This window comes from Durio zibethinus, chromosome 4 (genome assembly GCF_047325235.1).
Source record: "Durio zibethinus cultivar Kanyao isolate XHJ-2024 chromosome 4, ASM4732523v1, whole genome shotgun sequence".
In the NCBI taxonomy this organism is placed as follows: Eukaryota; Viridiplantae; Streptophyta; class Magnoliopsida; order Malvales; family Malvaceae; genus Durio; species Durio zibethinus.
In genome coordinates, this window is record NC_143165.1 from 31343298 (window position 1) to 31415386 (window position 72089).

The 72089-nt window shown below is 28.0% G+C and overlaps 3 protein-coding genes and 2 pseudogenes across 6 annotated transcripts; 4 read left to right on the forward strand and 1 right to left on the reverse strand.

Moving 5' to 3' along the window:
* The first annotated feature begins 15598 nt into the window (after window positions 1-15598).
* LOC111287278 (U4/U6 small nuclear ribonucleoprotein Prp31 homolog) lies at window positions 15599-21873 on the forward strand. Of its 4 annotated transcripts, none has more exons than XM_089759880.1 (8): window positions 15599-15817; window positions 15924-15989; window positions 18429-18589; window positions 18789-19681; window positions 19800-19870; window positions 20161-20263; window positions 20420-20495; window positions 21144-21873. In XM_089759880.1, exons 3-8 carry the CDS (start codon window positions 18479-18481, stop codon window positions 21249-21251), a joined length of 1362 nt encoding a protein of 453 aa, XP_089616006.1. In that variant the 5' UTR covers window positions 15599-15817; window positions 15924-15989; window positions 18429-18478; the 3' UTR covers window positions 21252-21873. The 4 variants fall into 4 exon arrangements, with proteins under 4 accessions (XP_089616006.1, XP_022733427.1, XP_089616004.1 ...); XM_022877692.2 differs by having other exon boundaries at window positions 18452-18589; XM_089759878.1 differs by having other exon boundaries at window positions 18452-18580; window positions 18780-19681.
* Window positions 21874-23595: 1722 nt separating this feature from the next.
* On the reverse strand, window positions 23596-25324 carry LOC111287775 (plastid division protein CDP1, chloroplastic-like; annotated as a pseudogene).
* Window positions 25325-43767: 18443 nt separating this feature from the next.
* On the forward strand, window positions 43768-49037 carry LOC111287719 (benzaldehyde dehydrogenase, mitochondrial-like). The gene is made up of 11 exons (XM_022878392.2): window positions 43768-43861; window positions 45373-45507; window positions 45638-45780; window positions 45855-46008; window positions 46125-46354; window positions 46700-46789; window positions 47522-47695; window positions 47775-47912; window positions 48208-48345; window positions 48441-48502; window positions 48596-49037. Exons 1-11 carry the CDS (start codon window positions 43780-43782, stop codon window positions 48867-48869), a joined length of 1620 nt encoding a protein of 539 aa, XP_022734127.2. The 5' UTR covers window positions 43768-43779; the 3' UTR covers window positions 48870-49037.
* Window positions 49038-57040: 8003 nt separating this feature from the next.
* LOC111288986 (uncharacterized) lies at window positions 57041-57620 on the forward strand (annotated as a pseudogene).
* Window positions 57621-60317: 2697 nt separating this feature from the next.
* Window positions 60318-65875, forward strand: LOC111287532 (benzaldehyde dehydrogenase, mitochondrial-like). The gene is made up of 11 exons (XM_022878155.2): window positions 60318-60453; window positions 62128-62262; window positions 62393-62535; window positions 62617-62770; window positions 62888-63117; window positions 63479-63568; window positions 64341-64514; window positions 64594-64731; window positions 65025-65162; window positions 65258-65319; window positions 65413-65875. The coding sequence occupies exons 1-11, from the start codon at window positions 60372-60374 to the stop codon at window positions 65684-65686; spliced, it is 1620 nt and encodes a 539-aa protein (XP_022733890.1). The 5' UTR covers window positions 60318-60371; the 3' UTR covers window positions 65687-65875.
* The last annotated feature ends 6214 nt before the right edge of the window (window positions 65876-72089 follow it).

The following is a 72089-nucleotide window of genomic DNA, read 5'->3' on the forward strand; positions in this document are numbered from 1 at the left end:
TGGGAGGCCTTGTTGGCTTGTCTTTTCTTTTATTCATTTTCCCTTGTTTAGCTTATTAAGAGCATCTAAAATCTTGCTCAACTCATTCTTAATCTTTTCATGTGCTTTCTCTAACTTTTCAAATCTGTGAGAATTTTCTTGCTTCATCTGTCTGGCTCTGGCTCTTGTGTTATATCAATGGACAGGGTTCTCGCTAGATGGAGCTATCATTGAACCTTGAATATCATATCTTAGAATTAGTAAATTTATATGACTATCTCATGGTTACTTTGTTAAGTGTAATGAGTGAGAATGCAATGAATGAAAATACATGTATGCAAAGAACATTTACCTTAAGATGGTATTTAACTAAAAGATTTCACTTATTCCAAAAAACTTTTATTTACATTGAGTTTATCATCTTATAGTTATAACCATAAAATCGTTTGATCTGCTTATATTGGGCTTTGGCTTGCTCGATGAAGTTTAACAGATGCTGTCCATGTTCTCCTACTGGGGTCACCACTTGTTTCAATACCTCTGCCTCTTCTACCATCTCTCTTACCTTGCATACCCTTTTACAAATTTGGGTCGTTAGGTGCTTAATTTATTTCTATCTTCCTAAGTTCTCTCTTTTACCACACCAGACTTGGTATGATAACTCTCTATGCTCTCTAACCAATGCAACAATATGGTCTTTTTGTTCATTCAACTTTTATCTTAGCCTGCTTAGATAACTATTCAACATGTTATTTTCTGTCCATACTTGGGTACTTTTTTCTTTCAATTCAATATACTCTTGCTTCAATCTTGCATTTTCTTCAGTCAGCTCAACAATGATTATCCCTTTGGCCCTTTCTCTCACACATAACCTTTTATGTTCTTAGTGTAGCTTTGCTAAGTCTTCAACAGCTGTATCACGTTCTCTAGCAATTTTGTAAACTTTGGCTTCATAACTTTCAACTCTATCTTTTCACTGGTCTTTTTTTTCTTAAAGCCTTTGGATTTCTTGCTTTAACTTATCCTTTTCAAACTTAAATTCTTTTGTTGTAAGCTCTAATTCTGATAATGTCTCTCAAGCTTTTCTCCTGTCAGTGGTTGAAAGCTTTCATAAGTGAATACCATTTATTATCTTCACTTTGCTCTCCAAAGTAAATACCCTGGAATGACTTTATCAGTAAAAGGTCCAAGACTCACTCTTCGAGGATTTTTTCATGCTTTAATCATCTCATTCATCCTCTAAAATGCTTTTGGCTTACTGTAAGAGAAATCTAACTGATGAAGCCCACGTATCATAAGAATGAACTATTCTGCCCTAAACTACATTTTCACTAGAAGTGGTGCATAATTTATCACTCCCATAAACTCAAAAGTGGGACCACTGTATTATCCCCACACTAATACAACATAGGTTCACGATTCATCCTCGGGGCCAACCATCTTACTTTGAAACTGGTCAATTTTTGTAAGAAAGTTATCCATTCTTTTTTAGACTTTTGTTCTGACCACCCACTTTTACAGAATTTCTTGATCAGAGCTTGATTACGGACATAAAGCTTCGAGAAAACACATTTTCTCCATTCGAAATGGCTTTTCATCCATAAGTATAATAACTGCATGCAGCCTATAAAATGCCCTCCATTCTGACGATAGTAACTCAAGGATCTAATAGTCTCTGCTAATATTATCATTGAAGGATTACAAATATTGATCATATTCTCGAAGAAGTCAACCACCGCTATTTCAATGTAACCTAAAACTTTTGAAAATATCACCATTCCATATATAGCTAAGGCAAATACATTTAACCCTTATTTTTCGTTGGCAGGTTACACTAGAAACTTATGAAAGAACTTTCAAGGTAGGCAAACCTATTCTTGTTTTTTCTTTGTATGAGAATCCATAACTTTTTTGTCTATCACCATGAGTTGAACTAAACCCTTACGAAATCTTAACTTATATTTTTTGACATATATCTTATCAGGAGCCTTGAGGTGTAACCCCAATAAAATCAAATATTCTTCGATGGTTGGTGTCATATCAACTTCATTGAAGATGAACACTTGTATGCAGAATCCCAGTTAGGCTGCAGCTTTGATTAGTTGATCGTCGATAACTACTACAAGAAGGTGTGCTATATGCCCGTGTCTCTGGCAAAATTGCTCTTATCTTGACGGACTCATCTTCTTTCATATATCAACCAAATCCTCTAGATTATTTTGTTTAAGGAGAATGGATGTTTCTTGAGACAAGGTAGAATCATGTTCAATTGGTAAGCAATCCTCCTTCTTCAGTTGAATCTTTTCTTACTGGTCTCTTACTTCGTTGGATGACTCACAAGGTGCTAATACAGATGAAAAACAGACTAGTCGTTCTGTGGAGTCCATGAAAATTTTTTGTTGAAAATCATCTTTCAAGCAAATATTTTTATGCAACTTTATGATATGAGCATGAACCAATACAAAAGAATAAGAGAAAAAGTTAGTATGCCCAAAAAAAAAAGAATAAATAAATAACTAAGTAAATTAAAACATCACACATAATAAGATAAATGAACCCTATACTTTTGGTTAATTCTAAAAGGGAAGAATGATGGCTTTATCTATAAGTTAGGCATTCTTAAAGTTCACTATATGTAGTTTAAGGTTAAAGTCTAAAGGTTCCTAAATTGCTTCTTACATCATTGTCCATCACAGATTGGTAAGGCACCCTAATCCTTACCCATTATAGGCTACAAGCGAAAAAGGTTCGATTTGAGTGGGAGTATTTCGCTAGCCACTACGGAGGCATTAAACCTCACAAAAGTAATAGGTACTTTACTCCCTTTTAGAGGGACGGAGCTCAGGTATAAAGCTCATGTTATACATGTGCATATGAATGACATAATTAATAAAGTAAATAAACATGAATGAATAAAAGAATCTATACAAAAAGTTTAATTTTATTAAGCTTTTGGATAACAAAAATTTATTTACTGGCCTGACTCTCAGACATCCCCAGCGGAGTCACCAAACTATTATAACATCTAGATTCGGGGATCCATCGCTAGACATTGACTTAAAAAAGTCACCACCAATCTTTTTTATTTAGGTGCGATTAGCCACCTAAGGAATCTATCCTTTTAAGAAACGTCTAAGCCTAAGGGTCTCTAAAATAATAGGTTCAGGTCTACTAACTAGAACAAGATTCGAGAGTACGGTTACGTGTGAGAAAAGTTGTAGCACCTTTACAACGCCCATCGAAAGATGGTACCAGCTTAATTTTATGTTATCCAATAAGCCTAAAAATTTATCAAGTAATTAATTATTGAAAATTATTCTCAATTGATTTTAATACTTTTAGCAAAAAATTAAAAAAATTCCCTCACCTCAAGAGTATGCAAGAAAACTATTATTTCACTTGCAGAAGCTCCATCGTCGGATTATTTAACATTAAAAAAATTCAAGAAACAAAAAGGAAAAGAAATAAAATAAAAAAAATGGTTCAGCTTTAGATATAAATCCTTTTCTCTTCAAAACTCATTGCTTTTGTATAAAGAAAATTGATACTTTCAACTTTTCCCCAAAATATTTTTCTGAAACTTTAATTTCGAGAAAAATTGATACTTTCAAATTTTCCTAAAAAAAAACCTTTTTTCAGAAAATTATTTTAAAAAAAAATTGATACTTTCAACTTCTCATCAAAAATATTTTTTAGAAAACTTATTTTCAAGAAAAATTGATACTTTCAACTTTTCTTCAAAAATATTTTTTAGAAAACTTATTTTCGAGAAAAATTGATACTTTTAACTTTTTCTCAAAAATATTTTTTAGAAAATTCTTTTTAAGGAAAATTGATACTTTCAACTTTTCCTCAAAAATATTTTTTCGAAAAACTTATTTTCAAGGAAAATTGATACTTTCAACTTTTCCTTAAAAATAATTTTTTTTGAAATTTTATTCTCAAGAAAAATTGATACTTTCAACTTTTCCTTTAAAATACTTTTTTTGGAATTTTATAAATAAAATAAAATAAAATAAAAATAAAAATAAAAATAAAGGTAAAAATAGAATGAAATAAAACAAAATAAAATAAAAAATACTAAATAATTCTAATCTAATCAACAAATAATACTAATAATAATAATAATAATAGTAATAATTAAATAAAAATAAATGAAAAAAAAACCTTGAAACAGCTCGGCTTAACGGCTCGGCTCGACTTGAGAAAAAAAATGGCTCGAAAATGTGGCTCGATTCGGCTCGGCTCAGCTTCGAAAACGGCTTGCACTCTGGTTACATGCTAGTCAAATGCGGGTTGACGCTCGGGTCGGATCGCCCGATTTTAAAACGCACGGATCTTTTGAGAATAGTAACACCAAAACAATATTATTTTCAAACAGGTATAAAAGGCTATAACCTCTGTTTTCAGCAGATCTCCCATTCTTTTTCTCTCTTTTCCCTTCTTTTCCTCCTCACTCTCTCTGCCCAACCGAAGAACTCTGGTTAAATCTCATCGAATTCTAAAAAATGTCACCAAAATATAAGTTTTTCGTCGAAAGTTCATTGAAAAGTTAGTCGATTTATGAAAATAGTTACCGAAAACTGGGTAGCTAGCCAAAAATTTCAACTGATGCTGAAAAATTCATCGAAAAACTCAAACTTCATCGAAAAATTCAACCGAAATCTGAAAATTTTTCAAAAATTTCCAGAAAAAAAATCGCCTAAAATTTAAAAAAACTTCCCATCGATTCCTAGAGCTGTTTTAACGCATCAAAACATTTTTTTAGCTTCTGTTTCTTCTATGTATGTTCCCTTTTCTATTCTGCTCTAGCACCTATTTATAGGGATTGATCAGAAGAGTTTCTGATCAATCCCAATTCCCTCTTGGATTGGGATTCAATTTTTTAATCTAATCTACACTTTGATTGAATCCCAAATTCACGGTAGAATTTTAAATTTTCATCCTAATCCCAACCGAATAAGAAAAAAAAGAAAAAATAAAAATAAAAATAATATAAAAAATAAATAATAATAATAATAGATAAATAGTAATAAAAATAAATAAGAAAATATATATAATATATGTTAATAAATAAACAAATATATATGTATATTAATAAATAATAATAGTAATAATAAATAATAAAAATTTAGAAAAAAAATAAAAATAAAAAATAAAAATGGGCCTATCCATTTAGACTAGACCCAGTTGATCCGACCTGGACCAAATTGGGTGTCTATAATGGTCATTGTTTTTTACCTCTACATTGTTTTTCACATAAATCTTGGTGTGCTTTATTTTTTCTACGTTGTTGATTATTGATTGTTATCTATTACTGTGAGTTTATTGTGATATGTTACTTTTGTGTTGTTGTGTTTGTTGTTTAGGCCTAACAAGTGGTATCAGATCTATGGTTATTTTTAAAACATTGATACAAAAGCAACCTAGAGCAGAAGTAAATTCTATTTGAAATTATAGAAGGTGATATAAGTTCCATGATAAAATTTATAATATCAAATTATTCAATTTAAAAGTCTATGATGGAAGATTATTTATATTACAAATATTTGTATAAGCCAGTATTATGTGATTTGGCTAAACTAGCAAATATAAAAGATCAAAGCTGAAAAAAGTTAGGCAGAAATAAGCTTGCCATAATTAAAAAATAGGTTGATATCAATGTGTTTCATCATGTAGTGTAAGAGATAGATATTCACATTATTTGGAAAAAAATTGGTAGTATTGTATGAGAGAAAATATGCAAGAATAAATTTATACTTGTTAAAAAATTACAACTTTACAGTATAGGGCATAAGGATGGGTGATCAATTACAAAGCTCTTAAGTGATTTTTAAAATATATTTAATTGAATGACTACTATAGAGCTTAAAATAAATGATGAAATGAAGACGTTATTTCTTTTGGGTTTATTGCTGATAGTTGAAATACTTTATTTATGACTATTTTTAATTCAGCTCCTAATTACAATGTGACATTAGAAATGATAAAGGACAATATACTTAATGAAGAAGCAAGGCAAAAATATTCAGACTCTAAGAATCAAGCTCTTATCATAAAGAACAGGGATAGAAACATCAATAAATGTCAGAACTCAAAAAGTCATAGTAAATCTAAATATAGATCTAAGACTAAAGGTAAAGTGAAATGTTACCATTATGGTAAACCTGATTATTATTGCAAAATGTTGAAGTAAAAATAAAAACATAAAAAAACTAAAAGTTAAGATGATGGTAATGTTACAACAATGAGTTCATATATTGATTTAATTACTTTGATTTGTACACATTATAATTGTAATCATGTTGGTGATCTCGATATTGAATGGATAATTGACACAAGAGTCGCATATCATTGTGTTCCTAAAAATGAATTATTTACAACTTACAAAGCATGAGATTTTGGTTGCACTAAGATGGGAAACAATAGTGTATCACAGATTGTTGGTATTAGTGATTGTTATATGAACTAATATGGATTGCATGTTGACTTTGAGAGATGTTAGACACATTTCGGATATGAAAATAAACTTACTTATGATTAATGTCTTTCACAAGGAAAGATATGAGAGTCTATAAAAGAATGGGCAATAAAAGCTTTTTAAAAGATTTATGATAGTTAAAAGGAAAACCTATGATGCATAACGTACAATATATGGATACAATTGAATGGCAACTATATAAATGTCATTGAAAATAATGCTTCAACAAATATGTGGCATAAAAGACATGAGCAAGAAGGGGTTATAGGTTTTGAAAAAGCAGTCTCTTATTTTTTTGACTAAAAGTATGTCTCTCGATTTATGTGATCATTATTTATATGGCAAATATCATAAAGTTTTTTTTCGTAAGTGTTCTTAGAAAAAATTAGATTAAAATTAATTCATTCTAATGTATGTAGTCCTATTGAGATTGAGTCATTAGGTGATAACAGGTATTTTGTTATTTTTATTAAAGATGTTTCACATAAGACTTTGGTGTATATATTGAAAAACAAAAGCCAAGTATAACAGTATTTTCAAAAATTTAATGCCATAGTGAAATACATATCCAAAGACTTTGAAGAATATTGTTCAAAGCACAGGATTAGGCATAAAAGATAGAACCTAGAACACTGTAGCATAATGGTGTAGTTGAAAGAATGAATTGTACTATTATGAAAAAGGTCAAATGTATACTAAGGATGATAAAAATATCAAAGCCATTATTTGGTGAAGTAGTTAACACAACTTGTTATTTGTTTAACAGATTACCATCAATTTTTTTGAGCTTTTTCAAAAAGAATGTGAATAGGAAAAGATACTTCATACTCTTACTTATAAGTTTTTAGGTATAAAGCATTTATGCATGTGTAAAAAGAGCAAAGGTCAAAGCTTAACAATAAAACTATACAGTGTGTGTTTGTTGGATATAGTGATGAAAAATTTAGCTATAAGGTATGAGATCCAGTGAAGAAAAAGATAGTTAGAATCAAAGATATGATCTTTCATGAAAAAAAATTATAACAAACCTTGAGAAGGATAGAAGATTATATGAGTTAATGTTGAGTGTAATATTTCAATACCAATTGGGGTTTTACCTTAAAGAGTTGCATATTATGAAAATGAGCAAGAGACATTACTTAGGGATACGAATGAGCCAACCAAAGTTAATGATGAGCTAAATGCAATCAGTTTTGAGTAGGAGGAGTAATTTTCTTTACTAGAAAATGTTAAGTAGGGTGAGTAGTCCTCTCTATTAGAGAGTGTTAAACAGAGAGAGTTACCTTTGGTATTAAGTAGTATAGAGTCTCAGCCTAGGAGATCTACCATAGAGCATCGACCATCCACTAGGTATCCAAGTTCACATTTTATGTAGACCACCAATAAAAGGGAACTAAAAAGCTTCCAAGATATGTAGACTATTCCGAATAAAGAGCACTAGTTAAAAGTAATAAAAAAAGAAATAAAGTCATTGCAAAAAATAGTACATATGATCTTGTTAAACTTTCAAAAGGGAGAATGTCGTTGAAGAATAAATAGGTGTTCAAACTAAAAAAAGATAATAATAAGTTAGTGAGCTATAAAGCTCGATTGATGGTAAAAGGCTTTTTTCAAAAATCCAGTATCGATTTTGATGAGATATTCTTTCTAGTTGTAAAGATGAGTTCCATTCAAGTTGTACAGAATTAATAGCTAGTTTGAATATTGAGCTTAAGTAACTTGATGTCAAGACTACATTCTTGTATGGTAACTTGTAGAAGGATATTTATATGGATCAATCTGAGGGTTTTGAAGTCAAATAGAAAAAGCATTTAGTTTGCAAATTGAAAAAAAAAAACTTGTATGGCTTGAAATAAGCTCTATGACAATGGTACAAAAAGTTTAATTATTTTATGGTGAGTCACAAGTATGAAAGGACAGCAATGAATCCTTATGTGTATGTCCAAAATTTTTTTTATGGTAATTTTATTATTTTTTTATTATATGTTGATGATATGTTTATTGTAAGATAAGATGCTTATATGATTTACAAGTTAAAAGAATAATTGTCTAAGTTTTTTCACATAAAAGATTTAGGTCTAGTAAAGCAAATTTTCGATATGGATATTATCCAAGATAGAAAAGCTGAAAACTGTAGTTGTCACAAAAAAATATTTTGAACGAATACTTAATAGATTCAACATGCAAATGCTCAATCAGTTAGCAGTCCACTTGTCAATCATTTTCATATAAGAAATCTTGTTCGATGACTAAAAAAAAACAACTAGCTATGTCTAGTATTCATTATTCTTCTATAATTGATTTTTTTATGTATTTTATGATTTGCATATGGCTTGACATTACTCATACAGTTAATGTAGTAAGCAGATTTCTTTCTAATCCAGGAAAAATTCACTAGGAAATAGTGAAATAGATTTTGGATATTTGAAGGGTATCTAAAAAATATATTTAAGTTATAGAACTACACAATCAGTTTTAGAAGGGTTTACTGATGCTGACATGGTAAGTGATCTTAATGGTAAGAAATCTATGTCAAAATATTTGTTCACTTTTATAGAAGAAGTTGCATCTTGGCAATCTAAGTTACAGAAATGTGTTACCTTGTCAATTATAAAAGTTAAGTATATAGCAATAACCAGAGTAGATAAAAAAATACTTTGGATGAAATCTTTTTTTTCTTGATTTAGGGTTGACTCAAAAATAGTATGTGATATTTTGTGATGGCCAAAATATATTAGATTTTGAGTAAGAATACTATATATCATGCTAAAACGAAGCACATTGATGTTAGATATCATTGGCTACATTCGATGATTGAGGAGTAAAAGATGTAGTTAAAGAAAGTCCATATTGATGAAAATACAATAGATATGTTGATTAAGATATTTTTCAGGAAAAAACTTGAGCTCTATAGTAACTTGGTCGGAATGGATTCTTTGACCAAGGTAAATTTCAAATGAAATTGTTATGATGATAAATCTCCTTCTAATTGAGTTAGAGAAGGAGATTGTTAGGAACGTGGGGTCCAACCTTATCATTTTTGGCCAATTAAAGGTCATAGGCCTTAGTCTTTTAATTGAGCCCTAGATAATAAATAAAAGTGGGGCCTACTTAAGCATAAAGGGTAGTGGCATTGAAAAGAAAAGAAAAAGAAACTAGAAAAAATAGAGAGAAAAGGGAAAAATGAGAGCTATCAGATGAACAAAAATCAATCTGTGATTCGATTTAGTTGAAATTTTGTTAGCAAATTCATGATTAAGTGTTCTACATTTTAAATAGTGAAGATTAGGTTTGAAGCTTTCTAAAAAGAAATTCAGAGTATATTTATTGAGTCATTTTTTTAGTGAGATTTCTTTAGTTATCTTTCTAATTGTTAGTTAGCTTTAATTTGAGTTATAGGAAAATTTATTTGATAATAGAGATTTTTTTAATGATTTGTGATTTTTTTCTCTACAATATAAGGTTTTTTATTTAAATCTTGATATATTTTATTTTTTTATGTTATTAATTATTGATTATTGTGTATTATTATAAATTTATTATGATATATTATTTTTTATAATTGTATTTATCTTTTCAATTTCAATAATAATAAAAAAAAGATCAAAAAGAATATCAAGGTGAATTTTGTGGTCATTTTGACATCGATAAGTTGTGGCCACTTTCGATGTATGATAATGGCAGTGACGATCATCAATCGATTTTTTAAGCTTTGTGCAATGGACAATTGAAAAAAAGAAAGCATAAGACGAAAGGGAACCTTGAGAAGAAGGTAAAAAGCCACACCATCATGCATAGACAATATTTTTAGATATAAAAATGTCACATCATCAATCTACTTTTATATAGATAAAAAAACTTTCGTTTCAACAATTTAATGATGGACTTTCGAAAGAACAATTGGATTTGAGTTGGATTTAAGGATAGGACAAGGTAGGAAATGCATAAAATATTTTTTATTTTGTTTTTTTATATTATATATTTTTTCTTTATATTTCGTAAGTATTTTATATTTATATTTATATTTTTTTAGGTACTTAATAAGTATAGATAATTTTATATTTATGATTTTTAAAAAAATAAAAAATAAAAAATATTTTTTAAGTTTTTTTTTTATTTTTATTTTCATATTTAAATAATTTTTATAAATATGTATTTTTTTAAATATAAATTTATTAGTTTTTATAAATTTAAAATAAAACTTATATTATTAAATAAAAATTAATATATTAAATACATAAATATATAATATATGTACGAAACAAATATTATATTTTTATTTTTATATTTATTTTTAATTAAAAATTTAAAAACATAATCATCTTCCTCTTCATTTCTATTCCTATTAAGGATAAAAATCAAATAATTTTTTAAATTTGAATAAAATTGACATCTCTAGTTGGATCTATTATAATGTTGTTGATGATTCTATTTTTTTGGATAATTAATATTTTATTCATACAAAAAAAGAAAAATTCTACTAAAAATAATTTTTATAGAAATTTAACCTTGTAAAATAAAAATTTAATCCAACAATCTTTATTTTAACTACGATAAAAAAATTTATTAGCAAAGGAATACCATGCAGCCGGTAGCTCATGACGTCCTTCACCACCTGTAAGATGGAATTGCTATAATCATTTTGCCTACAACATATCCTTTTATTTTTATCCAACCAAACACCATAAATAAAAACATTTTATGCAATTTTAAGGATTATAACCAAAAAAAAAAAAAAAAACTTTGAAATTAAATTGGATCTTTAAAAAAGTCAAATTATATATCCCCACTGATGACTTTCCTGACCTGGCCTTCGGGTCATTGATCGCAATTCTCTCTCTCCTATTTTGGTCGACAAAAAATAGGGGCCCTCAACATAGATTGATTGGTTTATTTTTCACTTGTCTTGCCAGATTTTTTTTTATAATAATTCTCAAATAATATTTCAAATTTTACTGAAAAATAAAATAAATCTATGATATTTTATTATATAGTTATAAATTTTTATTTTATTATATTAAAAATTTAGTGATATAAAATATTTAATTTTTTATTAAAAATTTTTTATTAAATGATTTAGTTTATAAAAAATGTTTACTTAAATTTATTTTAATAAGTTGAAAGATAAATATTTGAAAAGAATGTTAGGTTAAAATTTTTGTTTTTTAAATAGAAAATTTTTATTAATGAAATATTATTCATTCATTTTTAAATTTTAATAGATATAATTATAATGAAATAAAAATTTATAACCTTACTTTCATATAACAAGATATTAAAGATTTAGTTATACTTTTTTGGTAAAGTTCAAAATTTTATTAGGATATTAATTTTTTTTTGTCTTTTTTCCTTTCTATACTTGACTAATTGGTAGGCTGGCTCTTGGCTATTCATTTGGATTGGTTGAATTTATAATTGTGCCATTAGGTTTTTTGGTAAAGTGAATTTGAGAGGAATGAAGTACCACTAATTAATTATTATGCACGTTTGGATTTATGTTTCAAATCTCGACGCTTAATTTGGCTGAATGCACCATTTTTAACGCCATGGAATCATATATTAGATAGTTATTGTGAAGAGTCGAATTGTTATAACTCTTAACCACAGTCCATTTTTTTTTCTTTTTTTCTTATTAAAGCACAGTATAGTGGTCTTTGGCCAATTATTACCTTTTGCTTTTGTTCTTTTTTTTTTTTTTAAATTAGATTACCTTATGTTGGTTGATTTCTTGAAGAAAATTTTATGGTGATTTGATTATTCTAAAATTAAAAGATTTTCACCATTTATAACTCTAGCGATAATGAAAATAGGCAACAAAAAAAGGAAGGTTAGATGATTTTCTAAGTTAAAAATAGCTTAAGTGCATGAAAAGTAAAAATAATACATTAGAAGATAAATGATAAAGCATAAAAAAATGAAAAAGATAAGGTAATTTTTAAAATTACATGATTGTAATTTTTAGAACCAGTTTTACATATGCAAAACTTATATTTATACATGAAAATTTTTTTTAAGTTCTTAATTTAATTATTGCCCAGTAACTTTCTTCTCTTTGCATACTCAATAATTGATAAAAACTGTTTGACAGAAGGCTCTCAATTCTATGTAATTGCTTGATGAATATTTTTGTCAAGAATATTTGAATTCCTTACCTTGAAGCTAAACCTCTTCGAGTGCATGAATGTTAATAACTGTTTTAGATGAAGGCTGAAAAATCTTCACTAACGCTAAACTTTATCCTCCACTAACCCTTTGTTTTAGCAGCTTTTGTAGATACTAGAAATTATATTGAAATCTCCCTGATTGAATTTTAGCCTTGCCTCAACCCTTGTGCTAAACATCCTTCAAGCACCAAATGCACATATGTTGATAATTGTCCATATCAGTTACCAAGCTAGATTTTCTCTAGCAAAGGTTAACGATCATGGAATTGTATTCAGATTGGATTATCTAAGGCTTAAATTTAATTTAAGTCCAAGTATCATGGATATTTTCTTTCAATCAGACCCTTAATAATATGAATTCAATGGTCCCATTTCGATTTGAGCTCCAATTATGATCAATCATTTTAACTTTGATTACTAATTAATCACTTTTAACTCAATTAGAATTAATTTTTTGTATTGAGTTGGACTTAATTTAGACCATTAGACTAATTTTTTTTAGCCCAAATTTTATAGATGATTTTTTTTTTAATCTTAAACATTTTTTCTCTTTTAAGAAGGGATTTCCAGGAAAATTGGAGAATGACATCTAATCATGACCAATGATGTATTATTTACTAATAATAGGGATTAGCATGATCCAAGGTTAAGAAAATAAGAAATCAATCCATGGACCACCAATTCACGCGACCCTCAAAATGTTGTAACTTGGATTGATTTATGCCTTCTTTGGACCAAAGTTAAAATCAATTCTATAGTTTGATGTAATCCAGGATTGAGCCTGGATCTAATTATGATTATGCCAACTGGTTAAGTTTTGGTGTCCCTAAATTCCAGGTTTGATGTAACTGACATTACCATAATTGTATAAAATCATTGGCATATGACTCCCGTTGTAGCTCAAATGGTTCAATTTCTTTAGTTTGAAATTCCAAGTTCGACTCCTGACGGCAGAAGATAGTTTTGCATACTTTCATTTGTGTTTATTTTGGATTAGGAGATAGCCCAATGGCCTGCCCAACACTAGGTGTCACTTCTCAAAACTTTGTTTATTATGCCTAGTCCAGGATTATTTCCTTTATTTATTGTAATGTAACGCAAATAAGTTTGATAATCTTACCCACAAGAGGAGAAGGTTTGGATGAAGCATGACAGTTGGGATTTTCTTCTCTATTACTTGTTTCCTGATAACTTCCAATCGCTACTCATGGAATCCTTAATTGAAAAAGAGAACTTGATTTAATTGAACAAACAACAAATAAGCAAAAACTATATCAAGACATCAATTAAACATAGTTGAAGCTTCTCCAATCAAGATTTCAATTTTCAAATACAATGCCTTAACAAAAAAAATCAATGTCAAGCAAATTCAAATTTATTTCAATTAAATGAAACACTTATTAACCATTGAACCATCATCCCTTGCAAAAACTCATAAGAAGCACACCTTGAATCAAATTTTAGCTCAATCATCATTTTTATAAATAGTTAATGAAGAATTTATATCCATGAGACTAATTAAATTTGGAAAAGATAATCAACGTTTCAAGTGAGTTTCAGCCTAATGTAGTCAATTCTTTATAGTACGAAAGGAAAAAGATTACCAGACCTATATAAAGGCCCAATCACTTGGCAATAAATAAATGGCACAAAAAGTAGAACAATTTAAAAAATATAAAAACCCAAAACCAGAAACTTCTACTTGTTTTTGCTCTTAATCGAACTTTCTAGCCAAGTTAAATATGAAAATAATCCTTTTTTTTTTTATCCTACACTTTTAATCAATTCAATATTTATGTAAATAAAATGTATAATTAAATATTTAAAATTTTATTTTGTCATAAATTTTAATACTTCAAACAAATATTGTTATTTAAATTATTAACATGATATTAATAACCAATAAATTCATAACACAGATAAAAAACGTTTGGTTTTTATCACATCATAGTTATCACATTAAAATTACAAAAGAATTTAAAAAAAAAATCTTAAAAAATTTAAAAAAGTTCTAGGAAAATTAAAAATAAAAAATAAAAAATTACAAAAAAAATGAAAAAATTCCAAATATTTAAGAGAATGAAAATTTTTATAAAATTCTAAAAAATTTAAAATTTCAAAAATAAATTATTAAATTATAAAAATAGTAAAAATTTTAAAAAAAGAAAAATTATTAAAAAAATTTCAAAAAAATAAAACTACAAAAAATTAAAAATTAACATTTTCAAAAAATTGAAAGTTTTTAAAAATCCAGGAAAATTTAAAATTTTGAAAAATTAAAAACAATATGAAAATAAAATTTTACTCTTTAGATCTTTTTTTTTTTTTTGTTTTTCAGATTTTAAAATTTTTATTTCTTAAGTTGTCAGATTTTTTTTATTAGTATTTTTTAATATTTCAAAAATTTCTTGGATTTTATATATTTTAATTTTTTATATTTTATAAAAATTTTGGAAATTTTTTACTTTTTTTTATTTTCTAGAAATTTTTAGAATTTATTTTTTAAAATTTTAAAATATTTTTTTAAATATTCAAAAAATTTTATATCTGTTTCTTTTTTTGACTTTTTAAAATTCATTTTTTTGAGATATTCAAAATTTTTAAAAAATTCTACTATTTTTTAGTTTTCAAATTTTATTTTTGAATTTTTTGGAATGTTTAAAAAATGGTTAGATTTCTTTTAAATTTTTTTGTTTTTTTAATTTTTCAAAATTTTATAATTTGTAATTTTTCAAAATTTTAAAATATTTTAGATCTTTTTAAATTAAGTAATATTTTTTAATTTTTTTCGAATGTTGACATGACAATAAAAATATGATGATAAGGAAACATTTTTTATATTTAGCATGATTTTACTAAATATAAAGTTTAGTAATTTAAAACATCAAACATCAAAAAAGTTTCTTGTAATATAAAGTTCACCTAAAACGCAAATTCAAAATAAACTTCGTGGCCTGCTGGCCAAAATAGTCGTAGGGAGAAATACGGCTGCGGTTCGACCCAGCCTCTCCCACTCCCCCTTTTTTCTCTGCCGAAAAAAAAAAAAAAAAAAAAAAAAAAAAAAAAAACTTATCGTATTTTTTGAAAACCCTAGAAGACTCCTCGCGAACAGGGAAATTTGAAGATCTAATTTGTTTTCGCTTATCTCCTTGGCCAGGGTTAAACCCTAGAAGACTCCTCGCGAATCCAGATGGTTAGTTTTCTTCTTATTATAATTTCCTTTTTGCCTTTAAGTTTCTCGGAACGCTTATTTTAGAATTTCTTTTCACCTTCTAATTTTTTTACTGGTTGATTTACAGGCAACTCTAGCTGATTCATTTCTTGCGGACCTTGACGAATTATCGGACAACGAAGCTGATGTTCTTGTGAGTCTGTATGAATTTCAGAGTTTTTTTCTCAACTAAGGCACTCATTAACCTAATTTACTAAGTTAGAGTTGTTTTAAACATAATTCCTAAATTGTGGTAGTATGTACATATAGACTCCACCTCAGATAAAAAATAAAAAATATTTAATTAAGTATAATCCTCTCAAAATTCAATTGGAAAGGATTTACTCTTCTTCTTTATTATTAACAGAGATCAATCTTTTGGAATTTTAAAAAAGAAATCAATTTCAAGATCCTAAAGCTCTAAACACTAAGGTGGGATAGAAAACCCATCTTTATCCAGGAGACTAAACTGGGTTATTTGATAATAGGAGAATTGAGAGGATATCAGACTCTGATAATGGTAATTGGGTTTCAATTCTAGCTAGTGGGAGATCGAGAGTGTTTTTATCAATAGGGGAAAATGGTTTCTTTAGTAAGAGCTTAGGTATGATCAATTATAGCTATATTAGGTCTATGATTGATTTGCTCTTATTAAGGGAATGGATCTTATATATATTTTATTACTTTGTGGTAAATGTTTGGTTTCATGAGATTTGGTTGATAATTAATTGATGTTATGGGGTGGATTTTTGGAATTTGAGGCTGTAAAGCAAATTTAGGTTTGCTTTAGGTGGTGATGTTTCATTTCAATAATTGTGATAAATTTGATAGGTGATTGAGTTAGCTAATTTGGCAGACAACAGATTGAGTGCAAAAGAATTTTCGTGATGATCTTGGGATGGAAGTGAACTTTGGCTTGGATGATGGAAAATGATAAGCTTCTAAGGCAATTGTATTTAATTTCTTCTTGAAGTTTGCTGCGACCCCTGTTTTCTGGATCAACGTCTGGATCATTTTGAGTGCTATCTCGCAAAATGGATATTGGGATGTTGGGAGGTTGCATAATGAGGCTTATGGAGAATATCAATTTGCTATGCTGTTTTCTAGACGTGTCAAGAAAAGTTGCTATAGAGGGAATGATTTGCTATGTCCTCAATACTATCCCTTTTTTTATCTTTAGTGGAGTCAAAAGTATCATGTATGTTCTCATGACATGTCCCTTTAAAAGGTTTGAGTTTAAGGTTGGTTTTGAGTTAAAGGAAAACAATGTAAGGCAATATGTGTTGGGGAATTAAGGGATTATTCTAGTTGAGTTTTTGGAATGTTTTTTTTTTTTTTTGGATTGCTTGGTTTACAAGATGTTAATATTGCTGATATCTAGGTAATTATAATGGTGCTGCAGGTTTTTCAAAGTCTTCTTGGTTTAAAAAGTGTTCTTTTTTTTTTTGCTGATTCTCACTCAATGATAGCATTGTCTTGGGTCTATAAAGTTTGAATTCAGACTTTGGAAGAAATGGGACACTTGAATGAGATTGATAAGCTTAGTAAGAAGATTGGAGTGAATTGATTTTGTTCATATGTTTAGAAAAGCTAATGTTTTGCTAACTCTTTAGCTAAGTTGGGTGGATTGAGCTGGTTTCTTTTTTGTTTGGTTGTAAGCTATTTTGATTTTTAGAGGAAGATTTGGTATGAGCTGTTGTTGGCTTATTGAGTCTTTGTTTTGCTGATCTTTTTGAATCAGGCTTTTATGTATTGTAATTGCTGACTTTTTATGAATAAAAATGATCTTTATGGTTGAGAAAAAAAATTAGAAACAGAAACCAATATAGTAGATTGTTTTACTTTATTTCAAAACCTCACCCACATCCACAAAGTCTATATCTTGGAAATAATTTGCTTAATGATGATTTTTTGCTTTCACTGTCAATGAAAGAGAACCATTCAAATGATCTATTCAATGGGTATTTTTATTATTTGAAATTTTTTAAGGTATCTTCTTCTTATGAAAGAGAATTATCCATTGCATACAGGAATTGCTGGATTTAGAAGGGGAACAACAAAGCTTAATCAAGAGTGACCTTAAATTGTTTTGTATTTGGATTTTTTTCGTTATACTTTCTCAATATTTAATTTTTGGAGGCTATTATTTCATTCTTAGCCAATGTCCTTGCTGTAGGCAAAAGATAAAAATGAAAGAGAAATTAAATAGTCAAAGACTCACCGAAATCGCAGGAGGCTAGAGAAGAGGGGGATGGAAGAAAGAAAAGTGATGTGGAATTTTTTTGCTGACAAGGATTTAACTGTATAACACTACACGCTTTTGGGAATAAAGTCTAAAAGTACACCACTCAAGGAAATAAGATTACAAAATACCTTTGTTTGGGAAAAAACCCTTGAATTTCAGTTTTTTTTTTTAATTGATAATTAATATTAATAGTTGTTGTGAGTTGAAATCATACTTCTCTTTCCTGTGTGAATTTCAGCTTTTTTTTTAATTGATAATTAATACTAACAGTTCTTGTGAGTTGGAATCGTACTTCTCTTTCCTGTGTGAATTTCAGCTTTTTTTTTAATTGATAATTAATATTAACAGTGATATTCATATCAATCTCTTAGGAGGAAGAAAATGATGATGTCACAAACATGGAAGAAGATATTGATGGTGACCTGGCCGATATCGAAGCCCTTAACTACGATGATCTGGACAGTGTTTCGAAATTGCAAAAAACTCAGAGATACATTGATATAATGCAGGTTAGTTTCATGCCTTGACAATTGCTTTTGTTTTCTTATTGGTTGTTGAAGTCTTATATTTAGCATACTTGATTGCTTTGTATCCTGTTATTATAGAGAGACAAGCTCTAATTTTGTGTGTAAAAAGATTTACTGAATTTTTGTGTGCTTGAGTTTGTCTTGAATATTTCCGTTCTTAGTTCTGTTTAACATAATGCAGAAAGTGGAAGATGCCCTTGGGAAGGGTTCTGACTTTTCGAATCAGGGAATGGTTCTGGAAGATGATCCTGAATATCAGCTGATTGTGGACTGTAATGCACTATCGGTTGATATTGAGAATGAGATTGTTATTATCCATAATTTTATACGTGACAAATACCGGTTGAAGTTTCCCGAGCTTGAATCACTTGTGCATCATCCGATTGATTACGCCCGTGTAGTGAAAAAGATTGGCAATGAGACGGATTTAACCCTGGTTGATCTGGAAGGACTTTTGCCTTCAGCCATCATTATGGTTGTTTCAGTTACAGCTTCAACTACTAGTGGCAAGCCACTTCCAGAAGATGTTCTTCAAAAAACTATTGATGCATGTGATCGTGCTCTCGTTCTGGATGCTGCAAAGAAAAAAGTCCTTGATTTTGTAGAAAGTAGAATGGGATATATTGCACCAAATCTTTCAACTATTGTTGGAAGTGCTGTTGCAGCTAAACTTATGGGTACTGCTGGAGGTCTTTTAGCATTAGCCAAGATGCCTGCTTGTAACGTTCAGCTGCTTGGTGCAAAGAAAAAGACCCTTGCGGGGTTTTCTACTGCAACATCGCAATTTCGTGTTGGTTATATTGAACAGACAGAGATTTTTCAAACTACACCCCCAGCTTTGAGGAGTCGTGCTTGCCGTATCTTGGCTTCAAAAGCCACACTTGCAGCACGTATAGATTCTACTAGAGGGGATCCATCGGGGAATGGTGGAAGATCTTTAAAAGAAGAGATCCATAAGAAAATTGAAAAGTGGCAAGAACCACCTCCTGCAAAGCAGCCTAAACCGCTTCCTGTTCCTGATTCTGAGCCTAAGAAAAAGAGGGGTGGCCGTCGGTTAAGGAAGATGAAGGAGAGGTGGCTTTTTCAGTTTGATTACTTTAGCATGCTAATTTATTTTTATCTTATTGTTGTTATTTGTTTGTGCAATTTGCATTTTGTTTGTCTGACAAGTATATATATTTATTATTTTCAGGTATGCTATAACAGACATGAGGAAGCTGGCAAACAGGATGCAATTTGGTGTACCGGAGGAGAGCTCTTTAGGTAAAACATTGACTTGTCCATCTTCTGAAGAATCAAAATCTTGAAAGCCCTGTTGTGGGTCTTCAATAAGCATGCAGGCTCTAATCATGCAAATACATGCATGCCTAAGTATTTCTCTTTTTCTTTCTATCCATGAAATTTCTAGTTCTGAATCATGTTCATGTTACAAGGAGTTAATTTCCTATCATATTTCTAAAAGGTGGATAGTTTAGTAATTTATTTGAGGACCAAGAACCTATTTCCCACTATTTTCTTACTGTTTATTTATTTATTTATTTATTTGATACTAGGTGACGGACTAGGTGAAGGTTATGGAATGCTTGGTCAGGCTGGGAGTGGCAAACTGCGTGTATCAGTTGGTCAGAGCAAACTTGCAGCCAAAGTTGCCAAGAAGTAGGTTTTCCTGTTCCTGTTATTAAGACTATAAGTTTGGAAGTCATTTGTTGTGTTCCTTGATCAGTTAGTTTTGTTCAATAGTTTAGGTATTCATTTCTCGAACTCAACCTTTCATGTTGCTCTTGTGGGTTTTTTTTTTTCTCTTTACGTCAGGTTCAAGGAAAAGCGTTATGGAAGCAGTGGTGCTACTTCCGGACTGACTTCAAGTTTGGCATTCACACCCGTGCAGGTAATTAGCTTCCTCTACTTTGACCATAAACTAACAGGGATGTCAGTATTCTGTTGTATTTTTTATTACATATTCAGCATAGGAAATATTTGAGAAGTCTACCTGCATTGCTTTTATTAGGTGCAAGAAAGGGTTTAGCATTTAGATTTCAATGTAAGGGTGAAGAGTTTATGTTAAAGCTGTTTAAGTTGCTTGAAGTAGAGGTGAAATTACATGAAAACCTGGATGAGACTTTCTTTAGGTTGGTGATTTTGCATTCTTGACTTTAGTAATAGGAGAGGGTTCTGGTGATGTGGAAAACCAAGGAAAATGGGGCTGGGTTTCGGTTATTTTGAGGCACATGGCATATGTTACATGTAGTAGTATGTTTGTAGGCATGTAACTAATTTTGGAGGATTTATCTTTTAGCCTGATTGATGTATATGTATTCTATCGCCTCATATGAGGCTGACTGGCTATGTCTTGGGATGTAACTTTGATCCTTCTAAAATTTAGAACTATAACTTTTGATGATGGTTTTCTCTATTTTCCTTGGAGAGTAGGAAGGGGTTGGCAAAAGTCTTAGGTTGAACTTATTTTTATGTGAATCAAACATGCATTGTTTTTTGTCTGTGTATGTCGGTAATGATTGGCGTCTTTATTCTCAAGGGGATTGAGCTCACAAACCCTCAAGCTCATGCACATCAGCTTGGCAGCGGAACTCAAAGCACTTACTTCTCTGAGACTGGAACATTTTCAAAGATCAGGAGAACGTAAATGAAAGAAGCTCCTTGCTGATTGTCACATCATCGGTCTAAGGAAATCTATGAAAATTGTGAAAGCATCATGATTTCTTAAGTTATAATTTACCCGATGTTTGGTTATGCTTTAGTTACCCTTTTGATAAGAGTTCAAAAGACTGCTATAAAGACTAATCTTTAGCTTAAGTTTTAATTATATACTTTAGTGACACGGAATGTCTGTCCTTCATGCAAGCTGCCATTCATTTTTTCCCAATTATCTTTGAAAACAAGTGTCGTAGCCAGGGAGCAAGAGAGAGATCATGCTATGCAGGGTTTTATTTTTTTATTTTTTTTCCTTGAGGTGGTTAGTTGGTTTTGAATATTTAGATTGTAACCTGTTGAAGTTGTATGCTTCCGTTGCCACCTGAGACACATTGCACGCAAGGGCAATGATGGGGATACCCATGGTGTCCCATTGCATCACGATTTGAAGCTTTTACTATGTCACTTTTTAAACAGGAGAAGCCTTGCAACCTAGTACAAGTGCTTATGAAGTTGTTAATTGTTGCATTTGTTTGTAGTCTAATTTAGCCTTTGAATGACATGGTCAAATATAATGAAATGTGTTATAAACCTTTAATTTTTGTTTGTGTCAATTCGAGTTGTTCAATTTTTAAATTTGATTTTAACATTTTGATTTGAGTCAATTTAAACATATTAATTGAATCGAGTTTGTTTAAATTTATTTGGAATTAATCATTTTTGAATCATTTTTATGAATTCATAATTAATTTAATTTTATTATTGAGACAATTAGGAATTAACATTTAAAAGTTCAATTAAAAGGCTTAAAGTACGAATGTAAGCTCAAATTCATTTTATTAGAATTAGGACTCATCTTGTTTTTTGTATCGATTATTAAAATGCAATTCAAATATTTTTTTAGGATATTGATTTATAAGTAGAATGGGAAAGGAATTTGTAATTTAATAGAAATCAAATAACTCAATATATTCAACCAATTATATTCAACCAAGAAAGCAGATTATATATAAGCAAGCATAACCGTTCAAATTTTGTGATTTAATGAAACTCAAATAGCTCAATATACTTGATTAGTATATGATAATTGTCAGTCAGATATTGATAAAAAAAACTTATTTTAAGTAAAATAAATTAAAAGATATTTAATCATTAAACATTATTGTAGATCAAAATATGTTACAAGAAGCAGTTTATTAATTATTCTTTAAAAAGTGACAATTTTGTGAATACAATTAAATTGAGTGAAATAGAAAAAATAAACTGCATAAAGCTCTTTGCAAAAACTTAAAAAGAAAAACAGCTCTGTATCTCCAAAATTTCACCTCTTAAATCTATTGTATAAAATATGATCTTCTTAAATTTTTTATTAGTCATTAATCATTTCTAGGCAATAATGTGTTTCTTTGAAAATATTTATCTATGAATTTGCAGAAATATATTCAATTAGACATACTACGTAAAGGCTAAAAAAAATCAAATTAACAATATGCATACAATTTACAAGGGCAAAAAGAATCAATCAAATACATATAAAGCACTCCATGCTAAGAAAATGTTTAAAGTAAGACCAACACATAGAATAAAAAACATAAAACATTGACTAACAAACTCGTAAATTGAAATATGGTTAGTACTACCAAAAAGCAAAATAAAAATAAAGATAGGAGTATATGTCGATAAAGATGGTAAGTAAGATGAGAAAAAATATTAATGGTACAACATCCAGCCCTGCCTTGGAGATTTGCATCTGCAAAGGTCCAAGACTAGTAGCTAAGATAACAGAAGATTAGAGGTCAACTGATCGTGGCTTGTTACATATTTTCCAGAATGCTATGTCATGATGGCATTTCAATGTCACCTTCACAGAATTTCCACGATCCATCATCTAGCCTTCTAAGAATATAGCGGATTTTATAAGTGCTGCAACCAAAGGAGTAAACAATTTAGTCCAAAGATTGCTAGAACAGTTTCGAATTTAGGTTTTCAGGACAATTTTAAGTAACATATAACATGCAGAAAATGCAAGATAATAGAGGAATATAGCTAGTTGTCACACAGATTTAACTGGAGCCACGATATAATGTTAATGCATGGCAACATACATGTAGAAATTTTCCCTCAGCATACTTTCAATGTTGTATAAATGATAATCTAACACATAGCAGCATTTATGATCTGAGTTCCAAAAATGCAGTAAGCCTAGGTTGGTTTGTTCACTTGTAGTAATTAGGATTCTTTGGCTGAGATTCATCAACAAGCTCCGCTGCTTCCTCTAGGAGAGCCTCAATTTCAGCCGTCTCCCCCTTTTTTATATCCAATAGAATGTCTGCTCGCGGAATGGTCAGTTGCAACAAAACAAATCTCCCATAGCAACATCTAGCTTTTGCTGTATCAGCCAAAGCTTGCCACTGCAGACCAATTATGTGAACAAAAATAGCCCGGGTTTAGCTATGAAGTGTTATTTCCACCTCCAGGAATAGAATCTTGAAATAAACATACCAACATTTTTACACATTATGAATTCAGAGTTAGTGCCTTGCACAGGTTTAGATTTTGAATTTTAAAGAACTCCGAAATGGTTCAATCTTGATTTTGATTTGAGCTAATCTTTGTTTAGTAAGAACTCAAATATACATTTAGAGTGCATTTATTACATTTCTTTGACTTTTAAAGCTTTCAAGTTTTTTATTTTCCACATTGAACACCTAATTAAAGGTTGAAACCACCATTATATTTCACTGCATCAGGAAATGAAATCAAAGATAATTTCAATATTTCCTGGCAACTATTGAAAAAGGCAACTAAATCACCGCTAGTGTACTCTCATCAATATTAAATGTCTAAAACCCTATGTATTTCTCCAGAAGCAATATTTATATTTTCCAAATAGTACAGAGGTGGCAAAATGAGTTCTCATATTATACAAAGCACACAATCACTTATCAACAACAGACACTTCTTTTTCCCCTTCCCTCCTTTATGGGGTTCTGGTGGGTTAGGCAGGGAGACAAGGGAGGGTTAATGTATCATATATCTTATTGTTAATATAACAAAAGCATAAAATCAAATGAGACCATTCTCATTCAATAGGTTTTACCTGAATTAACATAGATTCATCAAGGGCTTCGGAGAGGCTATGAACCTGATGTTTAGGTCCCAGAGCTTCAGCTTTAATTGCTTGCCATTGCCTTACAAGAGCTTCAGCTTCTTCCACAGGCATTTGCTTCCTGTCCATTGCCATTACGGAGGTTGACAGACTAGCAGGAAGGCAGGCACTTTGTGAATTCCTAGCATCTGAAGGGTTCCTGAATTGAACCTTGCCCACTTCCAAAAGTTTCTTTATCCTACCACCAATACCATTTTTCTTGATATGAGTAAAGCCAACATTGTAAATGAATAAAGAATCTTGTTTACAGCTTAGGGAACTTGTGTTCATATGTGGTTTACTACAGGCCCATATTGACATACGCCTGACCCCACTTAATCTCATTCCTAATAGCTTAAAGCTAGTGAAAATAATGCACCCTAATACAGCAACAAAGGTTACTCTTTCAGTCACATTCCTCTGTGACAGTCAGCTTTCCCAGGCTTTATTCTGTTTACTCCAAATTTTCTTTTCAATTGAACAGACGATGCACTAGCATTGCCTCCACTGCTACTAGCATTGCTTCCGCTGCTATTCTCACTCGTTACTAAAGAGCTCTGCAAATCGGTTGGCGCTAATTGTTTAACAGCTGATGTGATATGTAGAGAAGATTTTATATGGGGAAGAGAATCCTCAAAACCTCTCCTTTCTGATGCAAGGGCATTAGACGATGATCTATGGCCTAGATTGGGCATGGTTTGAGGGGATCCTTTACTTTCTTGCTCCCAGGAGCTTTTCTTTTACTATCAAAATAGTTGGCCTGCAGACATGTACACATATTAAAACTTCCCTGTCAATCTGATAACTTAATCATTTTGCTCTTACCGAAGAGGGAGAACCATCTCCTGTATCAGGAAACAGAGAAAGCACAGCATCCTTTAGCCACATTTCCTGATCAAGTCAGCAGGCAATTTGGCATTAGAGAATGCATCCATCTTGACAATAAACAAGAAGTTCAATGAATTCAAAGGGGTTATGTGGAAGTGGAACACATTCCAACTAGCACCATTGTCATTACTATTTTCGAGTACACAACCTTACCAAACTGCTTGTCTTCAAATCATAAAATAAGAAAAACCCAATAAAAAGACAAGATGAATTAACATGGTCCATGATCGAATTTGTACACATTCAACAGTTTTAAATTCATGCTCTCTAGAAAAGCAAGAATCAAGCCCTTTTCTACCTCAGTGTTGTCAAAGGTGCAAGGTGTGGTGTAGGCACTTACTTCACCCAAGTGCAAAAGAAATCTCGCCTGAGTGAAGTAAGGAACTAATTTCTAAAAGATAATTAATATCTACAGAACAAAAATTTTTTTCTGTATAAAAATGGCCATCTTTTATCATCTCTTTTCAAATACAAAAATAATCCATTTGCTACCCTTTCGAGTTAAATGAAGTTTTTCTAAATGAACCTTCATCAAAGATCACCCTTACATTGAGGGACAAAGGTAAGAAGGGATCTATTAAAAAATAATATGCAATGAAACCCAATTTCAAGAACAAAGAAGTAATATCTTATGTTGAGGGGAAAATGTTAAATAAATTAAGTTTCAAAAGATTTTGAACTTGTATCATTGAATGTAGAAAAGAAAAATAGTGAAAAAAAGAAAAAAGAAAGAAAAAAAAGAAAGAAAAAAGAAAAAAAAAAGAAGTAAATAATATGCTGGAATGGAAATATTTGCGAAGAGATATGACAAATGTCTCCAAAAGAAACCCTTCATAAGAAATGGTTATTGGTTTGATTATCTTTAAACACATACTTAGGGCTTGTCTATCATTTTCTTTCAAAACCTTAAACCTTAGCCTATATTACAAGCTATGAAAAATCTATTTTGATCAAGTATAGATATTAAAATGAAGAGCATTTTCCTTGAAAAGTCATTATAATCGACGAAGCTTTTGCCTCCTTCACAGTATCCTATTATTATGCAAACATAGCAACCCTACAAAATGAAAACAAGTTAGAACATTCAGTTGACAAGCTTTATTATCAATGCATATGATGATGATTGAAGATTATACAGCTTTGACAGAGGAAACATATCATGAAAAATATAAAACAGGAAAGCATGAGGTAGGATAAAAATAAAAAGAAAACACTATCTTCTCACGTTTTCTACTTAAGAATCTTTGTATTCCATAATAAGAGGATTCTTCACTTAAGAATAAGCTCCATTTGCATCATTGGAACAAAAAAGCATTTTAACACTAGAACTATTTCTTAAAAAATGGATCATAATTTTGGAGTATAAAAGATGCCAATCATGGAAAAAGAGGAAAAAAAAGTCGAACAAGAATGTTTTTAGATGTACATATAATTAAGTGTCAAGTATCCAAATATTCATAAAGAACCATACCTAAATATCTACCACTATAGATGTTCTTACTTACAATATTACCTAAACTTTGGCTCTAGTACAGTACGTAGCATATATGGAACATGTCCTTGCAAAATTGCACCTAAGTTCATCACCATGAATGTTGAAATGAAGACATAAGATTTATGTTGGGAAAACATAATTCTAGTGGTAATCCTCTTACATGCTTTTTGAAAGCTTTTGCCATGACCTCCAAGAATTTGAAATAATATCCTAATAGCTAAATTCCAAACTTGTAATATAAGTTAAATTTAGCCATAATAAAGTAACTTGCATATTCCATGCCAACAAAAAATAGCTTAATTCTATATAAACTACAGCAAGGTGGTTTCAAAACATTTGAAATATAAACATACAAGGTTAAAAGAAGGTTAACTACAATTGGAATAAAAATGTCAAAGAGAATAAAACTTTTCTATCTAAAAGATCTTATCAACCACCAAAGTTAATTGGCCTCACTATAGCCTATTTCTTGAATTATTAAGTTGAAATTAACATGAACAAAACCATCAAAATACAAAACATACATATAAAAAAAAGACAATGCACATGAAGATAATGATAGATTCACAGAGTTTATAACATTAGTGGTTGCGATTGACTTTGAATCAACAAAAGCACCTCCGATAAGATTCGGAACACTTTGTATAAAATATAATTATTCAATCAATACATACATAAAAGAATTCAATAAATACCATTCCAGAAGTCTTTTTTTTATTGCAATAAATTCCATTATTTATTTTGATTTATTTTATTTTTGCATTTTATTTAAAATATTTATTTAATGAAAATTTTATAATGAAAAACAAGCAAAATACATAAAAGAAAAAAATCAAAATAATTAAAAATATTGAAAAAAAAAAAAGGCATTGGAGAGTTGGATCTTATTAATTGATGACAACAAAAAATGACAAAATAATTCAAAATCCTATTAACATCATAATTATTTAGGCATCCTAATGAAATCAATAATTGAAATCCTATTTCTTTAGGAGTAAATCACTATAAAAACAGCCCACAACTTAGTTAAATGTACACATAACAATAGTAGAGAAAAATTTTTAGCCAAAAAAATTAAGGTTATTTTTTTGGGTAATTCAATTTAACGAATTTGAAGGAGTTTGGATACTTTTAAAACATTGTTAGATAAAGGAAAAAGGTTTAGATGAAACTTAATTGGCTACTTGGGGGTTGAAAATGTAGTATAAAGGGCAAAAAAATAAAAAATTATAACCTAGATCTAAGGCGTGTTCTTGCGAATTTAGTACACTGGTGATGATAGTTTTTGGTGACTTACGATGGGTTAATAGAGGATCTTGGTTGGGTTCTAGGTTTGTAGAGGGATAAAGGAGAAAAAAATAGGAGGTGAGAGAAAGGACAATAAGAGAAAAAAATAGCATTTGCGTATTTAAACAACACCGAATGGTGCTGTATTTCTATATCATATAGTAATCTATCAAGGTACCCAACCTGTTGTTTTTATGTTCACAACCCGTTTGCATTTCAATGTGTTTAACCTTTTAAAACTTTTTTTTTTATATAACATTCATGTTTGCATTTATTCATTTGTTTGCATATATTTAAATTTTTTATATAATATACATGTTTGAATAATTGTAGGTTCTGAAAGTAAAATAATAATAAAATATTTGATATTATTACATATATTTGAGCATATATTGTTTACAATTATTATATTTTATTATATAATTTTAATATCTTATGAAATTAGTTGATATCTCATGAAAATAATAAATTAGCTTTTTTTTTTTTGTCTCAATTAGCATTTATCAAATTCAAGCCTATCTAAAATAATCACAAAGAATAATTTGTTTAGTAAACAATTTATTTGGTATTTATTATATAGTTACAAAATTAAATTATAATTTACTTATTAAGTAATTTTTTTTGTAATTAATACTTTATTTATTAATTATATTTCATTTATTACATAATTTATTTAGGCTTTTAATTTATTTTTGAACAATTTATTCTATTATTATTTAAATTTTATTTATTCATGAAAAATAAATATTAAATACTATATTTGTTAATTTATTTTGTAATTATTTAAATTATTATTTTTTTTACTTTAATTTCAACATATTATATTTACATGTTTAGGTTTATTGTTCTAATTTTCAACTTATTGCAGATGGCATTGAATAAATAATGGATGAATATTGACAGTTGAATAAATGTTGAATATGTACAAAGAGTTGATGATTTCTTACGGTTTGCGTTTGATAAGTCAGATGTGATAGATGATATTTGATGCCCTTATAATAACTGTAGAAATGTAGTTTTCAAGATTAGATTTGATTTATTCAAGTATGAAATTCTTTGGTCTTACACAACTTGGCATTTACACGATGAAATAAAATATGATTTTATGAAAAGTGACAATGAGTCTTATAATGAGAAGGTTCAACATAATGACATGGTTGGTATGTTACATGATGCATTTCCTATGGCAGATGAAGGTGAAGAATTTAATGGCGAATTTGATATGAAAAGTGATGTGGAAGGTATGCATAAAAATCAAATGCTTATGCTACTAAATTTTATCGACTATTGAAGGATGTTAAGAAGACTTGTACTCAGGGTGTAATAGATATTCAAAGTTATCCTTTATAGTTAAATATTTTCACGCTAAGTTATTATACCACATAAGTGATACTGATTTTAATATCATTTTTAGAATGATTAGGGATGTAGTCCTTAATGGCAACACTCTTCCTTCTTTTTATTATAAGGCAAAAAAAGTAATAAGTGATCGGGACTTAATTATGTGAAAATAGATGTGTTGCAATGATTGTGTCCTATATTGAGATAAGAATGAAAATCCAAAAAAGTGTCCAATCTATCATTCATCTAGATAGAAGTTAATAGTAAGATCATCTGCAAGTAAAAATAGCCTTCATAAAGTTTTGCACTACTTTCCTTTAAGATCATGGTTGCAAAGATTCTATATTTCTTCTAAGATAGCATTTTTCATGAGGTAGCAGAAAGAAAAATGGGTGGATGATGGAAATTAAGGCATCTTATAGATTCTTTTGCTTGGAAGTGTTTTGATGATCAACATGCTCCATTTGCTACTGATGTTAGTTAGATTTGGGTTAGTTTGTGATGGTTTCCAACCTTTTATAAATATGACCGCACAATATAGCATTTGGTTTGTGTTACTGATTTCATACAATTTGCCTCTTTAGATGTGTATGAAATAACCATACTTTATACTCTCACTTTTAATTCCATGACCTAAATCTCTCGACATGGACATTGGTGTTTGTTTGCAGCCTTTGATTAAAGATCTAAAAGAGTTATGGGAAAAAGGTATTGAAATATATGATGTTTATAGTAAGTAAAATTTTAATTTGCATGTAGCCCTTTTGTGGATAACTAGAAATTTTCTTGCAAATGCATATTTATCTAGGTGGTCCGTAAAAGGCCATCTTGCATGCCTTTCTTGCAACAAAGACATTGTTTTTTTTTTTTCATTACAATATGCATGTAAAGTGTGCTACATGTGCCATTATCGATTTTTACCAAAAAATCATAAATAGAAAAAAAATGAAAAGTCATTTGACAAAAATAAGGAAATGAGACATGCACCAAAACAATTGAATAAAATTGATGTGCTATAGCAATTTGCTATGTTCTAGTAGTATGCATTTGGTAAAGGTACAAAAAAAATGATGCAACTAATAGTGTTTTTAATTGGAGGAAGAAAAGCATGTTATTTCAATTACCATATTGGAAAACACTTGTCTTACATCATAATTTAGATGTAATACATATTGAAAAAAATATGTGTGATAACATTCTTAAAACATTGATGAATCTAAAAAGAAAAAATAAAGACTTTTTAAAGTCTCATTATGATATGGTAAATATAGGTATAAGGCCAAAACTTCACCTAATTTCAGAAGGAGCAAACATTTGAATGGCAATTGCTTGTTATGCTTTGTCTAATAAAGAAAAATCGATTTTGTGTAGTTTATTGGTGAATTTAAAGACTTTGGAATGTTATTTGTCTAATATATCTCATTATGCAAAGAAAAAGAAATAAAGATATCACCCATGAAGAGTCATGATTGCGATGTATATTTAGAGCCACTTCTTCATTTTGTCATACGTGGATTGCAAACAAAAGAAGTTTGTAATTTATTATTTGAACTAAGTGCTTTCTTTTGAGACTTATGCTCTAAAACTCTAGATCTAAATGATCTTATACTTGTACGAAAATAGATAGTCTTTACATTGTGCAAGCTAGAGATGATTTTTTCACTTTTATTTTTCAATATTAAAGTGCACTTGATAGTGCACTTATCAAATGAGGCTATGCTTGTTGGTCTTGTTACTTACCGATGGATGTTTCAGATTGAAAGGTAACTTCTAGAAATTTAAGTGTTATATTCCTTGTTATTCATACCATCACTAATAAATATTTAATAAGATTGTTTTAACTATTTTATTTTAGGTATTTATGGAAATTAAAGTGTTATTGTCATAATAAGACATGTCCAAAAAGTTCAATTGTTGCAAGTTATCTAGTTGATAAATGTTTTAACTTTTGATCAATGTATTCTAAAGATATTGAAACTAAATTTAATTGAGGTGAGCATAATGATAAGGTTTGTGATGTACCTCTATTGCATTATGGTATTGACATATTTGTTGGGATGGGTCATGCTTTAAGAAAGCTTGTTTTGCATGAGCTTTCAATTGTAGACTTAGATCAAGTCTATTTAAATGTCCTAAATAATTGTGATGAAGTATTACCTTTTATTTAGTATGTTGTTTCATAAACTATGTTTCATTTAAACATTCTTGACTATAGTCTATTATAGCGTTTAAATTTTTTAGTGGTATGCACAAGGAGTACTTGAAAAAATCTTCATTTAAAAGTCTGATATAGAGGTATAGTGTCGAATTTGCTAAATGGTTTACAGATAGTATATGCCATCATTCTTAATTCTTATGTCTTTCCCAATTATCTATTATGATTTACAAATATATTTATATGAAAATTTTTATTTTATTTATAATTTTTTTGAAAATTTCCAATGTAATAGGTGTTAAAATTAAATGCTTAAGGATCCATTAAAATTGACTTGCTTAATTTGGCTCAATTTTCTTTGCGAGTTGCTTAAAGATACAATGGATATATTGTGAATGGTTTTAGATTCCATAGAAAGGATCGTGAAAAGAACAAAAAAACTCAGAACAATGGAATTATGGTTCAAGGAAATAATGATTCTCCGAATAAAGAATATTATGGTGTGTTGATTGACATATGTGAGTTATCATATTTTGGAGGAAAACGAGTGGTGGTATTCAAATGTGATTGGTGGAATGTTTTACATAAAGGTATTGGATATAGGATTGATTCTTATGGATTTACAAGTGTTAATATGAGTCGCACACTTAAGACAATAGAGCCATTTGTGCTAGCATCTCAAGTAGACCAAGTATACTATATGCAAGAACCACGGGATCCTAATTGGCTTATTGTGATGAATGCTCCACCTTATGACTTATTTAACATCCCTATAGTTGACACAAACAAAATGATAGATGACATGGTAAATGATGGATAAATTTATTAACAAGAGAAGTGTGATGATTTTATTCATATTCAAGGAGCTTTGGATGATAATAGCAAAATCAATACAATACAAAGGGACGATGTGATTGAAGAAACATTTTCATGTAAGATAGCTAAAGAGATTCAAGAAAAAATAAAGGTAATCTTATCAAACAATGAGTTTATTTACAATGATGATAATGATGATGATGTGAAGTTCATTATCGATTATATTGATGAAAATGATAATGGTGATAACATTATTAGTGATGATTGAGTTTTATTCATAATTAATGATAGAAACAATAAAAAAAAAATATCATTACTCCATAAGATTTTTTTTTTTGTATTTAGCCAAATTCCATACATATTTTGATTTTTCAAGGACATTAAAATATTGTACACAAATACAACATGAATTATATCAAGTCCTTATGAATTACAAACATGTAGAAAGAAATGTCTAAAAAGAATATATTGGACAGTTTTGAATATATTGGACATAAGAAGATGTATGCATGTAAATAATTAGAACAGATACACCAATCATCTAATATATATTACGTAGAGTTGGCTCTTTACAATGACCAAGATTTATCCAGCAAAGGCACAGCTAAGTTTACAAAATTTTGAGGACATAAGAATGGGTTTTAAAGTAGCTACTTACATGAGTAGCCATATCAGTAGCAATTAAAAAATCAATTTCTTGCTTTCTAAAATGTTTCAAAGCCTACAAAGAAAACCATCATTAAGAAGTAAGGAACTAAAATGTGGGGAAAGAAAAGGCCCAATAAGTAACAATAAGCATTTTTCAACGATTCCAAAACTCCAATACCTAATAGAGGAAAGAAATTTAAGAGAAAATTTAGTTAAGTAATACCCCTCCCCCAGGGAGTAGGAACAAAAGAACATCTATAAAATATACTCATATCAAGGTGTTGGACTTGAGTAAGATCTCCATCGAGCTCAACTGCTTGAAGACCAGCCAACTGAAATAAAATCTTTAACCTATGTGCAGCTTGTTTGGTTCCACTATCAAATGAGATGGAATATCATTTCTACTCATATAATTAACAAAGTTCAAAAAACAAGTTTGGCAGTTTTCATGGATAAGATCATTGGCCAAGGAAAGAAAAAAAAAGGTGTGCCCAATGAGTTAGTGGTTATAAATAAAACTAAATGGTAAAAATCCTAGTTATAAAATAATTGCAATAACAAAGAAAGAAATCATATTTTCTAAATTGATCATAAATTTTTCCTCAGAACTATACGTTCATAAAAGAGGAAAAGCAAATTAATGAAATATGGCACCATCCAAACATTTGAGTTTCCTAAGGGATATATATAGCCAAATCAATATCACCATATACATAAGTCTAATAATAACCTGAAAATTATCACTTTGGACGTGAATGTCCCTAAAGACAATGGCAAAATAACTGCTTCTTGATTTACTTCACGCATTTGACATATCCTTACAACCTTGCATGAAAAATATTAATGATAACATAATCAAAATACACAACAGTAGAAATTGGAAAGCAATGAAGATTGAGAAATTATAAAGGAATTTACTTATCAGTCAATGTTGACCGACATTTAGCTGATGGATCTACTAATAGATGTAAAGGTATGGTTAAAGAAAGCTTGACAAGCTTATCAACTTCTTTTTTCATTGTAATTGAAAACATAATAGCTTGTCTCCTTTTAGGACAAAGACGAACCTATACATAAGTTGCAGTCACTCATTTAAAAATGCAAAGAAACAAATTTCAATTCAAAGGAGATGAACATAAGAAGGTAGATTAGTAAGTGAAATTATTGTTGTTAAATGGAAAATGAACAAGTTTATGCTTATCAACTAGTAAAGATCTGTCTTAGATCTGATTGTGTCAAACATTTCCCTTATTGTTAAAGATATATTTTTCATTTAACTATTCATAGTGGAATAAATTATAACTTTTTCAAAGGTGGATATCAGCTTTGCCCCTGCATCTTACTACATTATAAGAATTAGACAAAGACCATCAATTTAGAAAGTCAATGGTAAACCACTAAGGAATTTACAAAATCACTTATAATTACAACTTATATATAGAAATAGATATGATAGGAAGTAGCTACTATCGTAACATATTGGTTCAAGGACTCGATTGCTAGACATAAGAATTTAAAAATCATGAAAAAATATAGGGAATAGCTACCAATATTTTTTAAGGGTGTGATTGACTATCCAAAAATTTTATTTTTTTAATAAAACCATAAAATAGGTTAAAGCTTTACTAAAAGATAATTTTAGTTTATAAAAACAGATTAGGCTTGGGAGTCGGTTACGTGTGAAGAAGGATTAACACCTTTACAACGCTTACAAAATTGGTACCAATTAATTATGTGTTATTTGTAATTTTGGATAAAAATAGTTTTCTACAAAAAATTTTAGTAATTTCGTTTGTTTGTAAGAAATAAAATTAGTTTAAAAAATCTTTTATTTAGGAATGTTATGAAAATATTCAAATTAAAGAAATACCTTTAAAGTCTCCGATATAAAAATAGAATTCGATTATAATCTTTCCATTTAAGATTTATTATAACATTCCCTCTAAAATAATAAAATAACACTCATTGTAAATGATAATTATTGATGATTCTCCAATATTTAGGTAGAATACCAACAATTATATTTCATAAAATGCTATTTTAATTTTATTTGTTCAAAACAAAAACTTTTAAGAAAACTTTTTACATGGTACAAAACAAAAAAAATAAAATAAAATAAATATTTAATACCCATAACTAGAGCAAATCTATATATGCATCATAAACACAAACATTAATTTAAAAAATGAAACATATATAAATGATGATCAAATGCGAATTTAAGAATAAGGTTTTCAAATATAAAGAAACCACTTAGACTTTCTAACATCTAGGTAAAGTTTGAGTGTGAATTTTTATATTTAAAAATATCATCTGATTATTTTTTTTTATATTTTACACTTATTAATTTAACAAATTTATTTTGAGTTATGAAAATGTGTGAAAATTCTTAATAAAATAAAATTTCCTAAATACACTAATATCTAGACGACATTCGAAAACAGATTACTTTATAAAATGTTTACATGCAAATCCTTGTAAATTTAAAATGATTTTGAATTTTTAGGTAGATTTGGGTTCAAATTTTAAGAATATACAAACTTTTCTAAAAGTCTTCAACATCTAGCCAGATTTTTGAAACAAGCTCGTTTTCATAATTATTCTAAAAATGATTTTTTTTATAAATATTCTTATATATTTCATATAAATTTCTTACTTTATTTATGATTATTATTATTATTATTATTATAAATAAAATATACCAAACATAAATTTAGTATAAAAGTTTAAATTAAAGTGGGCATGGGAAATTCAAACAATAAAGAAATCAACAATGCATAAAATTAAGTTTGCAATTAAATTTAAACAATCATAAACATATTGCATGAGTATAAATAAAATCAAATACACATAAAAAATAAACTTTACTGAAAACAACCCTTAAGTTTTATATTTTAAAAATTATTTATCATAATATTTCAATTAAAGTGATTTTCTAAACTAGTATTCTGCCTATTTTATTATTCATGTCAAGATAAAAAAAGAAACATAAACTCCAATAGCTTTATCCATGGTCCCCAAGTTTTGGGCTTTCATGAATGTTTATACATTATTTTTTTTTATATAAAAAGAACCTTATCTTTTCACTGCCATCACCATGAAATGCAATTGAAAACAAGACAAATGTAAGTGAAAAAAAAAAAAAACCCCCACGTCTCGGCTTTTCAATGCATGTTCATTTTTTTTTGAACTAACACTCTCCCATTCTAGCTCAAGCCAAAGCAAGGCAAAGAAAGAATGTGCAAACTCATAGTCATGATCCCCACACTATGGCTTTTAATATTTATCTTTGGCTTTCTTTTTTAATCATACAACCTATAGCCTTTTACACTTCTACAAATCAAGTCGATCCAACAAATCAGCATAAACCACATACTAAGATGGACATAGAAAGATTGAAGCTTGAAAGCTTCTGCAAGAGTTCCTTCCCACAGAAAACAAAAAGTTAGAAGAGAAAACAAACTCAAACTTTGAAATTTTCTTCCACATGCAATAAAAGAAAGCTTAGCAACCAAAAAAAGGACCTTAAGCTTGAATAAAAAACACATTCCACGTGGAAAAAATAATAAACAAGAAAGGGTTGAAAGTTGACCATCAAGCACTAGCTATTAACATGAAAAAAGAAAGAAAAACAAGTTAGAATTTTTTTCCCATACAAAACATCATTGTCTTCTATTTTTGGGTTTTATTTTTACTATTTAAAACTTTTTTCAAGTTAACCAAATGACCATGAACATAAGTCGCGTTGGATTCTTTTTTACAAACAAAATAAAATAAAACTTGGCTTTGATTGCTTTTCCTTGTCATGCTCTTACAATTTCTATACAATGGAGTAGCAAAGTAAGAAAAACAAGCACACCAACTAATAAACCTAACAGGATAAACAAACAATAGACATTAAGCATGCCTATGCATGCAACAACAAATACAAAACAAAAAGGGAAAAAATGCTGAAAAATAAGCCTGGTCTGTTGACTTCCTTGTTTTTGTTTTGTACGGATAACCTTATCTCCTTTTTTTATTCTCTTTTGGTTTTGCTTGCTACGTGTATGCTTATTATATATATATTTGCTTTGTTTTTTTGGTTCACGCCACCTTCAACTAGCCACATTTCATTTTTGTTTGCTTTTATGTCTTCCTTCTATTACTGTTTCTTTTTTTTTTCTTCTCGTTACCTATCTTGAAAACTCTCTCTTTTTTTATGGTTTTTGGCTTCCCCTCTTAAACTTCAAAAAATTTCTTTTTAAAGCTTTTTAGCCTTCTTTCTGAAGGTTTCAAGGTTTGTTTCTTTTTCTCGCTTCATTAACCATGTCTCTTATCGTTTGCTGCAGGTGTTATTCCTCTACTTCAACCTATCAGCTTGTTCCCCACTAGATGTTTCCCGTACTTACCTCTTTGTTTAAAAAAAAAAACTTTGTTTCTTGATGAATATAAGCCCTAGGATCAAGTTACCTCTAAGGGCTAAAGTTTTCTTCTTTCTTTTTTTCAAAGAACAAGCTTTAACCAGAAAATCAAAATTCAAAGGAGATCTAATGGTTTATATTATTCACTGTAAAGATTGGATTTTTAGCCCTTAAACCATATGATAAGATTATTTTACTTTTAGTAAGAAGTTTTTCGGTATTCAGGCTATTTTCTTAGAAATCAATGTTCACCTGCTCATTTCAGGATTTTAAAACATAAAAAATTATGAATAATTATGAAATTAAGATCTAAAAAATTTCATGAAATTTCAAGCTTAGGAAAGCCAAATTATGAAAATACCTCTATAAATGTATTTTGGTAATTTTGTACTTCTTAAGGTATTACTATGATTTCGAATGCACCAAAAATTAAAAAATATTATGAAATTAAGATTTGAAAAGTTTTATGACAATCTGAGCTCGAAAAGGTCAAATTATGAAAATACCTCTGTAAGGGTATTTTGATAATTTTGCCCATCCCAAGGTACTATGAAAATTTAGTATTTTAAAAAATCTCAAATTTAATTTTAAATCACATTGATTTCAATTAGATTTTAAATTTTCAGAATTGACCTGAGCTCTATCCATTTTGATTAAGTTTTGTATAATTTTAACTTTGTTTGATTGGTTTGACCTGAGTTGACTTTGAATTTCTGAATAAGCAAATTGTGAGCTCTTTATGGATCATAAATGGTCTTTCTAAATGGTCTCGATCCATGTTCACAAATGAGCCTTGAATCAATCATGTTGAAGTATGTTTCGATAAAATTCGATGTCTACAATTACCAACTCATGTATTTTAGCATTGAATTTGAGCTTCAAAAAATGATTTGCCTTATCAAAGATCAAAACTATTAGATTGTCTAAATCCATAGACATGAAATTGCATAAATGATCTATCATGTGCCCAGGAGTAGCCACAATAATGTTAGGCATTAATCTTAAAACTGACTCTTGTGCCTAGTATAAAGATGACAAAAGAATATAGGAAAATATAAGCATAGAAATACATATAATTAGACAAATTTGTAATTTCAAACTCCAAGAAAATAGGTTGTATAAGAAAGGCATTGTATTCATATAAAAAATCCTTTATTTGTGATTCCAAACTTTCAATAATACTAGTTTCAAAAACCAAGCAAAGGTTCAAGAAAATCAAAAAAGGTAATTAAGGTTTATTGCAATGAAATAAGTGGATGTAGTTTCAATTGAGTTAAAGACACAAAAGCACTTTAAAAGAAATGCTAAAAGCTCAAAGATATATCTGTTAGCCTTTATCATAAGTGATTGCAAATTAAGCCAACTAAGGATGAAAATCAATAAGTAAAACCTTTAATGAAAGCCCACCAACAACCAGACAACATCTAATATAGTAAACTGAGCAAGTTTCTCTATCATATTGTGAACATTGCAACATCTATGTAATGTAAGATTTAAACCTCAATGAATCCCTATAAATGCAAATTAAAGATATTTATAGTTTTCAACAGAACTTGAAGGATAAAAAATTTAACAGTAAAGCCTAACAAATACTGATAATAAACTATCTAAGTGAGAAAATGTACAACCTATATCACTAGCTTATATAATATGTTGGATTATAAAAAAGTCTAAATTCCTTTCTATAAAGCTCGAACAAAGCAAAATCAAAATCCTGAATAAAAGTTCAAATTGTGATAAAACTAAAAAATGTTCAAATTATTATGAACACTTACTGAACCACTAACTCTCTAGCTGGAGTAAGGATAAGTACTCGTATGGTTGAAACCCTTTTAGAAAAATATAATAGCCTTTCTAGTGTAGGTAAGGCATAAGCAACTGTTTACATAAATGCCAAAAATTAAAGCATTTGAATAAAAATCAAATCTTCAATCACGAAATTAACAGCATAGTAAACATTGAAAATAAAAAAAAATTCTAAAAATTAATAACTGCATTACCACATACATCATGGCCGGTCAAGGCTAAAGGTATTTTTTTCTTAGTACTTAGCAATTTTTCCTTTTATCTCTTTTAGTAGCATGACTTGATTGTTCAAGTCTAACATGCAAGCACTACTAATGGTTCTCTCCCAATTGCATGACACTTCATAATAATAATTACATTGCAAAAGATGCCTCGTTGTTATATCCTAACATTTCCCTTTTCATTTCTACTTTGTACAAGGAAAAATATAAAAATCTTTTGATATGAAACTCCAATTACTTATATGAGCAGATGATTAGATAAAATTTGACTTTGGAATCTATACAATATATTAAAGTTGTCACTTTCTTTCAATTTAAAACCAAATCAGCTTTGACATTAAAAATGATTAGAGGGTTAACTTTGAAAAGAACTATGATATGTGAGGATGTTCTTTGTTTAGCTAAAAGTTTGGCATTAAGCCTTTATTTAAACAATCATAGACAATAAACTAAGGGAGGAGAATAACACAAAAGTAAAAAAAACTCCAGAACACAATTAATGAGATAATCAACAATTAGCAACAAGAAGCTTAGAATGGACAATAAACTTACCCATATCCATAGAACACAAGCAATTTTTAGAACCTAATGGAAAAGCAATTAGCAACTAGAATTGTTAATCAAACTTAAAAAACACAACAAGCAAAACAATCACACAATGACCACAATCAATCCGGCAGGTAATTATCTAGTTTTCATCATTCCCACAATGGGTCTTCATGTCTATTGATATGCCTTGATTTTTTTTTTTTTGACCTTTTTTTATACATTTTTACCAAAAACAAATCAATCAATTATAACATTACAATAAGCTACCTATATTTATGTTGTAACAAATTATTTTAATTTTTAAGAAAAAAATAGGTTGTAAAAATAAATAACAAGCAGTATGTTTATTTTTTTTATATGCCAATATATTGTTTCATAAACCACAACTAGATAACTTCAACATAAAATGCATTATACAAATTAAAACAACCACTCAACCCCTAAAAGTAATTAGCTAATCATAAATTTGATACACCCATCCAAAGTATAACTATAATGAATGCCAAGTTCAGTCAAAATAGAATCACTTGCCATGAATTATTACTTTGAGGAATCTGTTGGAATATTTTTCATACTATTTGGCATCTAAACACACACACACACACACATCACTACTGAATATAATAGATTTGAAATTATCAACTCTTTTTCAACCACTTTTGCTCTATTGTTTTTTTTTCAAAATGCAAAATAACTTTTTAACTAGTAGTCAATGAATAATGCAAGCTTGAAAACAGTGTCAAAATCAACTTGTTTAAGTAAACAAGAGTAGTTAGTTGGGCGAAATGATAGATAAGAAGAGAATAGTATATACAGTTGAATAATCATTGGTAATACAAAAAACTAAAAATTTAAGTAGTTGGGGAAAAGGCTAAAGTTGCAAAATCTAGGAAGGTTGGTAGTTTTACCTCAAATTCAAAGCTAAAAATGTCAAATTTGCTATCTTAATCTTTGTTTCAATCTCAAACATTAAGTAGTTAATGATTCAAATTTCAATTTCCGAGTTTTTTTGCGTGAATAATGTAGCTTCAATAAACATAAATAGTTAATTTAGATTGGAGACCAGAAGAGTATTTTAAGGCTTTTTGCATGAATAATGTGGCTCAAATGGCTATAGTTTGTCATTCAAATGGCTATAATATAATGTGATTCTACCTATGCAATTGGAAAATGTTGTAAACGTTGAACAATATGTAACAAGACTAATTAAAAAAGAAATATATAGAAAAAAGGTTAAGCTATCTCAATCACTTTGTCATTCATTTAACATTCCTTTCCATAGAATCCAAATGGCTTTTATGGCAATCAAATTATAGTAATGAAAACAAAGTCAGAAATGCAATAAACTATTATATTTAATACATTCCATTGAGTAAGTATAAGATCTGAACAATTTTAGGATGGTGGATACTCTGTATTTATAGATAAATCATAAAAAGAAATATATATTTTTAAATAGATGAAAAATATTTAACATATTACCTGAAGTTATATGGGTTCCATTTGTTAAGCAAGTTGTATATCTTTTTCATTTTCCCAATCATCGGGAGGTTGAGTTTCATTTTCACCTACAAGACTCATCATTTCTAAAAGACTCATCCTTTTATTTTTCTATTGAATTATATCCCGAACAATCCTCTAATTCATTACTTCGAATAGATGATGTTCTTACAACACCATGCATAAGAAGTTTCTCTCTTCCTCTACCTTAACCTTATTCTAGATAGGAAAACATTTGAAATTGCATTATTAACTATAAAGCAAAAGCGAATCAGAATAAATAAACTGAAGTGACTCAATGATACATAATATATATATATATATATAGCGAAGTTTCGGCATGTAAACACAAGCAAAATAATCATAAATAAAGAGAAAACCGTTATCAATGATTATTAAAACAAAATCATTTATAGTCTTGTGATACGGGAAAATATGTATAAATGTATACCCAATACGTTTTATAAATAGTAAATTGAAATTGAAGATATGGGATTGCTTTGGAAGGAATCCCATAATCCTTTAGCACCAAATTGTGAACTGATAAGGTAATTGGTAAAATAAGTTTATCACTTTGGCATCAAATTATAATTTTAGATAATTTTGATCACTATGTTACCGCATAAAAAATTAAATTATAGACAATTTGTCATTTTATTTATTTTTATATTTTTTATACAAAAAATATGTATATAAAAATTCTTGTAAAAATCCTTTAAAGTTGTGAAAATTTTATAGACTTCCAATTACTCAGTAAAATAAGGATAATAACATTAAATTATATAAGGAATATCTAACTATAAGAAGAATTTGGCAACTTTACCTGCAAATATAAAAAACAAGTAAAAACCCATTAGAAGACAAGCAATAAGTTCACACATAATTTTTAGAAATCAACCCTCAATTCAAACACAGATTTGAGCACACCATTACAAATAAAAAATGAACCAAAAAAAGGTTTTTTTTGCTGGGTTTCGATCTAGAGGGGTTGAAGGGATTCAAAAAAAGAGTTTTTGGCACATGAGTGAAAGCATGAACAAGCTGCACTACTGTTAAAAGATGAGGACTGGCAGTGGTCATGGATGGCAACTGGTCGAGAACTGAAAAGAAAGGTGGTGTTCGGTTTGAACAACTTAGATAGAAGGGATAGAATTAGGCCTTGTAGAGAAAGAAACAAAGAATGGGGAATGAGGGAATAATATGATTTTTTTAGTTATTGTAAACGATATCGTTTTGGGCCTGACCAATTACTACTCCATTTTTTCTCTTTTCTTGTTTTATATATTTTGTTTATTGTTTTTATTATTTGTTTATTATTCTGTTTCTTTATCATTTTAGTTATATTAATTTTAATTTAATTTGAACAAGAACAAGAAAAGAATTCTAGATATGAAAATAAATACTAACCTTAAACTCAAATTAAAAAGCATTTTTGAATTAAGTTCTTAGACAAATTGTTAGTTCCTTATCTTGCATATTTTTTAATAAATATAATTATTTTTAACTTTTTTATATACATTTTAATATTATTAACATTTTACTATTAACGATATTTTTAATTATTGATAAATAATATATCATCCTTCAATAATTATTATTGTAATAGTGTAATGTTTACGACATTAAAATTGTTTTGTTATGCATATTTTTAAAAATTGACTATAGATAGAAAAAGATTTTGCAATAACATTTTTTTTATTTTAGAAAAAAATATTAGAGATTTAGTAACAATAATTTCAACTACTACGTAGCACATTAAGAAAATTTTAATTTGATAACGATTAAGAAAAATTGTTGCCAATCTATTAATATTTCAAAATGACTCATTTTGTCGTTTTATATATTGTATCAATATTGTAACCACTTTTTTTATTATCTAATAAAATATTTAAAAAGTTAATTGTGTAATGATAATAACAAGTCATTACAAATATATTTTAATCTCATATCGACATTTTTTATCGTTACAAATTATATAAAAATTCACAATAATAAAAAATATCATTGTATAAAATATAAAATATTTCAAATAAACAACGACTATAAAAAATCATTATAATGTAATGATTTTTTATAATAATATTTTTAATCTTGTAAATTGTGGTTGCTAAAATCATTTTTTCTAGTAGTGTAATGACATTCACTTGACATATTCCAGATATGGAAAGTTTCCATCCGGCCGTTACCCTAAAATCCATTCTTTTAATTTTATAGTCCGTAGTTTCATTTCTAATCTCTTCATTTGTTAGTTAGAAAATAGAGCATGGCGGCGGCTAGGAGGATTTCATCGTTGTTTTCTCGTTCATTTGACTATTCATCAGCTTCTTCTGCTCTGCTTTTCAAAGGTATTTGTATTTGAATTGGTTACTTCATTTTTCTAAGTACTTTTCCTTTTTCATTTTTGTCGTTTTTTCCGTTTTTAAGAAAATGAATGGAATGTGAACTCTTGTTTTTAACGAAATATGAATGTCAGTTAAGACTGATCTGATCATCCTTTTAAATTCTTCGGGGTTTTGTGGAATTTTTTTTGGCAATGTGTTTGTTTTAGTGGCAGATTTTGATATTAGATTTTGAGAAAATCAAAGTAATATTTTATAATATTTTTTTAAAAAAATATTAAATATATTAATAAAAAAATAGATGCAAATATATAATAAAAAAACCTACAATTATAAGTATGATGTTATGTTATATATAGTGACGGATCTTAACATATAATTTTGAGGGACCAACTAATAATATATAATATACTTTTTTTTTTTGTCTTTAAGGATATTTTATCTTACTTATAAATATAAATAAATATATATATAAATATATATGCAAACAATATACTAAAGAAATAAGATAAGTTCATAAAATTATAAAACAAAAATATTTCAATGATAATTTTTACTTTTAACAATAATATGATTTACAATTAATTGTTGAATAATTAATTACGAATTCAATCGAAGAATTATGGGAATTTTTTTTTGACAATTTAAAATTGAAAAAAAAAATTGAATAAATCAATCATATTTAAATTTGAAGGGGATAAATTATTTTTTAAAAAAATTTTTAAAATTATTTTGAAAATAACACATATATTAAAAAATTTAACATTTTTGGGGCTATGGATCCTAACCTCTTTAAAATATCCACTGCTGATTTGTTTGGTTGCTCAGAAAATGTAATGAGATAAAGGAAAGGAAAATCTTTTTATATTAAAGTTTCATAACACATTTTGTTTTGTGTTTAGTAACAAATCAACTGAACGGTTGCATAGAAATTTTTCTCCACAAATAGATAAAAAGGAAACAGCTTTGATAGAAACTTATTCCCGTTTGGTTCAAATGTAATAAGAAGATTCAGATTTGAGCAATAAATTTAACACGCTGACATGTCGAAAAAGAATTTGATATGGTAACCAATTTCCATCTACAATTCTGCATAAAGAGAAAAAAAAATTTTGGGTTCTGGAATCACAGTGAATATGAATATGTATGCATTTTAGTAGTGTCAGTTAGGATTCCAAATGTCAAATGTCATAAGGCAAACATTTCTTCTTTTCTTTTTTTTTTTTTTTTAATTTTTAACTGAAATTAATGCATTCATGTCAACTCGAGTGGTGTCCATAAAAAAAAAAGAGAGAGAAGGAAAGAATCTTGATGCCGAAATTTGGTGCATTTATTATATCCTACTTTCATTTTGGTCGTCCGTGTTTTTGCATTAAATTTATTGAATATTTCTTTTTATATATAAATGTTTATGAGCCTAAAATTTTAGTGGACGTTTGCTTGTTACTTTTAGTTCTTCCTACTTTAAGTAGTATTTATTCTTAGCCTTAATTATTGAAATTAATTTTTATTTTCAGGGAGGATCTCTCAAGTGGGCAGAGTGGTTTCTAGGTACAGCACTGCTGCTACTGTTGAGAACCCAAGTACTCCTTCAGTCAACGTGAACTACACTCAGCTTTTAATTAATGGGAATTTTGTTGCTTCGGCATCAGGTGAGCTTTTTGTTTCTATATATTCATCTATAATTGTACATTGCTAAGGATGTACCTGTAAATGCTCATGTAGGCATGTTATGATAGTTATTCTTCAGCTACTTGTTTACTAAATCTCATAATCCAACAGGTAAAACTTTTCCAACATATGACCCCAGGACAGGGGATGTGATTGCTCATGTTGCTGAAGGTGATGCTGAAGATATAGATCGAGCAGTTTCTGCTGCTCGCAAAGCCTTTGATGAAGGACCTTGGCCGAGGATGACTGCTTATGTAACGTCATAGTTTTTACTTCTGTCATACTAAATAATCTTCAACCCTGTTAAACTTGGTCTATTGTCTTCCAGGAAAGATCAATGGTGTTGTTCCGATTTGCTGATCTTCTTGACAAGCACACTGAGGAACTTGCAACACTTGAGACTTGGGATAACGGAAAGACATATGAACAGGCTGCTAAGGTTGAACTACCAATGATCTCACGTATAATTCGGTACTATGCTGGTCAGTAAAGTCACTGAAATCACACTCAACATTTTTACTATCTCAAGCATTATTTGCTACTATTTCGTTTGCTTCTATGCAAGACCTGACACGCCCATATTCTTTGGGTTTTTCAGGTTGGGCAGACAAGATTCATGGCCTTACAGTTCCAGCTGATGGTCCACACCATGTGCAAATCATAAATGAACCAATTGGTGTTGCTGGTCAAATTATTCCATGGAATTTTCCTCTTCTCATGTTTGCTTGGAAGGTTGGACCTGCCTTAGCATGTGGCAATACAATTGTTCTTAAGACAGCAGAGCAAACACCGTTGTCTGCTCTTTATGCATCCAAGCTACTTCACGAGGTAGTTCTTGAGTATATAACCTTTATTTACCTATTTCTCACTGTGAGGTTTGGTACCTCGTAACTTCTTTTAGATTTCACCAGCAACGCCCCGTTTCTAATTTTTTTCTTTTCTTAAATTTATATTTTAATTTAAATACATTGAATTCAGATAACTAAAAACTTCAGTGTTTATTGATGGCGAACGTGCAAATTTTGTTATTATATAATTAAGAATGTAAACACAGTTTTTTTTTTTATACTGCCGTTTGATAACTTGAATTCCTAAAGTAATGCCTGAATGACTGTTCATATATTTATTCTTGATCTATCATTCAGTCCTTCTCACTAGGAATCATTTTCACAGGCTGGACTTCCGCCAGGTGTTCTAAACGTGGTTTCAGGTTTTGGTCCAACTGCTGGTGCTGCTCTTGCCAGTCATATGAAAGTGGATAAGGTACCTTACGTCCTTAAAAGGACTACTCAGTCGGTCAGTCCTACAATAATTCATGTTTTCAGTCATTTTTTGGGTTCCAATACTAATATCTGGCATAAATGTTCTGAATTCCCTGTTTTTGCATGTAATATATACATATAGTTTTATTTATTTATTTATCTTGGCTGCCATAGCTAAGTCAATCTAAAATTAATAAAGCGATGTGGTATTTAATTATATGATATACTATATATTCCCATGTTTTTAGTTGATAAATAGAAATATATATGCATTACAAATATCTATAAAGTTGGACAAGCAACTATAGTTTTGTAGGTAAGCTGCTGTAATCAACTCTATTTTAGTTTACCTAGTTTAGAGTCAGATATAAACTATCAGTTTTTCAGCTGCCACTTTTTTTTGGCCAAATTCCAGCTGTTAGTTTATATTCACGATTCTTGAAAATCATAAGTTTCACAGTTGAAGGGACTTAGCAACAAGCATTCCAAATAAGGCATTCTGAATTCCCCTCTCAACTGTCTCTTTTAAAGAGTTGATTTTGCCACGGACTGGAATTAGACTAGTTGATCTCCGTAAAAGATCGGTACACTTGTAGAAATAAAACTGTCAACGCTAAAATTTCTTTATACTCTGTCAGATAGAATGGCAAGACAAGTAATCCAAGGGATTACATTACATTACATTACATGACTCTTTTAGTGTATTTCTGAGATCATTGGTAACCATTTACAGCTTGCATTCACTGGATCCGCCCAAACTGGAAAAATTATCCTTGAGTTGGCGGCAAAAAGTAATCTTAAGCTCGTTAAATTAGAGCTTGGAGGAAAATCGCCTTTTATTGTATGCAAGGATGCTGATGTGGACAAGGCAGTTGAGCTGGCCCACTTTGCTTTGTTCTTTAATCAGGCATGTCTGAGAAAATTCACCAAAGTCGGTTTCAATATCATGATCCTTTTTATTGACTGTAGTTATAAACCATTTGCAGGGACAATGTTGCTGTGCTGGCTCTCGTACATACGTACATGAGAGTGTATATAATGAATTTTTAGAGAAGGCCAAGGCACGTGCATTGAAACGTCGTGTTGGTGATCCATTCATGGCCGGAATTGAACAAGGTCCTCAGGTAGATCGACAACCATTTCTTCATCTAGCAGTTGTTATGTCAAGTGACTTTTAAAACAAACACCTACATAGCCTTTATAAAGAAACCTCATCCACAATTTTTGTTTCTGCATGTGGTCTGTGAATGAAAATTTCCAGTCTGCAGTATTTTGAACAATGCTAAGCCGTATTCAAGCACCCCAATCATCCATAGCCAGGAGGAGAATCAGTCAAAATGCAATACTATATTTTGGATTTCTCTCCGATATTCTTCCATGATAGTTAGTTATACTGATACCGCTGCATACTTAAATCAGATTGATTCAAAACAATTTGAAAAGATCTTGATGTACATAAGATCTGGTGTTGAAAGTGGAGCAACTCTTGAAACCGGAGGGGAAAGGATAGGGAGCAAGGGCTGCTATATTCAGCCCACTGTTTTCTCCAACGTAAAGGTATTATGTTTACAACTTCACTGTAGCCAGATTACCAAGACTGCTACTGAAAACATTATAATGGAGATAACTGATAAAACTTTCACTTTTATCAGGAAGACATGTTGATCGCAAAGGACGAGATTTTTGGTCCAGTTCAGTCTATCTTGAAATTCAAGTGAGCAATCAACCTTCGATTTATCCATCATTGTATGTTATTTATAATAGAATTTTGGCTCAAATGATCTAATTAATGTTTCCTTAATTGCAGGGACATTGATGAGGTCGTCCGGAGGGCAAATAGTACCAGTTATGGACTAGCTGCCGGTGTCTTTACGCATGACTTAGACACTGCTAACACCTTGACCCATGCATTGAAGGTGGGAACAGTTTGGATAAACTGCTATGATGTGTTTGATGCAGCTATTCCATTTGGTGGGTACAAGATGAGCGGACAGGGAAGACAAAAGGGTATTCACTCTCTTAGCAATTACTTGCAAGTAAAGGCCGTTGTCACTCCCTTGAAGAATCCAGCATGGATATAAATCCCTTTTTCTTTCTTTACTACCTTTGTTTCCGTAATTGGCGGAAGTAAAACCAGAAGATTGCAGGAAAAATTGAGGTAGTGATATTATGGGTCGTAAAAATAAAATCTTCCTATTTCATGGACTACATTTTTTACATTATCAGTGAAATAAGTGATACTATTTTACGAATAAGTAAACATAAATTTTTATAAGTCCTTAAGGTAAATAAAGCCAAACGTACGCCTGTACGGCTGTACCGGATGACAAGGCATCGACCTTGGTCATTTAGTCTCCCTTTCGCACGAATCAACCCAAACAAAATGAAAAGAAGCTCTAATCCTATCATAACAATAAGAGAAAGGAATTTTTTTTTCTAAAATTTTGGCTCATTATGCTGCATTACACATCTTTTCTATTTGATTAACAACCAAGAAAAATTCACTTGAGATCCTATAAATGTCGCCTCCTTTAATCACAAGGGTTCCAAGAGCTGCAGCAAAGGATTAAACAAACTTCATCTGCTGATTCATACTTTGAATTTAAAAAAAAAAAAAAAAGTTCTCAGCCATTGTGGAAAAATTCAGAATTCTTTATTTCTCTTCCATTCAAGAAAAATGAAGATAACAATTAGAAAAGTTTAGCCACACTAGAATGAATCCTAATCACTTAAAAGATGGCAACAAAAGAATGTTCATAAGTCTAAATTCAAGGTTTTATTGAGTCAACAACATCCCAATAAGTTTGTGAGAACAAGTCAGGGAAAGTCAAAGAATTTGATTTTTATATATTTACTATTTACTAGTTATGCGATGCACGAGATTTTTTTTTTGTATAAAATTATTTTAATTAATTAATTTAATATGATAGTATTATATTTCTTTTAACTAAATTTATGTGTTGTTATTGTATTTGTTTCAATCTGAAATCAAAATATAAAAACCTTTTCATACAAAATTTCATTCAAAATTAGAAAGCATATTTTGTCTTGGCAACTTAAAATTAAAAGAAGAGATTTGTATTTTAGTATAAAATATGTGATAAAGCACATAAAAATATAACATTAATTCATGATTGAACAATCACTCATTTTAAAATAAGTTATTTTACTCTTTATGAATTCATCAATCAAACAAAAACATTAAGAGAATTTATAATCTAAAAAATATATGTTAAAATTAAATTTAAAATTTTGCTTTTACATGTAAAAAAAAAAAATCTAATAATTTGATTGTAGTTAATCTATTGACATTAATCTTTGTCAATTAACCATTAAATAATAAAATTAAAAGATTTTATTAGCAAGTACATTTATTTCACACTTCTACATACCACTTTTTCTAGTTGATATATACATATATTTTAACATATATATTACGATTATATTTGAGACTAGATTATAAATATAAAATATTAGATAATATAAAAATCAAATCAAGAGTATGTAGTACTAATTTAATGTAGGATAAAATAAAATTTATCTAAATATAGCAATGAAATTAATAAATTTTTTATAAAAAGTATATAGTTATTAACTTAATGACTATATAGTTTTCAAATTTTATAAGCTTTTATTCAAATGTCAAATAGTTTATAGATAATAATTTTTTAATATATAATTTTTATATGAATTAATTAATTAGAAAGAAAACAAATTCTTTTCTCATGAAATAGAAAAGAAATCTTTCGTTAAATGTAGTATTGTAATATTAGAAAGATAATATATAAAATTAAAATTTGGTCTTTGGATAATAATTTAAATTTAATTTTTTTTTTCATCTTAATTATTAAATTGCAATGCATCAAAGCAAACTCATATTTTTATGTAGTGTCAATGTTGAATTTTAAAAGTTAAGAATGGAATTTAATTTTGAGCAATTTAAGGATGTAAACAATAATAAAAAAATTAAATTTTAATTACAATTTGAATTGCAACTTATTCATAAAAGGCAAAAACTTTGGCTATTTATAAGGAAATTATTGTAATATTATATTTACTGTATAAATAATTTAGATAAAACAATTCTTAACTCTTAATCTCTTGAGAGTTTTAAATCCTCATTTAACTTTATTTTGTCAATAACACTCGATTTGATCAATATTAATACTATTTGGAAACTTGATTTTTACTCTAATTTTTAAAACACAAAATTGCTCCTAAAATCCTATTAACACAATTTTTTATTATTGGATCCATTTTTCCAAACTCTCAATGCCCATTGATGGGTAAAATAACAAATCTCTAGTAATGCAATAATTTATTATCTCTGTTATTCAATTTACTCCAATGAATGTCAACACATTTCTAATGCATTTGTCAAATTTAAAAGACACCAATTAATTTAGTTAGATGTAATTGATGGAAGTTGTATGTTAAGTGATTAATTTGAACTTCAATTTTGTTTTAAATTTTCAAAAGAAATGACCAGGCAAATCAATTAGCATGATTGTCATTATATATAACAATATTTAAGAAATTGATACATATATAATTTAGATAATGAATTAAAATTTTGTTTACATTTATATGAATAAAATAATTGAATTTCATTTGGTATTGGAATAATTGAAATTTTGAAATTGTTAATCCCATGCAAGACTAATTAGTGTAAGCCATCCATATTTGTTTGGACATTCACTTGCATACCATATCTTATTTTCTTAATGGCAATAATCTTTCATTATGGTATTTGAGATCAAATATATTCTTGGTAAAACTTTGTAGTCAATATTAATCACATAGCATACATATATATACATTTGCATATAAAAATTATAAATTTCTTCATTAAAAAATAAACTAAAAATTAAATATAAAGATAAAATAAAGCAAGCCATTTTATATTGTGTATGAAATGTTTAGATTAATTTCTATGGCATATCAACATATTTCTGTATTATACTAATGTTGTTCCAAAAACTATTTTTTTTTTGGCTAAAAAGAAAATTTTAATATTAAAAAAATAATAAAAGAAATCACACTTTAAAATAAAAAAGGAATAAAATAAATGGAAGAAAAAGAAATATATCAATGAAACAAATAAAAAAAAAACAAAAAGAGAAACAGAACATAATAGAATTATAAAATAAACATCCAATATTATTGTCTCTAATGGACAAAAACATATTCCTATTTATATGTTGAAGTTGGTGTGCAAAATTAAGAATAAAATTTAATTGAGAGTGATTTAAGGTAAGAGCAATGAATATTTAAACGAGAATAAATGTAATAATCTAAATTAAATAAATTTACATTGTTTACATTACAAATGAATCAAATCAAATTAAGCATATTTATTTTTTTTAAAATTAAAAATACATCAAATAAAATAAAATAAAATAAAATACATTTATTAGATGACACGTGACATTTATTCATAATTGTACATCTGTAAAAAATAGAACATCCACATTGAATATTTTCTTTTTTATCAAAGGCTTTGATTTTTATATATTTATATAAGATAATATATAAAATTATAAGTTGTTCAAGGTATTTAATATTTATTATAATAAGTTGACTAAAAATTAAAAATGGAAGTAATGAGAGTAATTTATGGAATGTATAAAAACTATCATTTAACAAAAATTTAATTTTATTATCATTATTACATTAATTTCAAAATCTCTTTTTTCATTATACTTGACTATTCTAATTATCAAGCATAAATTACTCTCAATTTAAAATATTATTACAGTTAGTTTGGTTTTCACTTTCCTCTCTTAGCCTAATGGTTAAGAGATGGGTTAAAAATCATGTAAGTGTGGGTTCGATCCCGCCATCCCCCTTCCCCCCTTGTAAGGGCACTAGCCCTCATTTGCAACCAACAAAAAAAAAAAAAAAAAGAAACAAACATATCTAATGATTAAAAAAAAAATCATATCTTAAATAAAATCATTTCAACAAAAAATTAAAAAAAAAAAAACATACTTAATACATATAATAGAATAAGTGATAGGCAATCACTTTATTTTAATCTACCACATAGCTTGCTCTCTTATTTCATGATCCAAAAAGAGAAGAATAATGGGGATTTGGTATGCAAATCAATATCATAACAAAAACTTACAAAAAAGTATAAGATAATATGTACAAATATATTTATAGTTTAAACTACAATAGAACTAACTACAATAGCCAAAACATAAAAAAAAATCCAAATCATTAAATTTTCAAAAAATTTTGCTTAATTTTCTTAGAACCTAAACATATTATTTTTAAGGCAATGTATTTTTAAAATGATTTTTTTCAAAAATAACTTATTATATGATTACAATGATGCATGAATTTGGAAGAGCTTCATTGAAAAGAAAAAAAAAAGGATAGTAATTAAAATAATACAAAATCAAATATAAAGTAATAAAAATTTTAAGAAGTAATTGATTATATTAAATTTTATGTATCTGATCGACCTGCATATATAACTTCGCAAAGAAAAAAAAAGAACCTATTTTTACTACATGGTGAAAAGAATATCAAGACAATGAGAAAAAAAAATATTGAAAATGATACAATATATTTCTTAAGTATCCAAAAACACCCTTACTTATAGGATGGGTCTTATAGTCTTAGAAATAATAATGGAATAATTTATAATTTTTTAATGACTAATTGATTAAAATGAATTTAAGAACCAAATCAATATCAATAATAGTATTTTAAATTGAAAGTAATTTATGCTTAACAATTATAATAATCAAACATAATGTGTATTAACTTGTTTGAGAGAAATGGAAAAGGAAAGATTTTGAAATTAGTGTAATAATGGCAATAAAATTCATTTGATATTATATATACCCAAATTAATTTTAATTGATTTAATCATTTATTAATTATTTTAAAATAATATATATACATATTAAGCTTATATATAAAATAGAACTTAAATGGTGAAGTAAATAAATAGGTCATAGTTTAAAAATTTGGCAACTAAAATTTTTTTACACAAATATAATTTAAGAGTTGAATATTTACAATTGGAAAAGAAGGTGACAAAATTATTTTATGATGATGGCAATTAAAGTTTTATTACCTTTAATATAAATTTAATTAAGAGTGATTTAAGGTAAATAATAAAATATAAAATGTAATTAATTTATTGGAAGATACATGACAATTTTTTAAAATTATCCACATGTCAATTATATAGGCTATCCATGTTGGACAATTTTCTTTTTCGTTAAGGGCTTTGGCTTTTATATATTTATATAAGATATAAGACAAGTCAACTAAAAACTAAAAATGAAAGTAATTTATGGAATGTATTAAAGCTATCATTTAACAAAAATTTAATTTTATTATCGTTATTACATTAATTTCAAAATCTTTTTTTTTTCATTTCTCTCAAGCATATTGAATACACATTATATTTTACTATTCTAATTATCAAGTATAAATTACTCTCAATTTAAGATACTACTACTTTGATTTGGTTCTTAATTTATTTTAGAAATAAATGTTAATAAGAATCATTGAATGTGTTTTATAATAATGAAAATAAGATATTTAAATTAAATTTACTTTACTATTAAATTCTAAAAATTAAATTTTAAATGCATAATTAATTTTGAACAGATGTCAATTTTTTAAATTGTCCACGTGTCAAAAATGTAAACTATCCACATCAAATTATTTTCTTTTTTGTTAGAGACTTTGATTTTTATATATGAATTTAGTTGACAGTGATTTAAGGTAAATAATAAAACATAAAGGTAATTAATTTATTAGAAGATACATGACAATTTTTTTAAAATTGTCCATATGTCAATTATATAGGCTATCCATGTTAGATAATTTTCTTTTTTGTCAAAATCTTTGGCTTTTGTATATTTATATAAGATGAAAATAGAATGAATGAACTTTTTTATTTATGCTTGGACATAATTAGCTCTACTTTATGGCAAATAGAAAATAGAATCAATCGAAAGCTACTTTTAGCAATTTTCAATTACGCTTGGACAGTAATTAGCTCACCTTTTTGATAAATTATGAAAATTATAATATCAAAGCAACAAACATATCTAATGACTAAAAGAAAAAAAAATCCTATCTTAAATAAAATCATTTCATACAAAAAATAAAAAAAAATACATACTTAATACATATGATAGGATAAAGTGATAAGCAATCACTTTCTTTTAATCTACCACCTAGCTTGCTCTCTTATTTCATGATCCAAAAAGAGAAAAAAAAAATGAGGATTTGGTACACAAATCAATATCATAACAAAAACTTACAAAAGTATAAAATAATATGTATAAATATATTAATAATTTAAACTGTAATAGAACTAATAACAATAGCCAAAACATTAAAAAAAATCCAAATCATTAAATTTTCAAAAAATTTTGCTTAATTTTCTTGGATCCTAAACAAATTATTTTTAAAGGAATGTATTTTCAAAATGATTTTTTTTTTCAAAAAACAACTTATTATATGATTACAATGATGCATGAATTTGGAAAAGCTTCACTCAAAAGAAAAAAATAGAATAGTAACAAAATAATAGAAAACCAAACATAAAGTAATAAAAAACTTTAAAAAGAAATTGATTATATTAAATTTTTTGCATCTAATCTACCTGCATATATAACATCATAAAAAATTGTGCATCTAATCCACTTGCATATATAATATCACAAACATTAAAAAAAGAACCTAAGCTATTTTTACTACATGAAAAAAGGAATATCAAGACAATGGGAAAAAAAATTGAAATGATACAATCTATTTCTTAAATAACCCAGAACACCCTTATTTATAAGATGGGTCTTATTGTTTTAGAAGTAATTATGGAATAATTTGTAATTTTTGAATGATTAATTGATTAAAATGAATTTAAGAACTAAATCAAGATCAATAATAGTAATTTAAAATGAGAGTAATTTATTTGAAACTTGTTTAAGAGAAATGGAAAAGGAAAGATTTTGAAATTAGTATAATAATGGTACTGAAATTCATTTGATATTATATATATAATTAATTTTAATTGATTTAATCATCTATTAATTATTTTAAAATAATATATATACATATTATGCGTATATATATAACACAACTTAAATGATAAAGTAAATAAATAGGTCTAGGTTAAAAAATTGATAATTGAATTTTTTTTACACAAATGTAATTTAAGAATTGAATATTTATAATTGAAAAAGAAGAGTTTTTTCTCATATCAAGATGAATTGAAATCTTTATTCCCAAACGGGGATAATATTACTCTTTTTTCTCTAAATGGAGTATATCAAGCCACATCAATTGTTTAAACACTTATGTGGCAAAAACTGTCACTTGACCATTAATTTTTTTCATTTTTCTTCTTCACTTTTTTACTATTGACCGTGATCACCAACAGAAGGATCAGTCTTGCCATGCTAAACACTGAATTTTGCCTTTTTTAAGTTTGCAAGCAATCATCCATCGTCTATTTTGTTGATCACAATAGAGAGATTTCTTATAGATCATAAGTTAATTTTCATTGAGATGTGCATTTGGGTCAATGGAATTTTAGTTTTCAGAGCCATGGCAGGGACACCATCAACCCCTCATCCATTCTCGTCCATAGAAGCAACCAACTTGACTTCTTTAATTGCAAAAGCCATGACGACAAGATTAGATTATATATAACCATACTTGGGTTCTGTCTATGAAAATATATTTTCCATTGGAAGCTTCATTTTTTGGATATTTTATATATTGCTCGACTTTCTTTTTCTAGAATTTTTTAAAATGAGTGTAGTAAATATTATGTAGTTTGGTCCCTTGATTTTCGATGCTCTATGCCTGACTTCAAACTTCTGTAAAAGAATAATTTTTTCTAATTTTTCCATAATAATTTTGAATCATCATCATCATCTTGCTCAATGCTCAGGGCCCAGGGTAGGTGAGGATTAATGCAATCGAATCCCAAATCCCACTAATCAAAACGTCTTCCCACTTGTTTCAAACTACCACCATTTCTTTGTCTTCTTTTTCTCTGCTGCTAATTATATCTCTCTTTTTTAATTTGTACATTCTGATCCTATAAAGAATACCAGAAACAGAAACTCAAGTTATGTTTTATTTTTATTTTTATTTTTTGGGTTTGTGTAGATTAGTCGAGATTTTAAAGTTGTTTTCTTGTTTTGTTTGGAGATCATAAACGAAAGAGATTTCTTTTATAATATGTGTTTGGTATGAATAAAAAGAGATGGACAAGAAAAGGGTTGCTGTCCCACTTGTATGCCATGGCCACTCTCGCCCCGTCGTGGATCTCTTTTACAATCCTATTACTCCAGATGGCTTTTTCCTCATTAGTGCCAGCAAAGATTCTAGTCCCATGTTGAGGAATGGAGAAATTGTAGATTGAATAGGAACGTTGGAAGGACATAAGGGTGCAATATGGAGTGTTTGCTTGGATAAAATGCATTACGGGCAGCTTTCGGTTTTGCTGACTTTACTGCGAAAGTGTGGGATGCACTAACAGATGATGAATTGCACTAATTTGAACACAAGCATATAGTTCAAACTTGTGCTTTTTATGAGGATATACACCTTCAACTGACTGGGGGAGTAGAGAAAGTCCTTCATATTTATGATTTGAAACATTTGAATGCACCTCCAAGAGAAGACAAATCTCCTGGTTCAGTCAACACTGTTGTGTGGATTCATAGTGATCAGACACTATTAAGACAATATGGAGGATTGGTAAAGTAGTTTAAACACTAAAGACCAAGTCATCTGTGACCTATGCTAAAATGAGTTAAGATGGTCGACATATTTTGTTTTGACAACTTAGAATTAAAAGAAGAGATTTGGATTTTAATATAAAATATGTGATAAAACACATAAAAATATAACATTAATTCATATAAATTGCTGTAAACATTGACCAATACATGGGCAGACAAATTAAAAAAGCAATATATGAAAAAAAAAAAAAAGGGTTAAGCTGTCTTAATCACATTTCTATTCATTTAACATTCTCATCCATGGAATCCAAATGGCTTTTATGGTAACCAAATTATAGTAATGAAAACAAAGAAATATAATAAACTATTATATTTAATACGTCACATTGAGCAAGTATAAGATTTGAATAATTTTAAGATTATGGATATTATGTATTTATTAGATAAATCATAAAAAGAAATACTTTTTTTTAAAATTATTAGAAAATATATAACAAATTACCTGAAGTTATATGGTTCCATTTGCAACCAAGTTGTTAACATCTTCTTCATTTTCCTAATCATCAGGAGGATGGGTTTCATCTTCATTTACAAGACTCATCCTTTTTTTATATTAATTATAACCGAAACAATCCTCTAATTCATTATTTCGAATAGATGATATTTTTACAACACCAAGCATGAGAAGTTTCTCTCTTACTCTACCTCGACCTATCATTCTTAGGAAAATATTAAAAATTGTATTATTAACTATAAAGCAAAAGCTAATCAGAATTAATAATCTGAAGTGACTTGATGATACATAATATATAAAAAAATAAAGTTTCGGCATATAAACAAAAATTTCTTAAGCACAAGCAAAAGAATCATAAATAAAAAGAAAACCATTATCAATAATTATTAAAACAAAATCATTTATAATCTTGTGATACGGGAAAATATGTATAACTATATACCCAATACATTTTATAAATATTCAAATTGGAGATACGGGATTGCTTTAGAGGGAATTCCATAATCTTTTGGTGCCAAATTGTGAACTAATAAGGTAATTGATATAATGAGCCTATCATTTTAATGTCAAATTATAATTATAGATGATTTTGATCACTATGTTGCCGCATAAAAAATTAAACTACAGATAAATTTTTATTTTATTTATTTTATATTTTTTTATACAAAAAAACATGTGTATAAAAATTCTTGTAAAACTTCTTTAAAATTGTGCAAAATTTGTAGATTTCCAACTACTCAGTAAAACAAGGATAATAACATTAAATTATATAAGAAATATCTAACCATAAAAGGAATTTGACAACTTCACCTCCAAAAATCAAAAACAAGCAGAAACCCATTAGATGACAAGCAGTAAGTTAGCACACAATTTTCATAAATCAACCCTCAATTCAGAAACAATTTTGAGCACACCTTTACAAATAAAAAATGAAGCAAAAAAATGATTTTTTTTTTTTTGCTGGGTTCTGGTCTAGAGTTTTGGAATTTGTTTCGGGTAGCTAGGATAGAAACAAAGAGGGGTTGAAGGGACTGGAAAAAGAGTTTTTGGCATAGGAGTGGAAGCATGAACAAGTTGCGCTGCTGGTAAAGGAAGAGGACTAGCAGTGGTCATCGACGGCAACTGGTCGAGAACTGAAAAAGGGGTGGTGTTCGGTTTGAACAACTTAGATAGAAGGGACGGATTTAGGCCCTGTAGAGAAAGAAGTGGGGATTGAGAGAATAATTTTATTTTTTAGCTTTCGTGAACAGTACCGTTTTGGGTCTGACCAATTACTATTCCATTTTTTTCTCATTTTCTTGTTTTATTTATTTTGCTTATTGTTTTCATTATTTGTTTATTAATCTATTTCTTTATTATTTTAGTTATATTAATTTTAATTTAATTTGAACAAGAAAAAGAAAAGAATTCTGGATATGAAAATAATTACTAACCTTAAACTCAAATTAACAAGCATTTTGGAATTAAGTTCTTAGACAAATTGTTAGTTCCTTTTCTTGCTCATTTTTTAATTAATATAATTATTTTTAAAATTTTTAATATATTTTTTAATATTATTAATATTTTAATATTAATGATATTTTTAATTATTGATAAATAATATATCTTCCTTTAATAATTACTATTGTAATAGTGTAATATTTACGACATTAAAATTGTTTAGTTATGCATATTTTTAAAAGTTGACTATTAATATAAAAAGATTTTGCAATGACATCTTTTTATTTCAAAGAAAATATTAGTGATTTAGTAACAATAATTTCAACCATTAAGTAACACATTAAGAAAATTTTAATTTGATAACGGCTAAGAAAAATCTTTATCAATCTATTAATATTTTAGAATGACTCATTCTGTTCTTTTATATATATATATATATATATTGTATGGATATTATAACCATTTATTTTGTCATATGATAAAATATTTAAAAAGTTAATTATGCAACGATAATAATAAAGCATTACAAATATAATTTAATGTCATATCAACATTTTTTATTGTTACAAACCATTACAAATTATATAAAAATTTACAATAATAAAAAATATCATTATATAAAATATAAAATATTTCAAATAAGTAACGATTGTGAAAAATCATTATAATGTAAAGAATTTTTATAATAATATTTTTAATTATTGTAAATTGTGGTTGCTAAAATCACTTTTTTCTAGAATTGCAATGACATTCAATTGACATATTCCAGATATGGAAAGTTTCCATCTAGCAATTACCTTAAAATCCTTTTTTTTTTTTAATTTTATAGTCCATAGTTTCATTTCTAATCTCTTCATTTGTTCTAATCTCTTCATTTGTTAGTTAGAAAATAGAGCATGGCGGCGGCTAGGAGGATTTCATCGTTGTTTTCTCGTTCATTTGCCTATTCATCGGCTTCTTCTGCTCTGCTTTTTAAAGGTATTTGTAATTGAATTGGTTACTTCATTTTTCTGTGAACTTTTTCTTTTTCATTTTTGTCGTTTTTCCCTTTTTAAGAAAAGAAATGGAAAGTGAACTCTTATTTTTAACGAAATATGAATGTTAGCTAAGACTGATCTGATCATCTTTTTAAATTTTTTCTGGGTTCTGTGGAATTTTTTTGCAATATGTTTGTTTTAGTGGCAGATTTTGATATTAGATTTTGAGAAAATCAAAGTAATATTTTATAATATTTTTTTTAAAAAATATTAAATATATTAATAATAAAAAATAGATGCAAATATATAATAATAAAACTTACAAATATAAATGTGATGTTATGTTATATATAATGACGGATTTTAACATATAATTTTGAGGGGATCAACTAATAATATATAATATTTTTTTATTTTGTCTCTAAGGATATTTTATCTTACTTATAAATATAAATAAATATATATAAATATATATGAAAATAATATACTAAAGAAATAAGATAAGTTCATAAAATTATAAAAAAATTATTTCAATGATAATTTTATAGTTTTAACAATAATATGATTTACAATTAATCGTTGAATAATTATTTATAAAATCTATCAAAGAATTATGGGAATTTTTTTGGACAATTTAAAATTGAAAAAAAAATTGAATAAATCAATCATATTTAAATTTGAGGGGGATAAATTATTTTTTTGAAAAAAAATTTTAAAATTATTTTGAAAATGACATATATATATATATATATATTAAAAAATTTAACATTTTTGGGGGCTATGGACCTTAGCCTCTTTAAAATATCCACTGTTGATTTGTTTGGTTGCTCAGAAAATGTAATAAGATAAAGGAAAGGAAATCTTTTTATTTTTAAGTTTCGTAACGCATTTTGTTTTGTGTTTAGTAACAAATCAACTTGAAACTGAACGGTTGCATAGAAAATTTCTCCGCAAATAGATAAAAAGGAAACAACTTTGATAGAAAGTTATTCCCGTTTGGTTCAAATGTAAGAAGAAGATTCAGATTTGAGCAATAAATTTAAAACGCTGACATGTCAAAAAAGAATTTGATATGGTAACCAATTTCCATCTACAATTCTGCATAAAGAGAAAAAAAAATTGGGTTCTGGAATCACAGTGAATATGAATATGTATGCATTTTAGTAGTGTCAGTTAGGATTACAAGTGTCAAATGTTATAAGGCAACCATGTCTTTTTTCTTTTTTCTTTTTTTTTTAATTTTTAACTGAAATTAATGCATTCATGTCAACTCAAGAGTGGTGTCCATAAAAAAAAAAGAAGGAAAGAATCTTGATGCAGAAATGTGGTGCATTTATTATATTCCAAATGTCAAATGTCACAAGGCAATCATGTCTTCCTTTCCTTTTTTTTTTTTTTTTTATTTTTAACTGAAATTAATCCATTCATGTTAACTCAAGAGTGGTGAAAGAGAGAAGGAAAGAATCTTGATGCAGAAATGTGGCGCATTTATTATTTTCTACTTTCATTTTGGTCGTTCATGTTTTTGGATTAAATTTATTGGATAGTTCTTTTTATATGTAAATATTTATGAGCCTAAAATTTTAGTTGACGTTGGCTTGTTACCTTTAGTTCTTCCTAATTTAAGTAGTATTTATTCTTAACCTTAATTATTGAAGTTAATTTTTATTTTCAGGGAGGATCTCTCAAGTGGGCAGAGTAGTTTCTAGTTACAGCACTGCTGCTACTGTTGAGAACCCAAGTACTCCTTCAGTCAACGTGAACTACACTCAGCTTTTAATAAATGGGAATTTTGTTGATTCGGCATCAGGTGAGCTTTTTGTTCCTACATATTCATCTACAATTGTACATTGCTAAGGATGTACCTGTAAATGCTCATGTAAGCATGTTATGATAGTTACTCTTCAGCTACTTGTTTACTAAATCTCATAATCCAACAGGAAAAACTTTTCCGACATATGACCCCAGAACAGGGGATGTGATTGCTCATGTTGCTGAAGGTGATGCTGAAGATATAGATAGAGCAGTTTCTGCTGCTCGCAAAGCCTTTGATGAAGGACCATGGCCGAAGATGACTGCTTATGTAACGTCATAGTTTTTAGCTTTTACTTCTGTCACACTAAATAATCTTCAAACCTGTTAAACTTTGTCTATTGTCTTCCAGGAAAGATCAATGGTATTGTTCCGATTTGCTGATCTTCTTGACAAGCACACTGAGAAACTTGCAACACTTGAGACTTGGGATAACGGAAAGACATATGAACAGGCTGCTAAGGTTGAACTACCAATGATCTCACGTATAATTCGGTACTATGCTGGTCAGTAAAGTAACTGAAAATCACACTCAACATTTTTACTATCTCAAGCATTATTTGCTACTATTTCGTTTGCTTCTATGCAAGACCTGACACGCCCATATTCTTTGGGTTATTCAGGGTGGGCAGACAAGATTCATGGCCTTACAGTTCCAGCTGATGGTCCACACCATGTGCAAATCATACATGAACCAATTGGTGTTGCTGGTCAAATTATTCCATGGAATTTTCCTCTTCTCATGTTTGCTTGGAAGGTTGGACCTGCCTTAGCATGTGGCAATACAATTGTTCTTAAGACAGCAGAGCAAACACCATTGTCTGCTCTTTATGCATCCAAGCTACTTCACGAGGTAGTTCTTGAGTATATAACCTTTATTTACCTATTTCTCACTGTGAGGTTTGGTACCTCGTAACTTCTTTTAGATTTCATCAGCAGCGTCCCGTTTCTAATTTTTTTCTTTCTTCAATTTATATTTTAATTTAAATACATTGAATTCAGATAACTATACTTAAAACATCAGTGTTTATTGATGGCGAACGTGCAAATTTTGTTATTATATAATTACGAATGTAAACACAGTTTTTTTTTTTTTTTTATGCTGCCGTTTTATAACTTGATTCTTGAATTCCTAAAGTTATGCCTGAATGACTGTTCATATATTTATTCTTGATCTATCATTCAGTCCTTCTCACTAGGAATCATTTTCACAGGCTGGACTTCCGCCAGGTGTTTTAAATGTGGTTTCAGGTTTTGGTCCAACTGCTGGTGCTGCTCTTGCCAGTCATATGAAAGTGGATAAGGTACCTTACGTCCTTAAAAGGACTACTCAGTCCTACAATAATTAATGTTTTCAGTCATTTAATCTCGAGGAATGATCGTTAGCTTTTTTGTTGGGTTCCAATACTAATGTCTGGCATGAATGTTCTGAATTCCCTGATTTTGCATGTAATATATATATATATATATATATATATGTACGTATGTATGTATATATTTATCTTGGCTGCCATAGCTAAGTCAATCTAAAATTAATAAAGTGATGTGGTATTTATATGATATACTATATATTCCCATGTTTTCAGTTGTTAAATAGAAAAATATATGCATTACAAATATCTATAAAGTTGGACAAGCAACTTTATTTTTGTAGGTATGCTGTTATAATCAACTCTATTTTAGTTTGGCTCCTTTAGAGTCAGATATCAACTATCAGTTTTTCAGCTGTTAATTTTTTTTGGCCAAATTCCAGCTGTTAGTTTATATTCATGTTTCTTGAAAATCATAAGTTTCATGGTTGAAGGGACTTAGCAACAAGCATTCCAAGTAAGGCATTCTGAATTGCCCTCTCAACTGTCTCTTTGAAAGAGTTGATTTTGCCACGGACTGGAATTAGACTAGTTGATCTCCGTAAAAGATTGGTACAATTATAGAAATAAAACTATCAACCTTGCGCTAAAATTTCTTTATATTCTGTCAGATAGAATGGCATGACAAGTAATCCAAGAGATTACTTTAAATTACATTACATGACTCTTTTAGTGTATTTCTGAGATCATTGGTAACCATTTACAGCTTGCTTTCACTGGATCATCCCAAACTGGAAAAATTATCCTTGAGTTGGCGGCAAAAAGTAATCTTAAGCTCGTTACATTAGAGCTTGGAGGAAAATCGCCTTTTATTGTATGCAAGGATGCTGATGTGGACAAGGCAGTTGAGCTGGCCCACTTTGCTTTGTTCTTTAATCAGGCATGTCTGAGAAAATTTACCAAAGTCCGTTTCAATATCATGACCCTTTTTATTGACTGTACTTATAAACCATTTGCAGGGACAATGTTGCTGTGCTGGCTCTCGTACATACGTACATGAGAGTGTATATGATGAATTTTTAGAGAAGGCCAAGGCACGTGCATTGAAACGTAGTGTTGGTGATCCATTCATGGCAGGAATTGAACAAGGTCCTCAGGTAAATCGACAACCACTTCTTCATTTAGCAGTTGTTATGTCAAGTGACTTTTAATACGAACACCTATGTAGCCTTTAGAAAGAAACCTCATCTACAATTTTGTTTCTGCATGTGGTCTGTGAATGAGAATTTCCAGTCTGCAGTATTTAGAACAATGTTAAGCCGTATTCGGGCACCCCAATCATCCATAGCCAAGAGGAGAATCAGTCAAATGCAATGCTATATTTTGGATTTCTCTCCTATATTCTTCCATTATGGTTAGTTATACTGATATCTGTGCATACTTAAATCAGATTGATTCAAAACAATTTGAAAAGATCTTGATGTACATAAGATCTGGTGTTGAAAGTGGAGCAACTCTTGAAACCGGTGGGGAGAGGATAGGGAGCAAGGGCTATTATATTCAGCCCACTGTTTTCTCCAACGTAAAGGTATTATGTTTACAACTTCACTGTAACCATATTACCAAGAATGTTACTGAAAACATTACAATGGAGATAACTGATAAAACTTGCACTTTTATCAGGAAGACATGTTGATCGCGAAGGACGAGATTTTTGGTCCAGTTCAGTCTATCTTGAAATTCAAGTGAGCAATCAACCTTCGATTTATCCATCATTGGATCTTATTTATAATAGAATTTTGGCTCAAATGATCTAATTAATGTTTCCTTAATTTCAGGGACATTGATGAGGTTGTCCGGAGGGCAAATAGTAGCAGTTATGGACTGGCTGCCGGTGTCTTTACACATGACTTAGACACTGCTAACACCTTGACCCATGCATTGAAAGTGGGAACAGTTTGGATAAACTGCTATGATGTGTTTGATGCAGCTATTCCATTTGGTGGGTACAAGATGAGCGGACAGGGAAGAGAAAAGGGTATTCACTCTCTTAGCAATTACTTGCAAGTGAAGGCCGTTGTCACTCCCAAGAAGAATCCAGCATGGATATAAATCCCTTTTTCTTTCTTTACTACCTTTGTTTCCGTAATTGGCGGAACTAAAAACAGAAGATTGCAGGAATAATTGAGGTAGTGATATTATGGGTAGTAAAAATAAAAACTTTGTATTTGATGGACTACATTTTATACATTATCAGTGAAATTGATATTATTTTATTAATAAATAAACATAAATTTTTATAAGCCCTTGAGATAAATAAAGCCAAACGTACGCCTGTACCGAATGACAAGGCATCAACGTTGGTCACTTGGTCTCCCTTTCGCACGAATCAACCCAAACAAAATGAAAAGAAGCTCTAATCCTATCGTAACAATAAGAGAAAGGAATTTTTTTTTTTTCTAAAATTTTGGCTCATCATTCTGCATTGGACATCTTTTCTATTTGATTGACAACCAAGAAAAATTCACTTGAGATCCTATAAATGTCGTCTCCATTAATCACAAGGGTTCCAAGAGCTGCAGCAAAGGATTAAACAAACTTCATCTGCTTATTCATACTTTGAATTAAAAAAAAAAAAAGTTCTCAACCATTGTGGAAAAATTCAGAATTCTTTATTTCTCTTCTATTCAAGAAAAGTGAAGATATCAATCTAGCAAAGTTTAGCCACACTAGAATGAATCCTAATCACTTAAAAGATGGCAACAGAAGAATGTTCATAACTCTAAATTCAAGGTTTTATTGAGTCACCAATATCCCAATAAGTTTGTAAGAACAAGTCAGGGAAAGTCAAAGATTTTGGTTAATTGTTATATATTTACTATTTACTAGTTATGCGATGCACGAGATTTTTATTTTTTTATAAAATTATTTTAATTAATTAAATTTAATATGATAATATTATATTTCTTTTAACTAAATTTATATATTATTATTGTATTTGTTTCAATATGAAATCAAAATATAAAAAATTTTTCGTACAAAATTTCATTCAAAATTAGAAAGCATATTTTGTCTTGGCAACTTAAAATTAAAAGAAGAGATTTGGATTTTAGTATAAAATATGTGATAAAGCACATAAAAATATAACATTAATTCATGATTGAACAATCACTCATTTTAAAATATGTTATTTTAATCTTTATGAATTCATCAATCAAACAAAAACAGTAAGAGAATTTATAATCTAAAAAATATATGTTAAAATTAAATTTAAAATTTTGCTTTTATATGTTAAAAAAAATTTAATAATTTGATTGTAGTCAATCTATTGGCATTTATCTTTGTCAATTAACCATTAAATAATAAAATTAAAAGATTTTATTAGCAAGTACATTTATTTCACACTTCTACATACCATTTTTTCTAGTTGATATATACATATATTTTAACATATAAATTATGATTATATTTGAAGCTAGATTATAAATATAATATATTAGATAATATAAAAATTAAATCAAGAGTACGTAATACTAATTTAATGTAGGATAAAATTTATCTAAATATAGTAATGAAATTAATAATTTTTTTTATAAAAAGTATATAGTTATTAACTTAATGATTATATAGTTTTCAAATTTTATAAGCTTTTATTCAAATGTCAAATAGTTGATAGATAATAGTTTTTTAATATATATTTTTTATATGAATTAATTAATTAGAAATAACACAAATTCTTTTCTCATGAAATAGAAAAGAAATCTTTCATTAAATGTAGTATTGTATTATTAGAAAGATAATATATAAAATTAAAATTTGGTCTTCAGATAATAATTTAAATTTAAATTTTTTTTAGTATTAATTATTAAATGGTAATGCATCAAAGTCAACTCTTATATTTTATGTAGTGTTAATGTTGAATTTTAAAAGTTAAGAATGGTATTTAATTTTGAGCAATTTACAGACGTAAACAATAATAAAAAATTAAATTTTAATTAGAACTTGAATTGCAACTTATTCATAAAAGGAAAAAACTTTGGCTATTTATAAAGAAATTATTGTAATATTATATTTACTATATAAATAATTTAGATAAATCCATTCTTAACTCTTAATCTCTTGATATATTTAAATCCTTATTTAACTTTACTTTGTCAATAACATTCGATTTGATCAATGCTAATATTATCTGGAAACTTGATTTTTACACTAATTTTTAAAAAACAAAATTGCTCTTAAAAACCTATTAACACAATTTTTTTATTATTGGATTCATTTTTCCGAACTCTTAATGCCCATTGATGGGTAAATAACAAATCTCTAGTAATGCAATAATTTATTATCTCTGTTATTCAATTTACTCCAATGAATGTCAACACATTTCTAATGCATTTCTCAATTTTAAAAGACACCAATTAATTTAGTTAGATGTAATTGATGGAGATTGTACGTTAAGAGATTAATTTGAACTTCAATTTTGTTTTGAATTTTCAAAAGAAATGACCAAGCAAATCAATTAGCATGATTGTCATTATATATAATAATATTTAAGAAATCAATACATTTATAATTTAGATAATGAATTAAAATTTTGTTTGCATTTATATGAATAAAATAAATGAATTTCATTTGGTATTGGAATAATTGAAATTTTGAAATTGTTAATCCCATGCAAGACTAATTAGTGTAAGCCATCCATATTTGTTTGGACATTCACTTCCATATCATATCTTATTTTTTTCATGGCAATAATCCCTCATTATGGTATTTGAGATCAAATATATTCTTGGTGAAACTTTGTAGTCAATATTAATCACAGAGCATACATATTTATACATTTGCATATAAAAATTATAAATTTCTTCATTAAAAAATAAACTGAAAATTAAATATAAAGATAAAATAAAGCAAGCCATTTTATATTGTGTAAGAAATGTTTCAATTAATTTCTATTGCATATCAACATATTTCTATATTATACTAATATTGTTCCAAAAACTAACAGTAGATTTTTTTTGGCTAAAAAGCAAATTTTAATATTGAAAAAATAATAAAAGAAATCACACTTTAAAATAAAGAGGAATAAATAAATGGAAGAAAAAGAAATATATCAGTGGAACAAATAAAAAAAAAAAAGAGAAACAGAACATAATAGAATTATAAAATAAACATCCAATATTATTGTCTCCAATACACAAAAACATATTCCTATTTATAATGTTGAAGTTGGTGAGCAAAATTAAGAATAAAATTTAATTGAGAGTTATTTAAGGTAAAAAACAATTAACTTTGATTACAAATTGAATAGAAACTTATTTATATAAGATAAGAGTAATGAAAATTTAAACGAGAATAAATGTAACAATCTAAATTAAATAAATTTACATTGTTTACATTACAAATAAATCAAATCAAATCAAGCATATTGATTTTTTTTTTAAATTAAAAATGCATCAAATAAAATAAAATAAAATACATTTATTAGATGATACTTGACGTTTATTCATAATTGTACATGTGTAAAAAATAGAACATCCACATTGAATATTTTCTTTTTTATCAAAGGCTTTGATTTTTATATATTTATATAAGATAAGATATAAAATTCATATGATGTTCAAAGTATTTAAAGTTTATTATAATAAGTTATGAAAAAGTATAAGATAATATGTACAAATATGTTTATAATTTAAATTGCAATAGAACTAATAACAATTACCAAAACATTAAAAAAAAGATCCCAATCATTAAATTTTCAAAAAATTTCGCTTAATTTTCTTAGAACCTATGCAGATTATTTTTAAGGAAATGTATTTTTAAAATGATTTTTTTCAAAAATAACTTATTATATGATTACAATGATGCATGAAGTTGGAAAAGCTTCATTGAAAAGAAAAAAAATAGAATAGTAATGAAAATAATACAAAATCAAATATAAAGTAATAAAAAATTTAAGAAGTAATTGATTATATTAAATTTTGTGTATATGATCCACATGCATATATAACATCACAAAGAAAAAAAGAACCTATTTTTATTACATGGCAAAAAGAACATCAAGACAATGAGAAAAAAAATATTGAAATGATACAATATATTTCTTAAGTACCCGAAAACACCCTTACTTATAGGTTGGGTCTCATAGTCTTAGAAATAATTATGGAATAATTTATAATTTTTTAATAACTAATTGATTAAAATGAGTTTAAGAACCAATTGAAGATCAATAATAGTATTTTAAATTGAAAATAATTTATGCTTAACCATTATAATAATCAAACATAATGTGTATTAACTTGTTTGGGAGAAATGGAAAAGGAAAGATTTTGAAATTAGTGTAATAATGGTAATAAAATTCATTTGATATTATATATAGCAAAATTAATTTTATTTGATTTAATCATCTATTAATTATTTTAAAATAATATATACACATATTAAGATTTTATATATATATATATATATATAACATAACTTAAATGGTGGAGTAAATAAATAGGTCATAGGTTAAAATTTTGACAACTGAATTTTTTTTACACAAATATAATTTAAGAGTTGAATATTTACAATTGGAAAAGGAGGTGACAAAATTATTTTATGATGATGGCAATTAAAGTTTTGTTACCTTTAATATAAATTTAATTAAGAGTGATTTAAGGTAAATAATAAAACATAAATGTAATTAATTTATTAGAAGATACATGACAATTTTTTAAAATTATCCACATGTCAATTATATAGGCTATCCATGTTGGATAATTTCCTTTTTCGTTAAGGGCTTTGGCTTTCATATATTTATATAAGATATAAAATATGTCTACTAAAAACTAAAATTGAAAGTAATGAAAGTAATTTATGGAATGTATTAAAAATATCATTTAATAAAAATTTAATTTTATTATCGTTATTACATTAATTTCAATTTTTTTTTCATTTCTCTCAAGTATATTGAATATACATTATATTTTACTATTCTAATTATCAGGTATAAATTATTCTTAATTTAAAATACTACTACTTTGATTTGGTTCTTAATTTATTTTAGTTAATAATCATTTAAAAATAAATGTTAATAAGAATCATTGAATGTGTTTTATAATAATGAAAATAAGATATTTAAATTAAATTTATTTTACTATTAAATTCCAAATTTTAAATTTTAAATTTTAAATGCAAAATTAATTTTGAACATATGTCGATTTTTTAAATTGTCCACATATAAAAAATGCAAACTATCCACATATAATTATTTCCTTTTTTGTTAGAAGCTTTGATTTTTATATAAGAATTTAGTTAACAGTGATTTAAGGTAAATAATAAAACATAAATGTAATTAATTTATTAGAAGATACATGAAACTTTTTTCAAAAATTGTCCATATGTCAATTATGCAGTGATAAGGCTATCCCTGTTAGACAATTTTCTTTTTTGTCAAAAGCTTTGGCTTTTGTATATTTATATAAGATGAAAATAGAATGAATGAAATTTTTTATTTATGCTTGGACATAATTGGCTTCACTTTATGGTAAATAGAAAATAAAATCAATCGAAAGCTACTTTTAACAATTTTCAATTATGCTTGGACAATAATTAGCTCCCCTTTTTGATAAATCATGAAAATTATAATATCAAAGCAATAGACATATCTAATGACTAAAACAAAAAAAAAAAATCCTATCTTAAATGAAATCATTTCATACAAAAAAAAAAAAAAACATACTTAATACGTATGATTGGATAAGTGATAAGTAATTACTTTCTTTTAATCTACCACCTAGCTTGCTCTCTTATTTCATGATCCAAAAAGAGAAAAAAAAATGAGGATTTGGTATACAAATCAATATCATAACAGAAACTTACAAAAAAGTATAAAATAACATGTACAAATATATTAATAATTTAAACTTTAATAGAATTAATAACAATAGCCAAAACATTAAAACAATCCAAATCGTTAAATTTTTTTAAAAATTTTTGCTTAATTTTCTTGGAACCTAAACAAATTATTCTTAAGGGAATGTATATTCAAAATAATTTTTTTTTTCAAAAATCAACTTATTATATGATTACAATGATGCATGAATTTGGAAAAGCTTCACTCAAAAGAAAAAAAAATAGAATAGCAACAAAATAATAGAAAACCAAACATAAAGTAAAAAGAAATTGATTATATTAAATTTTGTGCATATGATCTACCTACATATATAGCATCATAAAAAATTATGCATCTAATCCACTTGCATATATAATATCACAAAGATTAAAAAAAGAACCTAAGCGATTTTTACTACATGGCAAAAGGAATATCAAGACAATGGGAAAAAAATTTTGAAATGATACCATCTGTTTCTAAATAACCCAAAACACCCTTATTTATAAGGTGGGTCTTATTGTCTTAGAAGTAATTATGGAATAATTTATAATTTTTGAATGACTAATTGATTAAAATGAATTTGAGAACTAAATCAAGATCAATAATAGTAATTTAAAATGAGAGTAATTTATGTTTGACAAT

Excerpts from the sequence above, each read along its gene's own strand:
- LOC111287278 (XM_022877692.2), top strand. Across the intron at positions 19,871-20,160 it reads ACCGGAGGAGAGCTCTTTAG|GTGACGGACTAGGTGAAGGT; the intron begins GTAAAACATTGA and ends ATTTGATACTAG. Across the intron at positions 20,496-21,143 it reads TGGCATTCACACCCGTGCAG|GGGATTGAGCTCACAAACCC; the intron begins GTAATTAGCTTC and ends TTTATTCTCAAG.
- LOC111287532 (XM_022878155.2), top strand. The coding sequence starts at position 60,372 with ATGGCGGCGGCTAGGAGGATTTCATCGTTGTTTTCTCGTTCATTTGCC. Across the intron at positions 62,263-62,392 it reads TTTTGTTGATTCGGCATCAG|GAAAAACTTTTCCGACATAT; the intron begins GTGAGCTTTTTG and ends ATAATCCAACAG. Across the intron at positions 63,569-64,340 it reads GTCATATGAAAGTGGATAAG|CTTGCTTTCACTGGATCATC; the intron begins GTACCTTACGTC and ends AACCATTTACAG.
- LOC111287719 (XM_022878392.2), top strand. The coding sequence starts at position 43,780 with ATGGCGGCGGCTAGGAGGATTTCATCGTTGTTTTCTCGTTCATTTGAC. Across the intron at positions 45,781-45,854 it reads GGCCGAGGATGACTGCTTAT|GAAAGATCAATGGTGTTGTT; the intron begins GTAACGTCATAG and ends ATTGTCTTCCAG. Across the intron at positions 48,503-48,595 it reads CAGTCTATCTTGAAATTCAA|GGACATTGATGAGGTCGTCC; the intron begins GTGAGCAATCAA and ends CCTTAATTGCAG.